We start from the raw sequence: 72,089 nt of genomic DNA, 5'->3' as shown, positions 1-72,089 counted from the left end.
ATTACCACCATACGTGTATGTTGGCGGATTCTTATCTTCGAATTGTCGTGAAGGAGAAGCACCAGGAGTGCTTCATTGTCAGTGTATGTGTAGGATTTGTCCATGCCGGACTCATTGGGGCATAAACTTTAGGAAACGTACAACGATGCTATCGCCCTCGTTCCTCTGAATATACGAGGGCAGTTCAATAAGTAATGTAACACATTTTTTTTCTCGGCCAATTTTGGTTGAAAAAACCGGAAATTTCTTGTGGAATATTTTCAAACATTCCCGCTTCGTCTCGTATAGTTTCATTGACTTCCGACAGGTGGCAGCGCTGTACGGAGCTGTTAAAATGGCGTCTGTAACGGATGTGCGTTGCAAACAACGGGCAGTGATCGAGTTTCTTTTGGCGGAAAACCAGGGCATCTCAGATATTCATAGGCGCTTGCAGAATGTCTACGGTGATCTGGCAGTGGACAAAAGCACGGTGAGTCGTTGGGCAAAGCGTGTGTCATCATCGCCGCAAGGTCAAGCAAGACTGTCTGATCTCCCGCATGCGGGCCGTCCGTGCACTGCTGTGACTCCTGCAATGGCGGAGCGTGCGAACACACTCGTTCGAGATGATCGACGGATCACCATCAAACAACTCAGTGCTCAACTTGACATCTCTGTTGGTAGTGCTGTCACAATTGTTCACCAGTTGGGATATTCAAAGGTTTGTTCCCGCTGGGTCCCTCGTTGTCTAACCGAACACCATAAAGAGCAAAGGAGAACCATCTGTGCGGAATTGCTTGCTCGTCATGTGGTTGAGGGTGACAATTTCTTGTCAAAGATTGTTACAGGCGATGAAACATGGGTTCATCACTTCGAACCTGAAACAAAACGGCAATCAATGGAGTCGCGCCACACCCACTCCCCTACCAAGAAAAAGTTTAAAGCCATACCCTCAGCCGGTAAAGTCATGGTTACAGTCTTCTGGGACGCTGAAGGGGTTATTCTGTTCGATGTCCTTCCCCATGGTCAAACGATCAACTCTGAAGTGTATTGTGCTACTCTTCAGAAATTGAAGAAACGACTTCAGCGTGTTCGTAGGCACAAAAATCTGAACGAACTTCTCCTTCTTCATGATAACGCAAGACCTCACACAAGTCTTCGCACCCGAGAGGAGCTCACAAAACTTCAGTGGACTGTTCTTCCTCATGCACCCTACAGCCCCGATCTCGCACCGTCGGATTTCCATATGTTTGGCCCAATGAAGGACGCAATCCGTGGGAGGCACTACGCGGATGATGAAGAAGTTATTGATGCAGTACGACGTTGGCTCCGACATCGACCAGTGGAATGGTACCGTGCAGGCATACAGGCCCTCATTTCAAGGTGGCGTAAGGCCGTAGCATTGAATGGAGATTACGTTCAAAAATAGTGTTGTGTAGCTAAAAGATTGGGGAATAACCTGGTGTATTCCAATGCTGAATAAAACAACCCCTGTTTCAGAAAAAAAATGTGTTGCATTACTTATTGAACTGTCCTCGTATTTGTTCTGTGAGTGGCGTTCAATTAGTAATCGAAGACTTTTTTTTTCCACGGGAAGTCTCGGTTGAAAAAACGCGGAATTTGTTGTGGGTCACAGTTTCATGAAGTACAGGTAGGTGGCGACGCTATATATTATCTTCAAAATGGCATCTATCACGGAGGTGCGTTCCAGATAGAGCTATCACTGAGTTTTTTCCGGGAAATCAGAGTATCGCTGATATTCATAGGCGCTTGTAGATTGTCTGTGGAAACCTAGCAGTGAATAAATGAAGGATGAGTCGTTGGGTGAGGCTTTTGTCATCACCGCAACAAGGTAGTTCGAACTTTTCCGATCTTCCGTGTGCTGGCTGGACGTACACTGCTGCCAGTCCTGCAGTGTTGCAACGTGTGGACACTCTTGTTTGAGGTGATCAATTCATCACAATGGAATACCTCGCTATTCAACTGGACATCTCTTTTGATTGCGTTGACTCACTCGTCCAGCAGTCAGGGTACTCAAAGGTATGTTAACGCTTCCTTTCTCGCCGTCCAACAGAATTCCATAAAGAGCAACATCAGGTGGCTTGCGGAGTATGGATGTAGATGTAGATGTAGATTATCTGTACGGAATTGCTTGTCAGTTATGAGGCTGATCGTGACAATTTTTTGTTGAACATCGTCACAGGTGATGAGAGATCACTTGGAACAGCAAACAAAACGGCAGCCACAGTACTTCTCCTCGAAAGAAGAAGCTCAAAGCCGCACCCTCAACCGCTAAAGTCGTGGTGACTGTCTTCTAGAACTCTGGAGGGGGTATTTTGTTTCATGTCCTCCATCATGGTACACCGATCAACTGTGAAGTGCGCTGTGCTACCCTCAGGAAACCGAAGAGACGATTTCAGACTGTTCGTGGCCACAAATGTGCAAATGAACTTATCCTTAACTTTTTATACCTGGGATTCACAGTCATGAAGAACTTCATAAAAGACATCATATTTACGCCAGTGACTGTAACACTTTCTTTATTTCACGATTCCAATTTCGGCCTTAGGCCATTATCAAGTGACGATGTTATGTGTCAGCTCATTTTAAGTTGACATGGCCTAATAGCCATAGCATCTTCACTTGATAATGGCCTAAGGCCGAGATTGAGATCGTGAAATAAAGAAAGTGTTACAGTCACTGGCGTAAATATCATGTCTTTTATAAAGAACTACTCCTTCTCCAAGACAATGCAAGGCCCCACAGAAGTCTGAGCACCCGAGAGGAGCTCACAAAACTTCACTGGACTGTTCTTCCTCGTCCACTCTACAGCCCCGAACTCGCACCTTCGGACTTCGATCTGTCTGGCCCAATGAAAGATGCACTCCGCAGGAAGTGAAAGGTGGGGGGAGCTATTGATGCAGCAAGACGGCAAGACGTAGGTTCCGACGTCGAGAGTAGAGTGGTGACATGCGGGCGTATATTCCCTCCCAATGGAAAACGGAAACGAGCGTTTGGCGTCATTGGCCTGGAGGCCCCTTGCTGGGAGATTCGGCGACCTTGGTGCAGGTCTTATTGCATTCGACGCCATATTGGGCGACCTGCGCGCCGGATTGGGATGAAATGATGATGAGCGGAGAAAATCCTCGACCCAGCCGGGAATCGAACCCGGGCCCGTAGGACGGCAGTCCATCATGCTGACCACTCAGCTTTCGAGGCGTACTTTCCTCCCAATAATGTGTCATAAGGCCGTCGCATTGCAAGAAGATGGGATATGTGTGGACTCCAACCAGTATACGATACTCCTTGGCGTTCATGGTGCCTTGCAGGAACTCCACCGGACACATGGACGCCCACGTGACTGTTCCCCAGAGCAAAATGTAGACGCCACCAGTTTGTCTCCCTCCCCAGTACAGGTATGAAGGAGCTGCGGCCGTGGAAGACGACGAATTCGCGCCCTCCCATCGGTATGATGAAGAAGGTATCGGGATTCATCAGACCGCAACGCTCTGCCGCTGCGCCGACGTTCAGCGACGATGGGTACGTCTCCATTTTACATTTCAGTAGCAGTTTCCGATGTCGTTGTGTTAAAATTGGCACATGGATGGGCCGTAGGCCGCGGAATTTCAGCAAAATAGGGTTTCGTACCTAAAAGTGTGAGGAAGAAAAACAACTTCCTTCCAGAAAAAAGATGTGTTGCATTGCTTATTGAACGCCACTTGTATTTCATAAAGCCGTAGATCGTAGTAGTGTGTGTTCCTTGAGGTATGTATACATATGTGAAAGACATTACAAAGTACACCGTAAACTGGAGAGTAGTATCAAGTATGTAGAAAGGCCGCAAGTATAATAAATATGTCTCTCTCTGCTCAGGAATAACAGCAACTGTGCCAGTGCAGAACGTCGATACACAGTAGGTGTGAGGGTTTGGTCTGTCTGGACGGCGTGTTTAGAAAGCTTGAGTATTTAAGGTGACCGCTTGGGTAAAGTGGGAAATCGGGTTCGTGCCGCGGTCTGGTACAGATTTTTGTATGTCAGCAATAAATTGGGCAGCCGAAGTCTAATTGTGTCCACAACTGCGAACACATTTTCTTCTATTTCTTCTAATATCCACAGGGTTTTACGTAATTCCTATTACAGGCTTCTAGTTGTTGTAGTGGGGACGTAATAGATACAGATTTGGTAGGCAACCAATGTCCGGAACTGTACCGTTTGGACACAGCATAAACTTGAAGATCGGATCACTTTCAGACCTCTCGGTACGCACCAAAACTGAGAAGAGGCTCCTCTCTTCAGTACCTGTGGTCTGGTCATTATGACACCAGGTAAAATTTTCGTCCTACTACAACAACGACTGCAAGAAACCGGTACGCTCGTATCTAGGAAGGTCCATAGCAGTGCTCTGCGGACGAGCCACACTCTCGACTATCAGGAGATGTTCTTCGTCACACTGTTAAGATACGACGACGAGTCCTCGAAACAGTGTCCATGCCGAGAGCTCTTGTAGGGCACACAGGTGAGAGCTCATTGTCTCCGCTGCGTGAGTGCCGCGAAGTCACCAAATCTTCAAACTTATTTTACGTCCAAAACGTATATTTCCTGACCTGGCTTCCTTATCAAACAATATCTAGAAGCAAGTAATAGGAATTGTGGCACGCGCTTTATAATAACTGTATTTGTATCTAAATCGTTACCTATTCTCAGAGTATACAGGGTGATTCAAAAAGAATACCACAACTTTAGGAATTTAAAACTCTGCAACGACAAAAGGCAGAGCTAAGCACTATCTGTCGGCGAATTAAGGGAGCTATAAGGTTTCATTTAATTGTACATTTGTTCGCTTGAGGCGCTGTTGACAAGGCGTCAGCGTCAGTTGATGCTAAGATGGCGACCGCTCAACAGAAAGCTTTTTGTGTTATAGAGTACGGCAGAAGTGAATCGACGACAGTTGTTCAGCGTGCATTTCGAACGAAGTATGGTGTTAAACCTCCTGATAGGTGGTGTATTAAACGTTGGTATAAACAGTTTACAGAGAATGGGTGTTTGTGCAAAGGGAAAAGTTCTGGACGGCCGAGAACGATTGATGAAAATGTAGCACGCATCCAGCAAGCATTTGTTCGTAGCCCAGGAAAATCGACTCGCAGAGCTAGCAGAGAGCTGCAAATTCCACAATCAACTGTATGGAGAGTCCTACGAAAAAAGGTTAGTTATGAAACCTGAACGTCAACTACCCGAGGCGATGGATCGGCCGCCAGGCAGCCCATGACAGAGCACTTCATCACTGGCCTCCAAGAAGCCCTGATCTTACCCCCTGTGATTTTTTCTTATGGGGTTATGTTAAGGATATGGTGTTTCGGTCACCTCTCCCAGCCACCATTGATGATTTGAAACGAGAAATAACAGCAGATATCCAAACTGTTACGCCTGATATGCTACAGAGAGCGTGGAACGAGTTCGAGTATCGGGTTGATATTGCTCGAGTGTCTGGAGGGGGCCATATTGAACATCTCTGGACTTGTTTTCGAGTAAAGAAAAACCTTTTTAAATACTCTTTGTAATGATGTATAACAGAAGGTTATATTATGTTTCTTTCATTAAATACACATTTTTAAAGTTGTGGTATTCTTTTTGAATCACCCTGTATTTCTATATTGTTTACTAACCACGCATATTAGATTTCTTGAATTCGCTCAGATGTAGGAAACTTAAGCAAAATGGCTCTAGTTGTTCATCTTAAACTTGAAACAACGGTCGTTTCACTAACTATGCATTCTGTGTATTTAGCAGTCATTGTGTGGCTATGCCAGAATTCACTTGTGATATTTGTGCATTGACTCGTTTATGTAGACTACCACTTTTGACGGTGCTGGTGGACAGTAGAATAGCGTGAAGGGTCTTCGAAACATGCAATCTAGCAAGCGTATGGAATGAAGATTTATATGCTATTAAAAAGAACGAATTATGGCACCCTTCGACTTACGTTTGTGTCTCCTTTGTACGAACTCAGATGATGTGGCTTACAGAGTCTGTTGTTTCTGTGAGGCAGTAAGGACGGATCTCCAACAATGTACCGCTTGCCAAAATTGCAGCCGCAACAATATCGGTGTGCTTAGTGGATTGAGCACGACCGCCATTCCCATTGCCAGCTCCTTCTCCAAGGACTGTTGATGGGTATTTAATAAGCTACAGAGAGAAGTATTTCAGACCTTTGTGGATTCATGTGTTTACTCGCGATGTATTCAAATATTTTTCAAAACTATTTTATGATGAATTGTAAATATAAATAAAAATTTGTGTATTCATACTAATTCCGAAATGATTCACAACTTTTGACAGGGTCCTGACTCTGCTTCCGTAGCAATGATATGAAGTGTCCAATTCTACCACAAGTGCAGGGTAGGGAAGGAAGTGGACCATGCCCTTTTGGATGGATCCTTCCCCGCACTCTTGAATCAGTTTAACGGAAGTATGTAAAATTTAAACCTCGGTGACCAGAAGAAGACTATAGCTTTATTTCTCCCGAATGCTAGTGTGGTGCTCTTAACACTGGGCTACCTTCCTCAGTGACAAGGTAATGCACACCTCACTAAGTATAGCCTCTATATCTTTTTAATTTTTTCAGTGAAAAGAGAATAGTGTCTTCCCCCTCCTTTTCCAACCATAGTGGGTTACGCAAAATTGTTTCATCATCATATCAAGACTACAGTAACGGTGTATACTTTGGCTTCAATAACATGTCAATTGGTGCATACTGGTAGTTGCTTTTGCTTCAAGTCTCATCAAATTCTCATCATCCAAACGGCGTGGTAGGTTTACATTTATGCCATGGAAGTATCAAAGAAAGCCCTCTGACGTTTAGTTGCACCAGAAACTTTTACTTGTGTATCCTACTGTTTTGGAATCCTGTCTACACCCAGCTATAGCGGCGAGTGTTCTAGCTTTGAATATTTATGAGACTTTCTGAGAAATTCAGTATATTTTCTTACTTCTTTTTCAAATGCCATCATTCAATTTTTGTGTTCTGCGACATTTTCTGAATTTATTAAACTCACTCAGGCAAAGTAACGTTTCTCGAAATGTGATAAAATATTCCAAGGTGCAGTACAATCATGTACCTTGAAACATAGTCTGTACTCAAATTGGAAAGTATTACGGTCGACAAAACCTTGTCAGTACTATATTTAATAGTCAATCTGTTACACTATTATTCTACTACAGCCAATAATTAGAAAGTAAAATCAAATTAAGTTCAGGTATTTTCAGAAACCAGCTACAAGATATATACATTTTTAAATACAAGGTACTGGAAACCAACATAAATTCTCATTTTCAAAACAAATAAAATTATTAAGGCATTACAGAAACCCGTTTCACATGCAATTATCCCATGTTACAAGGTACACAATCCTCTTCAGTTTCAAGACACAAAATACAAGCACGGCCGATGAAATATGGTCGAATCTTCCACTAGCTCTAGTTACAGCTTTCTTTTTTTGTAGAATTTTACTCACCATAAAATTCTATAACTCAATAACAAACAATATCTTCGAAAAGGCATTTGCTCCACACAATTTAAATGGATAAAACTAAAAATACTTACAAATGCCACACAAAACACAACCTCATATCAACAACAACAGAAACAGTGAAAAATGAAGGAAAATTGCAAATGTCAGTATCTAACTCGCATTTGTTCTTCCGCGTCTATAATCGATCACTAGATGGAAACACTGACTAGGAAACATTGTGTTCCTAGGTACACTGTCCTTGAGGTACAACACTGTCCCCTGCTTAGACGAACACACTCGGCTAATGGTTGCTGAATAGGGGAAACGCCTATACATGAAGTGCCTGAAATGTTTTCTCGGCGATGGCTAGTACTGTTCTTCCCGAATGATTACTTGTAAGTAGCGTTCCTCTCAATCTTTTCCAAGTCGGCCTCCTCGAGAAACCATGATCTTTGGACAAAAAAAAAACATTTTCGTTTGGTTGACAGAAATAACCTCATAGTTTCACCACTGCATATCAAACTTGGATTAATGAAGCAGTTATTCGAAGCTTTGAATACAGATGGGGTATATTTTGGCTATATGTGTACAAAATTTTCTGTTTTGAATATGGGCGGAGGGGGAGGGGGGCAGGAAAAGTTGATATATTTGATGGATCACAAGTCCACTAAGTAATAAATAATTATAAATGGCAAGACTCGGTGAAAGGTATTGAAACAGGTGCGTGCTCGTTATTCTGTATGATAGTGAAAGATTTCCTTCGATAGCGTAAGGATCGTAACTATGAAGACGTAGTGAACAATATACTCACAACCTTTTGTCCACTTGGGTGAAACATAAGCATAAAATTACACTGCCTGCACAGTTATTTGGACGGATATCTTGATTGTCTTGGCGATGTTAAGGGAGGAACATGGTGAGCGTTTTCACCAGGCAGCAAGATCATTGAAATAACAGTATCATCGTCGTTGGGATATACAAATGATGGCGAATTACTTTTGGATCATTCAGTTCCTCAGAGGAAATCACAGGAGGATTGAGTGACTTGATGGGAGAAAATTAATGAACTAATTGCTACTTATGTATAGATAAATAATGGTGGTTAGATGGATAAACTTGATTATTAAAAAAGAAATTGCTTGATCAATGCAAATCTACTACCACATCTACATATGTACTCTGCAAATCACCATACGGTGCGTGTTTCAGGGTAGTCTGTACCACATCTAGTCGTTTCTGTCCTGTTCCATTCGCAGACAGAATGAGTCGGAAACGACTGTCTATGTGCCTCCGAATGATCCCTCATTGCTTGCATCTTACGTTCGTGGCTCCTTACACGAAATGTATGTTGGCGGCAGTAGGACTGCAGTCAGCTTCAAATGACGGTTCTCTAAACTTTCTCGATAGTGTCCCTCGACCAGAAAGTCGTTTCCCCTGCAGGGATCCCTATTTGAGCTCCGAAAGCATCTCTGTAACACTTGAGTGTTGTTTGAACCTACAGGTAACATATCTGGCAGACCACCTCTGAATTACATTTGGGTGCTTCCTTTAATCCTATCTGGTACGGATCCCAAACACTCGAACAGTACTCAACAGTGGGTTGCACTACAGCCCTCTAGCCGGCCGCAGTGGCCGAGCGGTTCTAGGCGCTACAGTCTGGAATCGCGCGACCGCTACGGTCGCAGGTTCGAATCCTGCCTCGGGCATGGATGTGTGTGATGTCCTTAGGTTAGTTAGGTTAAAGTAGCTCTAAGTTCTAGGGGACTGATGACCTCAGATGTCAAGTCCCATAGTGCTCAGAGCCATTTGAACCACTACAGCCCTCTATGTTGTCTCCCTCACAAATGAACAACAGTATCCCAAAATTCTCCCTGTAAATCGGAGCCTTCTTTAACACAGTTCTCTCATGTTCGTTCCTCCTCATATCGGTTTGCAACGCTACGCCCAGACATTTAAACGACTTAACTATGTCAAGCATGTCAGTAGTAATGCTCTATCCGATTGCCAGGGGTTTGTTTTTCCTACTCATCCGCATTAACCTACATTTAGAACGAGTTGCCATTCATCACAAAAACTACAAATTTTGTCTCAGTCATCCTGTATCATCTTACGTTTACTCAACTACGACACCTCACCATGCACCGGAGGATCATCAGCAAACACCTGCAGATTGCAGGTCACGCTGTTCGCCAGGTCGTTTATCTATGTAGAAAATAATGACTGTCCTATCACACTCCTGGGGAACTTCTGACGATATCCTTTTCTCCGCCAAACACTCGTCGTGTTAAGATGTCTTCGAGGTGCGCACCTCCCTGACAGCATCTTTTGCATGCTCGTACCCTGCAGAAGGGTAATGTGCCAAACGATTTTCGGAAATCTGCCTTTTGCCGTTCATCCATGATTCACATACTATCGTGTGAGAAAAGGGCAAGTTGAGTTGTTGAGTTTCACACGAGAGAGGCTTTCTAAAATGTCTTCTGTATTTAATTATATGCCAGTGACGCAGATGTATACTTAGACTGCCGTATAATGTGAACAAGAAGTTGTAACACCATAGCTCTAATGCTCTACTAATTTAATTTGCCTTTTGCTTTATTTAATGTTATAACATTGAGTATCTGTAAATATGTTTGAATCGATAACATAAAATTGTGTACTCTTTTCTTTGTCAAACCTTTGATGTCGTGGTTTGTTTCAATGCAAAGTAGTGTATCTGTACTGTAAATGCTTTGTCCCATTTGGAGGGAACAAAACTTACTATATATGATTGTAATTTTGTGTGAATAATTTTTGTAGAGATGTCAATATGTGTAAATGTTTTGTTTTATTTAATGTATTTGGTTGCTTTTATGTAAATTGCTGATCCTCACTTAGGGCTCTTAGTTATTCTGTATGTAAAAGGTGTAGTGGTTCCCCTCGGGAACGGAACTGCGTAGCGCGCGCAAATTGTGGTTGGCCTAGGTGGAAAAGGTGGAACTGATAGTCGGGGACGACCCAGCAGCCGGAGATGAGCTACGAGTCCGTGCTCTGCCTCGTAAAAGACGCATATGGTGCTGGTTCCGAGAGAGGCTTTTCTTGCTACTTTCCAAGGCCTCGGATGGACGGATAAATAGCTGGAACTATTCTGGAATTTGTATGAATCATCGCCACGAAGATATGATAGAGTCCGGCAATTCTACCTGAAATTCCACCTAACAACATGCAGTTGCCACCACATTGCGCAATCATTACATCGAAATACTATAATGATGTACAGTGAAGGATCAGCTTAATGGATGTGCTAATGTGCTGAAATATAAGGTAATTCATATCTGAATTTATGTACCTACCTTGATTTTACTCCTCATTATAACACCTCTCAGGGTTCTCTCCGTTTGAAGTAAAGTGATTACCGAGTGTCCTTACTGAAAGTACATTGAAACCCAGTTTTCTAATTGATGCCCTTTGAACATAGTAAAGAGAATGTTAAAGTTAATGATGCTTGCTGAAATAATTTTCCTAGTAAAACTGCTTATTAAAGTGTTATTGCCAACTTCAAATTAAAATTTCTCAAGACAGTGGCTTACAGAGTTTCGCTTAGTAAATAATCACACTACTGCCTGTTGTTAATATCAGAAAGTGGGTCAGTATCTTACATTAATGTTAATTTTATGTTTCACGGTAGTAAAAGTAGAAAACTGCATAGTAGGATATTATATGTTCATGATCACTAAGTGTTTATCTCTCTTGTGTGCATATTAACAGTATAAAGACCACTCAGTTTCTGTAAACCCTGAAAGTGATAGTGTTTTTCTGTACGTGTTATAATTTTGCAAATAGTTTTTGTGCTGCTCCAGTTGTTAGCTTCAACCTTAAAACATATGTCTGTCGGCGTTCATTGCACTCGCGTGTGGCCAAGTCTAGGTTGTGTTTTGTACGTTATAGTTACTTATACCTATTTTCTTGAACGAGAATGTTAATCATTCTCTTGCCTAGTTAGGCTGGCGACCGTTTTCTTCATCAATTAAACAGTGCAGATAAACAAAATTTCGTTTGTTACTGTTCAAATATTAACGTAATTCTGACTTTCATTTCCGATAAGCCACCTCCGTTAGGAACAACACGGTCAACATAACAAAATTCCTCTCAGAGGGTAACACAGATCTGTTGCTTTATACCATAATTGCTATAGCAAAATAGTTCTGTTTTGCAAACTGACTCCTACTTTAAGGTTATGGTATAGCAGTAGCAGTTAGGAGTCTTATAAAGTATCTAAGAAAATTAGAGCTTATGGGTCAAAATCGAAAGCATTTTTTAAATCAGCGACCCAAATGTAAGCAGAAATAGGTGAAAACTGTAAAGCACTAAAATCACTGTCCCCAATGTAATAATCGATTTCGAATTTTGCTCGTTACACCATACCTTGTGTCCTGTAGAGAGGAGGAAAATGTCTAAAATGTTAACGGACAGTAGACTACATCGTCGAAATAGTAAATGACTGTGAAGGGATCAGCCGAAGTGACGGAATAGCGGAGTTAGCGCCCTCCGTGGAAGCAGAGCGCCCCTCTGCCCCCCAGTGTTGCCAACATCTGAAAGCGACGCGTGGCGGTCAGACAGCCGGTGGCGGCAGCGGCGGCGGCGGTGCGCGGCTGTCGTGTCCATTGCAAATGTAATATGTATGCAAATACTGGGGTAGCGGCGCGCCGCAGCGGGCGGGCGCGCGCCCGCGTGTCGGCGGAGGCGGCGGCGGCAGCGACGGAGGCGGCGGAGGCGACGCGCAGGTATGCGCGCGCCGGGGAAATTGACAGCCGGCGCGACAAACAAACAGCCTGGCGCCCGATACCTGGCGCTGCGGTTACCACTGGCGCCAGCACAACTTGTATTCGTCGCCGAGAGGAATTACGAGTAACTCCGTGCAGTACGAGAGCCGCAACGTACAACCACCGCTCCTCTCGTCACCAACCTGTGCTACAGGATGATGCTGAAAATGAAGTGCCCTCATTTATTTAAGCATTCATTAATAACAATGAAAATATTTCATCACAGAAAACACAAAACATCCTTGGTGGAATCAAGGATACGGGAACGCACTAGAAGAAAGAAAAAATCCATTTCAAAATTACAGTTGCCACAGAAGAAATTTCTGTGTTGGCAAACAAGTATCCCAGCTTTCATGACAAAATAAACGGATAAATGTCAGTGACCAACTGAAGTCAATTGAAGAAAACTTAAAAAATTACAACACAAGATTTCTGCAAGACCTTCGCGAATCAAATAATGAGGTATTCGCTACAGAACCTGTGCTTTCGCGAACAAGATGATACATTAGTTTTGACAAATAAAGAACATTTACAAGAACTAGGCACATATTTTCACAGCTTTGAAACTATCTGGAGCCGGAAAAAAATTCCAGAAAATACCTATAGAAACCACATCAGAAAGTTAGTCACCACCAACACAAGAAGTTCATTCACACATCAAAAAATTTTAAAACAACAAAGCATCAGGGGAGGACGGAATTGTAGCTGAGGACTTGAAAAACTGAGGTCCAAATTAATTTAAAAAAAACTACACAAATAAAGCGATAAATTTGGCAAATCGAAAAAAATGGCGGGTGATTGGGAGACAAATCTGATTCATCAATTACGTAAAAAAAGGCAAGAACAGATGTTAAAAACTCTACAGGGACCTCCCTCTCGCAGGACACCCACAAAATCATATCAGCTTGTCTCTTGAATCGGACACACGAGCAATTAGAACCCAGATTAGCAGAATATCAAGCAGGATTCAGACAGGACAGTTTGTGCCAGGAATAAATTTTTAGCCTCAAAACCATAGTGAAAATAACCGCCTTGAGGCAAAATCTGTAGTTTGTACATTTTTAGTTTTCAAAAAGTTGTTCGAGTCGATATACAGACCCTCACTATTCCAAATACTAGAAGAGAGGAGACTATATCGCAAAACAATATAACTTGTAAAACAAACACTAACTGGCTCGTAGTCAAAAGTAAAATTTATGGTGGGCATAGCACAATCTTTTGACATTCAAATAGGTGTGAAACAAGGTGCACATTCTCCAATTCTGTTCATCGTCGTTCTAGGAACAATAATGGAACATTGGGACAAAGAACTGAAGATACGTGGGTTTTGGAAGCCAGTCGTACTGGGCTTTCACAAAAAGAGTCACTACAAACCATATCTCGCGTTTGGGGACGACCTTTCGATACGTACAGAGGACGAAGAGACTGCCGTCAAACAGCTAGAGATATCTGAATAACGTGCAGGAAAGGTAGCGTTACAACATCATTCGAGAAAACTAAATTCTTATGTTCAAAGACAGAAATTTCAGAGCCTGAACACAAAATACGGTAAAATCAACAAGGTTTCGTACTTTAAATATCACGGAGAGTTTATCGAACCAACAGTCCTAGAAAATATCTCACAAAAATTGCCTCCAAAAAGACAAAAAAGCATTAATTTTAGACCAAATCTCCACGACAAAAAATCCTAGTCCCTACAGACAAAAATTCGACACTACATCAGTCATCAAAGTCTTCTACGCACGTGAAGCACTAACACTGAACAGAAAACACGAACTTGAAGAGAGAGAAAGATCATTAGAAAAATTTTAGGAGCTAGAAATACCCAAGACGTTTACAGGCTACAATCAGTGAACACAAAAGTTTTCAAACATCGTAACTGACATCAAGAAAAGGTGAATGAAAATATTTGATCTTCTCAACACACTACCAGAAGGGCGATCGACTAAAAGCATAATAGACTATGTAACATCGCTTAAGATCTCAACATCTAGGCTGCACTGACATTTTAGAAAGAGACACCTTCAGACACAAAGTGGACGAATGTAAAGTAGCATCAGAGGCATCAGAACATAACAGTACAAAGCAAAGTGGTCGGAAGAATGTAAACAAGCCTTCTCGGGAAAAAAACGAGAAGGACCTAAAGAAAATGTTACGGAGTTATTTGCCTCATGTCTTCCACTTACTGAGAGAATTCGCTAATAATAATAATGATCAGCGTTGTTGTGGTCTTCAGTCCAGAGACTGGTTTGATGCAGCTCTCCATGCTACTCTATCCTGTGCAAGCTTCTTCATCTCCCAGTACCTACTGCAGCCCACATCCTTCTGAATCTAATTAGTGTATTCATCTCTTGGTCTCCCTCTACGATTTTTACCCTCCACGCTGCCCTCCAATACTAAATTGGTAATCCCTTGATGCCTCAGAACATGTCCTACCAACCGATCCCTTCTTCCAGTCAAGCTGTGCCACAAACTCCTCTTCTCCCCAATCCTATGCAATACCTCCTCGTTAGTTACGTGATCAACCCATATAATCTTCAGTAGCACCACATTTCAAAAGCTTCAATTCTCTTCTTCTTCAAACTGTTTATCGTCCATGTTTCACTTCCATATATGGCTACACTCCATACAAATACTTTCAGAAACGACTTCCTGACAGTTAAACCTATACTCGATGTTAACAAATTTCTCTTCTTCAGAAACGCCTTCGTTGCCATTGCAAGTCTACATTTTATATCCTCTCTAATTCGACCATCATCAGTTATTTTGCTCCCCAAATACCAAAACTCCTTTACTACTGTAAGCGTCTCATTTCCTAATCTAATTCCCTCAGCATCACCCGACTTAATTCGACTACATTGCATTATCCTCGCTTTGCTTTTGTTGATGTTCATCTTATATCCTCCTTTCAAGACACTATCCATTCCGTTCAACCGCTCTTCCATGTCCTTTGCTGTCTCTGACAGAATTACAATGTCGTCGGTGAACCTCAAAGTATTTATTTCTTCTCCATGGATTTTAATACCGACAGCGAATTTTTATTTTGTTTCCTTCACTGCTAGCTCAATTTACAGATTGAATAACATCGGGGAGAGGCTACAGCCCTGTCTCACTCCCTTCCCAACCACTGCTTCCCTTTCATGTCCCTCGACTCTTATAACTGCCATCTGGTTTCTGTACAAATTGTACATAGCCTTTCACTCCCTGTATTTTACCCCTGCTGCCTTCAGAATTCGAAAGACAGTATTCCAGTCAACTTTGTCAAACGTTTTCTCTAAGTCGACAAATGCTAGAAACGTAGGTTTGCCTTTCCTTAATCTTTCTTCTAAGATAAGTCGTAGGGTCAGTATTGCCTCACGTGTTCCAGCATTTCTACGGAATCCAAACTGATCTTCCCCGAGGTCGGCTTCTAGTAGTTTTTCCATTCGTCTGTAAAGTATTCGTGCTAGTATTTTGCAGCTGTGGTTTATTAAACTGATAGTTCGGTAATTTTCACATCTGTCAACACCTGCTTTCTTTGGGATTGGAATGATTATATTCTTCTTGAAGTCTGAGGGTATTTCGCCTGTCTCATACATCTTGCTCACCAGATGGTCGAGTTTTGGCAGGACTGGCTCTCCCAAGGCTGTCAATAGTTCTAATGGAATGTTGTCTACTCCCGGGGCCTTGTTTCGACTTAGGTCTTTCAGAGCTCTGTCAAACTCTTCACGCAGTACCATATCTGCCATTTCATCTTCGTCTACTTCCTCTTCCTTTTCCATAATATTGTCTTCAAGAACATCGCCCCTGTATAGACCAGACCCTCTTCATACTCCTTCCACCTTTCTGCTATCCCTTCTTTGCCTAGAACTGGGTTTCTATCTGAGCTCTTGATATTCATGCAAGTGGTTCTCTTTTCTCCAAAGTGCTCTTTAATTTTCCTGTAGGCAGTATCATCTTACCCCTAGTGAGATAAGCCTCTACATCCTTACACTTGTCCTCTAGCCATACCTGCTTAGCCATTTTGTACTTCCTGCCGATCTCATTTTTAGACGTTTGTATTTCTTTTTGCCTACTTCACTTACTGAATTTTTTTGTATTTTCCCCTTTCATCAATTAAATTCAGTATCTCTTCTGTTACCCATGGATTTCTACTAGCCCTCGTCTTTTTACCTACTTGATCCTCTGCTGTATTCACTACTTCAATCCTCAAAGCTACCCATTCTTCTTCTACTGTATTTCTTTCCCCCATTCCTGTCAGTTGTTCCCTAATGCTCTCCCTGAACTTCTGTACAACCTCTGGCTCTTTCAGATTATCCAGGTCCCATCTCCTTAAATTCCCACCTTTTTGCTGTTTCTTCAGTTTTAATCTACAGTTCATAACCAATACATTGTGGTCAGAGTCCACATCTGCCCCTGGAAATGGCTTACAATTTAAAATCTGGTTTCTAAATACCTGTCTTACCATTATACAATCTATCTGAAACCTTCTATTATCTCAAGGGTTCTTCCCTGTATACAACCTTCTTTCGTGATTCATGAACCAAGTGTAAGCTATGATTAAGTTATGCTATGTGAAAAATTCTACCAGGCGGCTTCTTCTTTCATTTCTTAACCCCAATCCGTATTCACCTATTACGTTTCCTTCTCTTACTACTGTCGAATTCCAGTCACCCATGACTATTAAATTTTCGTCTCCCTTCACTACCTCAATAATTTCTTTTATCTCGTCATACATTTCATCAATTTCTTTATCATCTGCAGAGCTAGTTTTCATATAAACTTGTACTACTGTAGTAGGCGTGGGCTTCGTGTCTATCTTGGCCACAATAATGCGTTCACTATGCTGTTTGTACTAGCTTACCCGCACTCCTATTTTTTATTCATTATTAAACCTACTCCTGAATTACCCCTATTTGATTTTGTATTTATAACCCTGTAATCACCTGACCAAAAGTCTTGTTCCTCCTGCCACCGAACTTCACTAATTCCCACTATATCTAACTTTAACCTATCCATTTCCCTTTTTAAATTTTCTAACCTACCTGCCCGATTAAGGGATCTGACATTCCACGCTCCGATCCGTAGAACGCCAGTTTTCTGTCTCCTGATAACGACGTCCTCCTGAGTAGTCCCCGCCCGGAGATCCGAATGGGGGACTATTTTACCTCCGGAATATTTTACCCAAGAGGACGCCATCATCATTTAATCATACAGTAGTGCTGCATGTCCTCGGGAAAAATTACGGCCGTAGTTTCCCCTTGCTTTCAGCCGTTCGCAGTACCAGCACAGCAAGGCCGTTTTGGTTAATGTTACAAGGCCAGATCAGTCAATCATCCAGCCTGTTGCCCCTGCAGCTACTGAAAAGGCAGCTGTCCCTCTTCAGGAACCACACGTTTCTCTAGCCTCTCAACAGATACCCCTCCGTTGTGGTGGCACCTACGGTACGGTTATCTGTATCGCTGAGGCACCCAAGCCTCCCCACCAACGGCAAGGTCCGTGGTTCATGGGGGGAGGGGGGATGATCACCACAATAATAATTAAAACATGTATAATATAGTATATCTAGAATCTGATATATGTCAGTCTTATAAACGTAAGGATATGAAGTTTACTAGTCAGAAGAGTAACAAATAATGGAGTAAAATTAAAACTTAGCAAATGAGACTTCCACTCAGAGCGCCTATGTGTCATCGGAAGGCAGCCAGAGCGATGGAAGATTCCCCAAGCATCATAGTAACGTCACAGGAGACTATATAAACGACAGCTTAACAGCCTGTCGAGGATTCCGCAAGTATTCTGCGTCCGACGTGGTCACTGCGCTACTCTGCCTCAGGGGCGGGACTTAGACTCTCGCGGCATCTAGTTGCACAGAGTAGTAGTAGTTACACCTCCCACAGTTTGGTTCAGGTGTCAGTGCCTCGTAAGCTTGAGTAATGTTTACTCTAACTCTCTCTCTTCTTCATTAGAAGCTTATTCACGATCACACCGAATTCCCTAGTTTAAAAATTATTCCAGCCTTACAGATTCTGTTCCAGAACGACGAGCTGGACGAGCCCACTCCACCTCAGCCCGGTTAGTGTGTAGCTCCCGCTTCGTGATCCGTTCGCAGGAAAACAATCACACGACACCTGTTGCACTATTTAAAACACCTGAGATATGCTCAGCGGGGATAAGCTGACAGGGAAACTACTTCACTGACAACAGATAAAGCCCAGAAAAGAGAGTGATCATGGATAAGACTCTGGCTACAAGATAACTGTTTCATTACCGTACTGGCCGAAATGGAGAAGAGTGGAGGAACATTTAGTGTAACGAAAGGATGTAACCAGGTTGCTGAACGTGTAAAATCCGATGTTGCAGTTATTGAATATTACTCGACACTGGAATAGGAGCTACTCCACTATTCGACGATGTTGGCAAGAACAGGTGAACCATGGCAGAATACAGAGTCCAGTCGACCTAGAGAGACGACGGACGAGAGGACCGAGCAGTCGTTAGAGATGAACTCGAGCCTCGTATTCGTCGTTATCTTCGGTCTGACTTGCAACTGGTGCTTCAGTCACCAAAAGAACCAGTAACAGGCGGCTCACTAAACAGGGGCTGAATTAATGACTTCCCACGCGCCGACTACCATTGACCTCTGTACACCAACAAGGCCATTTGCAGTGGTGTCGGACACATTCGGCTTGGAATCTCACTGACTAGAATAGCACTGCCTTCAATGACGAGTGCCACTTCGGACTGTGCTCCGATGAATAGCTAAGAAGTGTCTGGAGATACCACTGATAGTCGTGGGACACCAACCTCGGTATCTCCCGCCATACGGCCCAAAGATCAGGAGTGATGGACTGGGGTGCCATTTCATTTCTTAGCAGCAGTCCTTTGGTTGTCATCCGCGGCACCCTGCCGCACAGCGGTACGTCGACGATACTCTAAGCCCTCTTTTGTTGCCCTTCATGGCAGGCCATCCTGGACTTACATTTCACCAAGATAACGGCCTTCCGCGCACGGCTAGAGTTTCTACTGCTTGTCTACGTGCTTGCCAAACCATACAATGGGCAGCAAGGTCACGAATTCCTCCCCAGATGAGAACGCTTGTAGCATTACGGGCAGGGTGATTCAACCAATTCACGATTCTGACGACCTTACGCTCCAGTTGGGCAGAATTGGGCACGATATCGCTCTGAACATCCAACAAGTCTGTCAATCAATTCCAAGCCGAATAACTGCCTGCATAATTAGTAAAGCTGGACTAACATGTGATTGACTTGCTCAATTTATGAAGCTCTTTCTCTTAAATAAATTGCCCAGTTAGCCTGAAACTGTAATCACACATTTGTCTGTACATGTGCATCACATCTACCGATTTGTATCCCATTCGGATAATTCCTTCGTGGTAAGTAATTTTTTGTTTTCTCGAGTATATAAAGCATGGGCATTTGGAATAGATTCGTCATGTTTCTCGAACAAAATCCAGTATCTTGAGATAGAAGCAGATACCCATTAGTAAATGCGGCATGAGGTGTTACCCAGGACTGTGGTTACTATAGACTGATTTTCAATCATAGTAAGCAAGTGACCAACTGCCAACGGTCTGGGCTTGTTCCATTTAAAAGAACACATTTTAGTGCGTGTTGTGAGCTATCTATAAATAACCGCCATTAACTTGGTGCGTATTTCCTTCTATCCGGGTTAATTACCAGTTCTTAAACATTGGTTTTCTGTTGTCAAGAATGGCGGGCAATCTAGTTTCTCTTATGCGATGGATTGTGACTTTTGTTCCTGGTAGGAGACAGTGTTTCTCTGCCAGCCTGCAAGCTAACAATTCCGACGACTTTCTTGGAAGACTTAGATCTTTAAAGAGGCCAATGAATTCCGCTTGATTAAAGCCGTTTGTAACTTATGAAAGTTATGTCATTTTTCTCAGGTTTCAGCTGATTCGTCCTCCTCATCTGATGACTCTGGGAGACTGGCAAATATACGAGCAGGTATCTCCTCTGAATATGAAATGTGGCGTCTCGTGGAGGGTGGATTGGAATGCATCCACTTTGTTCGGTTATCGCAATTGCTGCACTTCACATTCAAAGAACAAAAGTACAGTCATAACCGTGGTTTAGGAGTTCTCACCATATCTTTGGTGCCGAAAATTTCAAGCACTTACGTTTGCCGTTTATCCGTTGAGCGGATGCTCTGTGGACGTTTTACATACAGTGTGAGGTGCTCACGTCTTCTTTTCGTCTCCCAGTTGGACTTTGAAATAGACCAAATAACCTCTTCTTATAATGCATGTTTGCTCCCCACGAATGAGGCAAAACACATAGGGACTGTTCGTACAATTTCGTCTTCAGAAAGCAATGTTAGGGCCTATAAAAAGCCGAAGTAAATGTAAGAATAGTTAAAATACGTACACAACAACTATGTCAGCAGAGCGTCGATAAAATCAATTAGTGTTATGCAACAATTATTTTACAAATGGCAGCGTAAAACCAAAGTAGTCGTAAGAGCAATGTATAATCACATCGTCACTATCTCTTAAACTAAAACTGCTAAAAAAAAGGGATGACAATTTGGGAATCAGTAGCAGCAAAATACTCAAAATGAATTCCTTCACCACCGGAAACCTATCCTCAAGACAAACCAGAACCAAATTACGCACCTCTCAGAGCTGACTTTGACAACTGTAACCTTGAAAGTTAACGAAACTACAAGAAACAGGTAAGACATCTTATCGACACACTGCCATACACATAAATGTGAAGCATTATGCATTCAAGAAATTCACAGAGGCGGAGAAGGAAAAACACGAGACTTACAAGGAATGTGACCTACTGTGACAGCACCAAGCCCCAAACACGGCAGTGCCATGTTCTCTAGACAAGATATGATCATCACGTCTGTCGATAAAACCACAAATACTGGCAATGGAATACTAACATTCGAAAGAGGAAACTTCACAGTCACATCCATGTACGAACGCCCAGGGGCAACATTCGCTTCTTCACTGCCAACAAATTGTAACAACCAAAATACGTAATTAATAGTAGTAGATTGCAAGTGCCACAGCATCAACTGGGGCTACAACGAAACAAGGAGAAGGTGAAGACCTGCTGGTGGAGTGGGCAGACACAAGTGGTCTCACTATCCTTCCCTGTTCCTTTCCGAGCGAAATATGGAAGTGTGGCTACAACCCCGTTAACTGTATCAATGGCTTTGTAAGTAGGCTGTTTAGGTTTTCTTATTGGTAACGCCACGTAGCGCTCTGTATGAAAAATCACGGGCTGTGCTGTGTGCAGTCTGTGGCTAGTTTACATTGTTGTCTGCCATTGTAGTGTTGGGCAGATGGATGTGAACAGCGCGTAGCGTTGAGCAGTTGGAGGTGAGCCGCCAGCAGTGGTGGATGTGGGGAGAGAGATGGCGGAGTTTTGAAATTTGTAAGACTGGATACCATGAACTGCTATATATGTTATGACTTTTGAACACTATTAAGGTAAATACATTGTTTGTTCTCTATCAAAATCTTTCATTTGCTAACTATGCCTATCAGTAGTTAGTGCCTTCAGTAGTTTGAATCTTTTATTTAGCTGGCAGTAGTGGCGCTTGCTGTATTCCAGTAGTTCGAGTAACGAAGATTTTTGGTGAGGTAAGTGATTTGTGAAAGGTATAGGTTAATGATAGTCAGGGCCATTCTTTTGTAGGAATTACTGAAAGTCAGATTGCGTTGCGCTAAAAATATTGTGTGTCAGTTTAAGCACAGTCATGTGTAATTGTTCTAAGGGGACGTTTCAGCTTCAACATACTACACTACTGTATTAAAATGCTGCCCATCCCTCGATCCAAGCACAGACCAGTATGGCTACAGATGTATGTCGCACTTAAGACCACTACGGTATCCTTCCGCAGCATATTTAACTTCAGGAAGGTCAAATGGACATCTTTTGTGAAGGAACTTGGCAAAGACATCGTGGACTTCACCCCTACAGCAGCATATTACCAGGCATTTGTAAATGTGTTACAAAGAATCTCGAGACAACACATACCACGAGGCTCAAGACAGGAATTCATCCCAGACTTCTCACACAGATCTAAGAAATTTATGCTGTGCCACCCTATAGATACAACCACCCTTGTGGAAACAACAAAACGATTAGACAATACAGAGGCACAGTAACGCGTAAGGGGAGAGCAACGTCGCACAGTCGCAGAGTAAAAATCAACACCTTAGTTTCGTTCAGTAGTTCTCAAAAAGCACAACTCAAGAATCTGCTATATTAGTTCTATTGTAGAAGTACGTCACTCGACTTCACAGGTAAGATTATGGCTAAGACAAACAGCAGGCGTTAACCTCTGTATCGTCTGTCCAGATCACAATGTAGACACTTTAACTCGGATGTTGAAACTCTCTCGATGCAGACCACACTACGTACCACTACGAAGATGTTGCAAACTGTAAACTCCGGCCGAACAGGCCTTGGAAGACACAACGGCACCGACCGGCTTCCGTGTCATCCTCAGCCCACAGGCGTAGCTGAATGCGGGTACGGAGGGGCATGTGGTCAGCACACCGCTCTCCCGGCTGTGGGTCGGTTTATGAGACCGGAGCCGCTACTACTCAATCAAGTAGGTCCTCAGTTTGCCTCACAAGGGATGAATGCACCCCACTGGCCAACAGCGCTCGGCAGACCGGATGTTCAATCATCCGAGTGCTGGCCCAGCCCGACAGCACTTGACTTCGGTGATCTGACAGGAACAGGTGTTACCACGGCGGCAAGACCGTCGGCACGAAAATATATGAATTACAAGATTTCCACAGATGTTATTTGTGGTCTGACTAGAATATGATAATAATGATATTAACAACACATCTTACCATCGAAAAATCTACAAGCTTCTGTGGGACGGCTGGTTGGAATTATTTGGTTTAAAATGTAAATGTAGAATTGTAATGTAATGTAGAAAAGATGCACCATATGTGGGGCGGCAGGTGGAATTAACTGGTATATAAATGTTCCTATTATTTATGCTGTCTTTTGCCGTTCTCAACACTGGCTCTCTAACTACAATATTGGCAACCAGAAAGTGATTAGCAAAACGTGAAGCCTGTAATTAGAATTCCTAGTGCCCACTTCATCTGAGAAATACACTTATAGCTACAGCTTATAGCTCTGAGGAATTAGGAGATTGTCTGGGATTCATAATCAAAATCGATCGTGAAAAAACTTTCTCTGTATTCTGAAAGTCACAGATGAAAAAAAAAAAAAAAAGAATCCACACAACGTGACTAACAGAGCAGTTCTGAGTCTAATGCGCTGATGCAACTATAACTGTCCAAATTAAATGTTTAAATGAATGCTCGCCATAATTTGATGATAATGTTCATCAAACGCCACGCTAAATAATGGTAGAATGTCTGTCCCGCGACGGCACGTGAAAATACGACATACGCAAACTGAAGATAGATAATTAAAGTCATCCCAGAATTTACACTTCACTCGAAAACGATTTCATGGTTATGCGTATACCGAGTAACTTAATACGGCACCCGAGGCTGTTTATAGCAATGATACCGACGCGACGCGACTCCCGACACAGATGGTGTGCTATTCAGCGTCTAGAGAGAACTGGGGCCTTCTTCCTCGCGCAGCGTTCTTATATATAAAGCCGCGGTGCGGACGGCTAAGGGAACGCCTGATCAAATCGGCTCTCCCAACTAGCCGCTGGGCTAGTAATGCACCACTTTAAGTCATTGAATAAATCATAGCTTTTTTTGCTGATAGCCGATGAAGCTCTCAATTTAAATGTGCATTCAGCACACAGGTAAGTAATCATAATAAAAGTCTGACGTGGCTAAGTAAAATATTTTGGGCGAGAGAATTAATTTAATTACACTACACGCAGTAGACGAGCTCTGAACTTGCCCTTTGGAGATACGCTACCGCTATAGTTATATAGTTATTCAATTGAAACTTTTCACATCTTTATGATTATAGCGGATCTCCATTCTACTTAAATATAAACATCCTAGCCTTATTTATTAGCCTACTTAATCTATCTTGCTTCCTTAATTTTTAAGACAAAAACCAGAGAATATTGAATTTCAAGTAAAATCTTAATTTGTGAGATCCAAAGTACTGTTTCTATTAAATTATTATGAAAAAGGAATCTAAATATAAATTTTTAAGTCTCTGGCTCTTTTCTGTTGCGCCAATGATTTTTACAAAAAACCTCCAAATTTTGAAAATGGTTAAAGTTATTGAACTGACATTCAGAAAACTCTCCCTGTCTCTCTCTCTCTCTCTCTCTGTCAATACACGAGCTGTCGCACTCGATAATGCCGTATACAAATATTTCCAACTCAAATGGTTCTGCACAATTTGATAGTGGTTTTGAGTGCAGTGTACTTGTTTGCACTTTTAAATAATTGAGGATAGTAATAGGAGATAATTTCTGTATGTAGCAACCACGCTACAAAACGATCATTGCGTTACTTGAATATCAACGCATTAATTCGTTTTAAAATTTTCACCATCTCAACAATATGTAAATTATCTTCCTTACATGAAATAACGATCTATTCCTTGTAGTACCAAACCTTAAGGTTATTTTCGTAGGTGAAATATAGCACCAGTAATTTGTACGTCTTCACAATCTGGACTTCAGTACTAGAATGGGTGCAAACGCTTCCTGAGGCAAAGTTAAACCTTGACTCACTTTTAATTAAATGAAGAAACCACTCATAGTGTACACTTGTTGCTTGAATAAGGCTAATCATAGCGTCATGTAGACAGTGTCATTGCTTCCTGCTTGCCCGCTCATGGCACACTTACATGATGAGTTGCCCGAATCCGTCCATCACTCGTGACAGTAAATGAATTCTTAGTTAACCTTCGCAGGGCGAGTTTTTAGTAACTGAAATTCTAGTTATATAGATATCGGTGTTGGTAAATTCTTCAGCATTGACAGATTGGTTTCTTAACAGTTTAAACGTTAAACTATTACAAGAAGTTGTGCATCTTGGCGGCAAATCTGATGCGGTACTTCCTGCGATCTGTAGTCGGTCAAGGACAATTCTGCCTATTCTCATCTCTTTCCCACACTCCCGATCCATACAGCGTACCATCTATCGCAAGTGCAGTGGGTAGCCTACACTTGCTGCCAGCTCACATAGCTACAAAAGCTTATGCACTTCTATACAACATAATCATGGCCTGCAATGTCGCATAAACTCCATACAACTAGCTGTTCAGCCGAAAAGCTATGCAGCTGTGGGAATATAAATGAATGACTGTGAAAGACAATAAGGGGTGGTTGGTGAAGCCAATGTCTGACCACGCTGTACCTTTCACTGGTCACTCGGAAGGGACGAGATGACCCTGACCCGACTCCTAACAGAGCACAGTGCTTGACCCCGTAGGTTCACTCGTTGGTGGGAGTATCACGTCGGCTTTGGAGGTTGCGGTGTGCGAATCACCATTTGGCAGATTTAAACGGAGTGCATCTTACAGTCCGAAAAGAGAGCAGCAGTCATTTGAACTGATCGTACTGTAATAAGGGTAGCACAGCTTGTAACATTTTGTGAGTGATCTCATCTCTAGCCGAAGATCATATTTTGAAGGTTTCAGTGTGTTGCTGAGAGAGTGGCTCATCTCTTTTTATTCCAGTACTTTTATAGTGCATATGTGCCTATGTGCATGTAATAAAGAAAACATTTTATTTTTTATCCCAACCAAAGTTTTTGTGCAGCTTTATTAATTTTTGCCATACTGGCCTCAAAAATTTTTTGTATGGACACTGTGTGCCCACTGTTAGTCAGTACTAATTAACCTGCATGATCGACAAGGCGGTCCTTTACATTTACGATCATACGTGTAATTGTAAAAGTTATACGTGAGTTTCGACGGCAATGAGTATACTAATTTCAAGAACAAGGCAATATCCAGTGAAATAGTTACAAACTAACGCCGCTTCATTCCTGAGGAAGCTGCTTTGGTGCAGAAGAGAACTTGGAGGGTAATAAATTAAAAATTTAAAACAAGTATAAAAATCAACTATTGAGATAACAGTTTATTCAGTGAAGGAAATTCATTTGTGCCACGGAAACGAAAGTCCATCATTGTGCTACATCTGGGGCGAAGGAAGCAACCCAAGCCGCAAGACGTATAAAGTCTCATAAGACATCAACATGTACAATGACTGAGAACAGAATGTAGTCCTCAGAGTGTTAGATTCCGAATACTGAACAGGACTAGTGTAAGATACCGTAGACATTGCACGAGCAAAGTACCCTTGAACTCGGAAGCCAGTTTCATACATCACATCACAAACGGTGTCCGCCCCGATAGCTGAATGGTCAGCGTAACAGACTGCCGTCCTAAGGGGCTCGGGTTCGATTCTCGGCTGGGTCGGGGATTTTCTCCGCTCACGGGCTGGGTTTTGTGTTGTCTTCATTACGATTTCAATCCCATCCGGCGCGCAGGTCGCCCAATGTGGCGTCGAGTGTAATAAGACCTGCACCAAGGCGGCCGGACCTGCCTCGTAAGGGGCCTCCCGGCCAATGACGCCAAACGCTCATTTCCATCACAAACGGTGGAGGGACTCTTCATCATGGATCAGCAGTGTTGGACAAGTGAGTAAGTTAATCCATTGGACATCTGCTTTTGTTAAGCATGGATGAGTCAATCTGTATATCTAAGATGTTAATTGGTTGACAGCGACATGTAAGATCGTGGTACGATTCTCGATTCTGCCACAGATTTTCCCCTGGTACAGATCTAAAATGAGGACTGTGAAATAACAGAAATCGGATGATGTTTAGGGAAGTTCCGTAATGTCATCGCCACATAAGCTGAGGAACTTGAGGCAATTCCCCCACGCCCCCTCCCCACAATACACCCAAGTGGTCCAGCCACATCCAGTGTGACTTCAAACTGCAGAAAAGGGCTGTCAGAATGATAACTAGAAACAGTAACTCAGCTCCCAGTCAAGATCTGTTTGGATACTTGGAGACAGTGACTGCACAATGTGGTTCTATTTACCAACCTGTCACGTCCATTAAGGGGAACACCATCAGTTACCTGAAAAACAGCCATATTCATGAACAGGAAGAAAGAGCTGGACTGAACTTCCATTTAACCAGAATAAACAAACAAAAAACAGAGGACAGCACACAGTGCAATAAAGCCTATAGTAATTTGTTCAAGGATATTAAAGTGACGACTAAAATACTAATACTTTCGTACAAATGGCGTTAAAATATTTTGTCATAAGGCCCCGTCATATTACTATATAAATGAATGCCAATTTTTAAGGGTTTCATTTTCATTTAAGACGACATGTTTGATACCATTTTCTAAATGAACTATGGGTGATTAAACAAGTAACTAATTAATATGGTCTAAATAAGGTCACCAGGATATTTCAACACGTCAGATAACCTAACAATACATAGTTAATACAGGCCTATTGTGTGATTTCCACACTTTCATCTGGCTGGAAGCTGGAAACCGTGCAGCAGTGCAACGAGTCAGAAACACATCAAATCGAATTCAGTCTACAAAAAGAAAAAAAAACTCAGATCTGTGGTATAGCTACCTGTTCAATTGGCAAATTTTGCTTCCTCTGCACATCATAGCACCTTTTTAGGTGGGGTCTGATACATTGGACTTGAAAAAGTGTCTGAAATTGCGTATTCGGACTTACGCCCCGTACGGAAACTACACCTTTTCAGTTTTCATTTATTTGTTGTCCTCCACTTTCTTGATGGAAATAATGGGCCACTACGTGCAGAATCACATTTATATAAGTCTTTATAATAATCTATTTCTTTTTCTTCCTGTTATGAATATTGCGCCAGTTTTACAGTCTTTCTAACGATGTTTCCTTGCCTTTATTTACTTCTACTGCTGTCGATCTTTTACATTAAGATGACTACCTACTCTCAATCTAGTGTTCCTCTACTGTGACAAAAAAAGAACCAAAGGTTTATGTTTTTCAAACTATTATGACGAAATTCAAAGTTATCTTTGTCACCTAATGCTATTGGTACTGTTACAAGAACGTAAACAACTACTACAGTAACAAACATTACAGATCAAGTATAAGAAGGCAGTATTACTACTGCCATTATCTACCACTACTACTAGCACTGAAACTAGTCTTACTAACGCTAACGCCTATACTAAAATTTCTAATATGAATACTTAAGATGATGTTATGATCACGGACGCTTAGAGAACACTGAAGTAGTAAATTGCGTAGTGTAGCTGAACCATTTCTCTTCCATGTAGCCTGATCCACACACACACACACACACACACACACACACAAAACATTTGTCCATATTGGAATATGTCATGTGTCAGCTCGACATTTCTTGTCAGGCTCAACAATGTCCTGCTGTGTCTATACAGCACGGCGACGTATCAGAGCCCATCACCTATCTTTTACTGCTTTGTTCTCGTTCTTCTTAGATATGCTTGTGGCCTCCTCCCTACATTTCTTTTAGTAAACCATGTGATCTTAAAGTTATCGGGTTTCATTCTCATTCTCTTGAGTCCTCGACAGACAGTAATCGTATCTGCTGTAGTGTCTGTTGGCTTTGGTTACACACTGCTGTTTGCGAGACAACTACAGCTGGAAGATTTAAAGTAATGAAGTTCTATTTTATCCTAATTATATTGCAAACAGTTTACTTCTTGAAATGTGCCTATCATTTCTAGGTATTTCTGCAGATTACCTTTTAATCTGTTTCGCCTCTCAAAGCCTGCGCAACAGTCATTTCTATATCTCCAACTAACCGATATTGCTGTAGTATATCGTCTGTTGTGGCGATTTCGCCACAGTCACAACTAGTCACTGCCTCCCTACTGACTCTATTGAGATATGTTGGACGTGGCTCGTGTCAGGAATCTCAGTGGGTTAGTCCTATACTTGACTCGAAACATTGTTCCGGGGTAACATCAAGCGCCGGCACGTCGGACAAGAATGGAACAGCAGCGAGGGCTGTGAGACGACGTAAGCCAACAGTACGCTGACGGACACCTCTCTAGGGGGACACCAAGGCAGGGCCGGCCTCTACACGAAGAGACTGTAAGCAACGCGCCGCCTAGCCACAGCCCGAGTGGAAGACGAGCCGTCATAAGACCGCTGCCGTAGTGACTTACGAACTGTACTCGTATATGAGTATGGTGTCCGAAAGAACAGATACCACTGGTATCACTGGTACCACTTGTAGCTCTAGAAGAATAAAGTTTCATTGTAGTCAGACCTTTGTAGTTGCTTACAGGCATTCATAAATATCAACAGGGACTGTATTGTTTTGCTTCATTGGATCTGTACGTATGTACCGAATGACATTGATTATTTGCATGTCACCATTTGCTTCCGACACACCTTTGCCACTACGCAATGTTAAGTATTGCCATTTATTTTACCGTAATAAACTTCATTAATACGATTTGCTTGAAAGGTTGCCTATCGATGCGAGAAAGCAACTTTCCTAGGTAACCTATATTAGACGAGTGAGCAGAACACAACACATATTATCTGAAGCCTTTGGTGTACACCAGGAAGAAAATAAAAGGATTCTCCTTCCCTTGTTTGAGGAATTTCATCTAACTTCCATTCCTTTATTATTAACGCATTTGCTGCTGTTTCTCCAAGGAGTTCGTAATTTTTTCTGATTGTTTTCTTCTTCAGCCAATAGATGGCAGCCCGTTTTATTGTTTATAGTCTGAAAATTACCAGTGTATTAGGCATCGTGGAATCTAGAGAAGAAAAGAAAACCGTGGTTGGTTAGTGGACAGTATCGCATATGGGACAAGGAATTGAGCTTAGCCAGTTGGAGGCTAACCCACAACTGCAAAAAACATACGCCAGGACGAATACGCAGGGATCTTACTGCAATCCTCCCTAACACAAGTTATCAGAGACTGCCATTCTGTGAACCAAACTGCCAAATGAAACCGAGAAGATTTTCAACAAAGTGTAGAACGCTTGAAGTTTGAACACTGTGGGAAAACAGGTAGAACAGCTTTGCAGAGAGATAATAGACTGATTAGAGCTGTAACTCATTAAACGAACTCTGCGATAGGCCCTGAACTTAACGCTCTTCTGATAGGTCACTGTGTCTTTCGATGGGGAGATGGGGTGGTAATTTTGTATGACACACAGATATCATATCTTCCCCTACACCATTCCGGCCTCCAAATCGCGACTTCTTATTCAAAGAGGTCGTCATTTCGACTCAAGAAGTTTTGTGCACCCCGTTTCACCCCTCCTATAGAGGATAATTTCGTGGCGGTGTCGAGAACTGAAAGCTGTCCTCAGCACAACAGTCTGACATAGTAGCCGCTCACATACCTACGCGAGCTGCTAGGAATATGTTAAGCGAAATGTAAAAAGAACAAGCTCATTAGCTCCGACAACTGCATGGTACTCAACACCAGCCAACGGCTTGTATAGGCTTGCTTTGCCGGGGACAGGGAGATACGGAACAGGTTTAATTACTAGGAGCAAAGTGCAAGTCGTTAACCGAAGCTCTGTTCAGAGAAAGTAGACTTTTTTGGGCAGAGGGAGTGGGGGGGGGGGGGAATTATAAATGTCTGTAACCAAAGTAGAGTAACCGGTTGGACTAAGACCCGAGGGGCCGCGTCTTCGCGGCTTAGGGAAACAGTATATGGCACTACCCGGTATTTTAGGTAAAATTGTTAATCCTTAGTGTAAGTGAAAGCAGCATGGAGGCCGCCACGGAGCATGGCAGTAACAGCGCTGGCCGTCAGCCATACTATGTCGACATGTAGGGCACAATAACAGACGTGCAAGTTAGTTGTAAAGCGAGGATAGCTGAGGCTAGTCTGAAACTGCCCTGTGGAGCAAAGAACGATGTAGTAAACGGGTGGTTGCCACCACAGTCGAGCGAGTCTCTTTGTTATGGACAAGATGACTAGACACCAGGTTCTAGGAAAGCACATGGGCAGTAATGGAAGCATTACGTAAGATAGATGATCACGTTTTTTTCAGGCAATGCTGGATGCAAGGGACGATTAGAAGGATGGCAGACAAATATTGGTGGAAAGGTAGGAATGATAATGTGGATCAGTACATCAAAAGTTGTGTCGATTGTGCACAGAGAACCGATTTGAGTCAGAAGCAGGTATTTTTACAAAGATAGCCAGAAGCAACATATAACACTACTACTCCTACTGCTGTTATAGTATAACTTCAAAGCTGGAGGCAGTTCGTATAGTGAAATTATTTTTATTAAAGCAATTACAGAATAAAGAAGCAGAGTAGTGTTACCCTCTGAAAAGAATTTTGTTGTGTTGACCGTAATGTACCAAACGGAGGTGGCTTATCGGAAGTGAAAGTCAGGATTACGTAAATATTTAAACAGTAACAAACAATATTTAACCAATCCACACTGTTCAAAGAATAAAGAAAACGGTCGCCAGCCTAATTAGGTACGAGAATGATTAACATTCTTGTTGAAGAAAATAGATATGAGTAACTTTAATGGACAGACGCAGCCTATACTTTGTCGAACGAGAATGCAATGCATTCTGTCACTAGCAGAGGTTGACGTTAAAGAAAGTGCTAACAGTTATGGAAGAACAAAGCTATTTGCATAAGGTCAACAGATAATGACATACACTTTTGCCTTCAAGGCTTGGTCAAACTGAAAGGTTTCAGTAATATTACTATTAAAGTGCACTTTAGAATCATAAATTGGACATAGATTTAGTATCACTTTTCAAACACTTTCCTATCTAAGAAGAGATGTGAATATAGTTAACTGCAAAATTATAAATTGGGAATAGGTTTAGTCTTTCGTTTACCAATTACTTTTGTAACTGACATGGGAATAAATAAAAAAAGAGTTCACTAGCAAACTATTTCTCACTGTCCTCTGAATAAAAGAAGTTACTGCTTTCATACATAGTGGTCTTTCTATTAATTGTTATCTATAAAGGACAAAATGTGGATCCTGTTACACTATTAATATGCACTTTCAATACACAAGAGAAACAAGTACTTAGTAAGAATAAGTACATAACGTTCCACAATTGCAGTTTTCAACTTTTACTGCAGTGAGACTCAAAACTGACATATGTGTAAGAAACGGACTCACCCTTTGCAATTTACAACAGGCAGCAATATGATCATTTACTAAGCAAAACTTCATAAGCCTCAGTTTTAAGAACTTTTAATTTTGAAGTAGACTGTAAACTTATAATACCTATTAGTACTACTTTCTTACTTTAAATTCTATTTTTCACTTTAGTTTTTAGCACGCCCATAGACTTTTAATAAGCAGTTTTAATCGCAAAATTACTTTCAGCAAACATTATTTACTTTAGCGCACTCTTTTGCCTCATTAACTTTAACTTTCTTTTTACTATGTTCTAGAAGCATTAATTAGTAAAACACTGGGCCTTTAATATTCTTTCAATAAGGACACTCGGTAAGCACTTTAGCATAGGAAGGACCCTAAGTGGATATGTGACAGAGGATAAATAAAGATAAGTTTTCATAGATAGTCTTTTTGTTTACCTTATATTTGAAAACAAATAAGTCATCCACATGAGCTGATCCTTCACTGTACACTTCGACAATTCCTTGGTTCCGCTACAATGATTGCGCAACGTGGTGGCGAGTGCATGTTGTTGGATGGAGGTGCAGGTAGACAAGCTGGACTCTGTCACTTCTTGGTGGCGAAGATAGATATTAACTTTTCGGTTCATTGAGATGGACACTTTACTACCATTCATTCAAACACCAGTATGTAATCGTTTGGTCCTGAACACCATAGATCATTTTTCTCGTTACGTTGAGATGGTGCCAATGCCTGACAAACAAGCAATCACAGTCACGCAGGCGCCAGTTAAGAGGAAGATACTGATGTTTGGAGTGCCGCAGACCATGATAACGGGCCAGGGGACGAACTTCATGTCAGATGTGATTAAGGAATTGTGTTGGTTGCTGAGAGTGAGGAAGATGAGGACTGAGCCACTACATCCGGAAGCTAATGGAAGGACAGATTAGATTTCATAGAACAATTGGAAAAACCCTTAGTTACTACGTGTATTCAAATCATTCAAATTGGGATACATACGTAGCTTTTTTCGTAAACGCATGTAACTTTGAAACATATGCTAGCACTGGGTTATCACCATTCGAGTAGTGTAAGGTGTCACCTTTCGACATAATGGACCAGAAGAGTGGCAGAAAGGGAGAAGCAGGTGAGGAACAGGGTGCAAAGAGCAAATGCGAAGGCGTTGGAGAAACAGGAAGAGGCAGGGAGGCGTGTGCGGAATTTACCACAGTGTAAGGTGAGAGATTGACGATGTTGTCGAGTCCTCATGCACCGAAGGGAAAGACAAAGATGTTTTTAACACAGTACCAGGGCCTATACCTAGTAGTTCAAACTACCTCACCGGTGAATCTAAAGCTGCAGTAGCCAATAAGAACGACGATTGTGCGTGTGGGATGCCTGCGACCATTCAAGGGTACGCCGGAGATGATTCCACAAAGAAGTGCTTTTAAAGGCAAGGTAGGATATGAAGCAGAAGCAGCTTCCTCACTCTCAAGTGACCGTGCGGTTGTAGGCGCTTCAGTTTGGAACCGCGTGACCGCTACGGTCGCAGGTTCGATTCCTGCCTCGGGCATGAATGTATGTTATGTCCTTAGGTTAGTTAGGTTTAAGTAGTTCTAAGTTCTATGGGACTAATGATCACAGATGTTAAGTCCCATAGTGCTCAGAGCCATTTGAACTATTTGAACCTTACGCTCAGCAACCAACACAATTCCTTAGTCACATCTGACATGAGGTTCGTCCCCTGGTCTGTTATCATCGTCAGTGGCACTCAAAACTCTTAACTAACGACTGTGTGACTGTGATTGCTTGTTGGTCAGGTACTGACACCATCTCAGCGTAATGGGAAAAATGATCTACTGTGTTCAGGACCAAATGATTACCTGCTGGTGTTTCGATGAATGGTTCTAACATGTCCACGCCAATGAAAGTAAATGTTTGAGTTCCTTCTGGCTATCTTTGTAACAATACCTCTTCTGACTCATATTGGTTCTCTGTACACAAACCAAACAGTGCTTGACTACAATATCCTTCGTTCCTTTCCACCAATACTTGTCTGCCACACTTTTGTTCATCGCCCTGCATCCAGCCTGACAAAATATGATACTGCATCTCATGTAATGCTTCCATTTTGAACGTGGCGGGCACCATGACTCGTGGTTCTGACTTCGTCTAGCTGCACAATAATGTATCATGCATACCAATTGCCGCAGTGGATTCACCGGTTCCCGTGAGATCACCGAAGTTCAGCGCTGTTGGGCGTGGCAGCCAATTGAATGGGTGACCAGCCAGCCGCCATGCGCTGTTGCCATTTTTCGGGGTGCACTCCATCTCGTGATGCCAATTGAGGAGCTACTCGACCGAATAGTAGCAGCTTCGCTCAAGAATACCATCATAACGACCGGGACAGTGGTGTGCCGACCCCACGCCCCTCCTATCCGCATCCTCCTCCTGCGAGGATGACATGGCGGTCGGATGGTCCCGGTAGGCCACTCGTCGCCTGAAAACGGAGTTTGATGTTTGATGATGATGATACCAATTGCTGCTGTTTCTTATACTGCCTATATTCGTAGAGTCGCAGTTCTGTGCTGTACCCATTCTGCAAGATCGTGACCCAGTGCTTGTGTAACAGCTATTTCTCTGCTTACCCCTTTCACATTTCTGTGTTTCCTTCCCAGCTTATGGACCATTTCCTTTCAAATTTACTGACTTTCAATGCCCATCTTGTTAAGCTACTTGACGGGTCCTTCAAGCCTAGTAACCACTATAAAGCTGCATGGTCTGTTATCACCTAAAACTTCCTCCCGTACAAATAACATCGAAAATATGTTATTACTTGCTCCATTAAGTTTCGGGAATGCAGCCGCATGAATTATGCTTCTTCTTCTAATATTTCGGCTGTATACCTTTGAGCCATCTTCAGAAAGAGCCGTACGACTGACGCTCCAGCGCTCGCTCCATCCTTTTAAACTCGCGGACCGCGCCACTGCGCATGCGGCCACAGATAAACAAGGCGCCAGTGATGTTGATCGGCGGCAAAGACGTACAATATGCATGAGTTACGTCTGTGGCTGCGCATTAGATCCATGCTGGGAGGTCGATGTATTACTGGGAGCTGAACTGTAGCGACGTCTTTGTAAGTTCAATATTGAAAGTGCCGGATTCCATGATTTATCTAATGTGAAACCGCTTTCTCTATTAATTAAATTCTTCGTCAAGCGGATTTCAAGTAAAAGTGATTTTTCGTCCACCGGCGAAGACGGCTGCACTCCTGGGTTCCGTTAAAGATGACTTACTACTCCGCAAGCCTGGAGTTTACAAGATACCATGTGAATGTGGCCTTTCATATATCGGACAAACGAATCGTACAGTCCAAGAGAGGTGTACGGAACATCGCAGGTACACTCGGCTCTTACAACCCAGTAAATCGGCTGTGGCAGAGCATTGTATTGATTCTGGTCGCTCTATGGTATATGAAAATGTCGAAATTCTTACTTCTGTTTCATCTTTCTGGGACTCCGTAGTAAAAGAGGCCATTGAAATCTGCTTGACGAAGAATTCAATTAATAAAGACAGCGGTTTCACATTAGATAAATCATGGAATCCGGCACTTTCAATATTGAACTTACAAAGACGTCGCTACAGTTCAGCTCCCAGTAATACATCGACCTCCCAGCATGGATCGAATGCGCAGCCACAGACGTAACTCATGCACATTGTACGTCTTTGCCGCCGATCAACATCACTGGCGCCTTGTTTATCTGTGGCCGCATGCGCAGTGGCGCGGTCCGCGAGTTTAAAAGGATGGAGCGAGAGCTGTAGCGTCGGTCGTACGGCTCTCTCTGAAGATGGCTGAAAGGTATACAGCCGAAATATTAGAAGAAGAAGCAGAATTCATGTGACTGCATTCCCGAAACTTAATGGAGCAGTCTTTGCGCCGCGAAAACCTGAAGATTCACATGTTATTACTTGTTGCATACTAAGTGTTTCTGTCTCCATTGTACAGTAACTTCTTTCTGCGGCGTTCAGTTGTCCTGATGAGAAGGGAACAGGACGTTCTTGACCTTCGACCTCCTTGCTCAAAACGCAGCCAAGGGCGCAGTTTGACACTTCACATAAGAATATAAATTACTACTGAAAGACAGGAAACACCAAAACTGGGCCGGCCCCTGTGGACAGTGGTTCTAGGCGCTTCAGTCCGGAACCGCGCTGCTGCTACGGTCGCAGCTTCCAGTCGTGCCTCGGGTGTGGATGTGTGTGATGTCCTTAGGTTGGTTAGGTTTAAGTAGTTCTAATTCTAGGGGACTGATGACCTCAGATGTTAAGTCTCATAGTGTTTAAAGCCATTTGAAATAAAACTGGACTAGATGTCAACATCTCCTTTAAGTTAACAAATACTGCCTGACAGTCCTAACCTCTTTCATCAAGAATTGTGCAAGTGGTCTTTCAAAATCTTGCATTGCTTGCACCAACCTTCGATCAGTTGTTACACCATCCTTACTTATGACATGGGGCCAATAGTTAACTTCCTCCACGGAAAAGTGATATTTTTCAGCACTGATTGTGAGACATATTGCCTCTAATCTGCTGAATACTTCTTTTAGAAGTTGTATGTGTTCCTGCATATCCCTTGAACGGACGACTATGTCATCAATATATGCTGAGCACTTGCGAGTTTGCAGTCCACTCAGTAATCTGGTCAGCAACCTTTGGAATGTCATCGGTGCATTTTTCAAACCAAAAGGCATCCTCCTATAGTGTCAGTGTCCCCCAATTCCTGAAAAAGTTGTTTCTGTTCTACCTTCAGGAACCACTTGTAACTGATGGTATCCACTCTTTAAGACCAACGTTGAGAAGCACTAGGTTTTGCCTAGGTTATCTATGGTCGCCGTGATATTCGGATTAGGGCATACATCTGTTGTAGTCTTGCTGTTCGAATAACGTCAATCGCAGTAAAAACTGTTACTTCTGCGAACCGTCCATAGACTTTTTAGCTAATATTACAACTCCTGCCCCCCTTGCACTATTACTTTCTTATATTATTCCGTCAGCTAATAGTTCATCTATGAACTTTTCTAAAACTGGTTGCAACGACCGTGGTGTTCTATATCGTCTTCGTTATACCGGCAATTCATTTCCTGATGGATTCCTTTGCTGTTACTGGCATGGCAATCAACGGCCCTCTCGAAAAAATCCTAGAATTCTAGCAACAGGTAGTGCAACTCTGCTCATTCTGCTCCTTTCAAATGTTTCAACTTCTCGCGAAAGGCAGTTCGAGCAGCGTCCAGTGCCCCCTTAAAGCTCCAACCTCCTGTGTGCCAATCTTCCTCATCTGGAATCTGCAGTGTAGCTAATAACATTCCCTTCAACAACTTTACTTCTTTGGCACCAAAATTATCCACATTGATGGGTACCAGTTTTCCTCCGACACTTTCCTGTACGTGTACAATACTAGGTTTGACCAAACAACATGCTGTGTCTAATACTTCAGCAACATCCATCGGTTTGCGAGCTGACATGCCAAAGATGTTCGGGCTCACATGCGGTTCCTCTTCGTCGAAATGTTTTGGCTGAAACTCGTCTAGGGATTGAACCGCACGTGTCGCTTTACACGCCTAAATTAGACACTTGTGATCCTTTGGTTAAACTGTCTGGCTGACGGCAAGTTTGCGAAATCGCGAAACACAAGTTCGATACTCCACCTCGTCAGTTAGACGAAAAGTTAGAGTTCACACCAGGCACGCGGCTGCTCACCGCTCAGAGACCAAGTCCCGCGATACCACAAAAAGCGAAATTTTCTAAGTCGTTTCACTTCCTAGCTGCCTAAAGACCGACCGTCCACTTTCGCGTCCCCACCAGCACTGGCCCTCTGCCCGATCCCAGCCGCATTTCCCATACGCCGAATATCCTCGCTCAACTGACAGGGCAGTTCCCTTTCCCGAAGCTGTCCATCTGATTGACTACAGCTTATTCTACATTATTTTACATTTTAACACATTTAAATAATCACTTCTTGACCACTTTAATATTATAAATAAAGTAACAATAATATCCACTACATAATAAATGTTAAATTCTTTTACATAAAACCAATACAATTTCCTTCTTCACTTTGAATGTTACGGACAGTAGCCTTGCACCGATGTGCTTTCTGATAAATAGATACAGAACAAAAGTAATCATAATGCACTAAACTTTACAACCAATTTTCTATTACCTAATTATTGAATAATGTGTCATGCTGTCATTGTTCAGTGTGTTTTGTGCGGAGGATATGATAATCTGCTGCTTAACTGAAAATACTGATAATTTAAATTTACTATATATTTTAAATAAATTTACTAGGATGGCCTTCGTCTGTGCGTCTGAGAAGGACTTTGTTATTATTCACTGTGGCCCTGAAAAAGGCCGTTTGTTGAGAACACTACTTTCAATGATTATATAAAGTACAATCACCGACAATGCGACAATCTTCCAAAGAAGAGGGACCACTTGCCTTCACCCATAAGTGAACGCTACAGTCGGAATTTATCTTACAACGTCTACGACAAGACAAAGACAAACTCCCTTGAAAGCAGAGAAATCTTAGCTTACCGTACAATACCTGTTTCTGAGATTATAATTGCTAATGAGGGTTCTTACCTTTTTCCTCATGGGAGTTTGTCTTTGTCTTGTCGTAGACGTTGTAAGATAAATTCCGACTGTAGCGTTCACTTATGGGTGAAGGCAAGTGGTCCCTCTTCTTTGGAAGATTGTCACATTGTCGGTGATTGTACTTTATATAATCATTGAAAGTGGTGTTCTCAACAAACGGCCCTTTTCAGGGCCACAATGAATAATAACAAAGTCCTTCTCAGACGCACAGCCGAAGGCCATCCTAGTAAATGACAAAATTTGCAGAGTTGATATTTACAACATTTCTCATTTTAATGATGCGCTTCTCTATGAAATGTCGATCGTTAATATCAATCAAAGTGTTCAAATTTTAGCATTCAGGTCTTCGCTACAATACTTGTAGATTTCACTTTAACAGTAATCCTAAACTACACTCCTGGAAATGGAAAAAAGAACACATTGACACCGGTGTGTCAGACCCACCATACTTGCTCCGGACACTGCGAGAGGGCTGTACAAGCAATGATCACACGCACGGCACAGCGGACACACCAGGAACCGCGGTGTTGGCCGTCGAATGGCGCTAGCTGCGCAGCATTTGTGCACCGCCGCCGTCAGTGTCAGCCAGTTTGCCGTGGCATACGGAGCTCCATCGCCGTCTTTAACACTGGTAGCATGCCGCGACAGCGTGGACGTGAACCGTATGTGCAGTTGACGGACTTTGAGCGAGGGCGTATAGTGGGCATGCGGGAGGCCGGGTGGACGTACCGCCGAATTGCTCAACACGTGGGGCGTGAGGTCTCCACAGTACATCGATGTTGTCGCCAGTGGTCGGCGGAAGGTGCACGTGCCCGTCGACCTGGGACCGGACCGCAGCGACGCACTGATGCACGCCAAGACCGTAGGATCCTACGCAGTGCCGTAGGGGACCGCACCGCCACTTTCCAGCAAATTAGGGACACTGTTGCTCCTGGGGTATCGGCGGGGACCATTCGCAACCGTCTCCATGAAGCTGGGCTACGGTCCCGCACACCGTTAGGCCGTCTTCCGCTCACGCCCCAACATCGTGCAGCCCGCCTCCAGTGGTGTCGCGACAGGCGTGAATGGAGGGACGAATGGAGACGTGTCGTCTTCAGCGATGAGAGTCGCTTCTGCCTTGGTGCCAATGATGGTCGTATGCGTGTTTGGCGCCGTGCAGGTGAGCGCCACAATCAGGACTGCATACGACCGAGGCACACAGGGCCAACACCCAGCATCACGGTGTGGGGAGCGATCTCCTACACTGGCCGTACACCACTGGTGATCGTCGAGGGGACACTGAATAGTGGACAGTACATCCAAACCGTCATCGATCCCATCGTTCTACCATTCCTAGACCGGCAAGGGAACTTGCTGTTCCAACAGGACAATGCACGTCCGCATGTATCCCGTGCCACCCAACGTGCTCTAGAAGGTGTAAGTCAACTACCCTGGCCAGCAAGATCTCCGGATCTGTCCCCCATTGAGCATGTTTGGGACTGGATGAAGCGTCGTCTCACGCGGTCTGCACGTCCAGCACGAACGCTGGTCCAACTGAGGCGCCAGGTGGAAATGGCATGGCAAGCCGTTCCACAGGACTACATCCAGCATCTCTACGATCGTCTCCATGGGAGAATAGCAGCCTGCATTGCTGCGAAAGGTGGATATACACTGTACTAGTGCCGACATTGTGCATGCTCTGTTGCCTGTGTCTATGTGCCTGTGGTTGTGTCAGTGGGATCATGTGATGTATCTGACCCCAGTAATGTGTCAATAAAGTTTCCCCTTCCTGGGACAATGAATTCACGGTGTTCTTATTTCAATTTCCAGGAGTGTATTATAGATATGATCAATATTCAAGTTTTATTGGGATCACCATGAAATTGTATGGAGGACGGCAGATTAAAATTACTGTGGCTCCATTTCCTTCACTACTACATAATTAAATAGTTTTCATAAATATTTCCCTTTATGGCCGATCGTTGGTCCGCCATATTTAATATTGCTACGTCTCCTTAGCCGCAAACGACTTCTACTGGGTTTCCCTATGACGTAGGTTCTCGTCTGTCTCACTCGCACTCTACAGCGCTTAGGTGCCTATGAGTTTCCCCATCTCGTGGTGAATCTGCGCCCTTTGTGGCATCTGGTCCTAGACGACAGGGTTCATTTCAGAATTCCTGAAGACTGACTGTTTCGGCCATATAATTAAATGAGAATGAAATGATCGTTAACTCACAAGTTCTATTACACCTATCACACCTACTGGTAAGTTCAGTTCCACATTCACACATAGTGATTTTCCTGTGTCTTCCGATAAACAATCATGCGAATCAAACCATAATATTATTGGTCATGGTTTAACTGGATCGTCTTGTACACTATACACTCCTCATGGCAGATTAAGATAGACAACAGTTTCCACTAGTCCTAACGTCTTCCCCACTCAGTTCCACTGTGCGTCATCGAAGGTCCATTATGGCATGATGTTGACGTAGAAAATCTAAAGCTAGGACGTACTATACCCCTCGCTTACATGAAACACCACATCCACACACTGCATGAACATGGATGTACCAACCGAAAAATTTGACACCACTGACCCCATTGGCGGTATTTCAGTATCCTGTATCCCATGTAAACCAGATCGTGGTGAGTTCCACTGCCTCCTACTCACTAATTCTCTCAAGGCTACTGACACACATACTCCTGTGTCCAACAATACTTTATACTCTCTTCCAACCACAACACTAATTATGAGAAATTTGGATATTTGTGGTAAGATCTTATGGGATCAAAATGCTTAGGTCATCGGCCCCTAAGATTACGCACCACTTAATCTAACTCAAACTAACTTACGCTAAGGACAACACACATCCATGCCCGAGGGAGGACTCTAACCTCCTCTGACGGGGGCGCGGGGGGAGGGGGGGGGGAGCCACGCGGACCGTGACAAGACGCCCTAGACCTCGCGGCTGCCCCGCGCGGCCATAGTGACACATTCCGCTTTTGCATTCGTTCTGACTTAAATTATTCCACCAGGAACTCCTGTTGACGGCCCTGGGGTTCCCTTCTAACGGACCCTTCCTATTTCCTAGACTACGTTTGCCCTTATCCCCATAACCTTGCCGTTGACCAAAACCTCCTGCCATTTCCACCAAACTGCTGGCGACCCCTGTTACTCCAGTTCAGTTGTGGGTTCCGTAATTGGTAACACTGTCTTTTTACACGTACCGTTTGGCCCCAATTAATATTCGATGTAAGTATCTGTTTTTGCCGTCTTACTCCTGTCGACCTATCGATTTATTCCTATTCGAAAGCTAACATAACCCCTTCATGAAGATCGCTAGGCGCCATCTTGTGCACTCTCGTAGATATTTCCACTGTCAAAGCTCTTAAAAATATCATCGATTGGTCGTTGCCCGGCCTTTTTCAGTACCATTTTATTTACCGTCTCGTTAATGAGAGCTCGTACGTGTTAACGTTCATTTTCCTAATTCTATCTGCAAGCTCTTCTAATGCCTCGTTTTGTCTCTTGCATACTATCCCTAATTTTTCGCGAAAATAACCATGCACTATTAAGCTTCTTGTATCGTTGTCACAAACCCGGTCTCAACTGGTCAAAAGCTTATGCATTTCACAATGCTTCTGTGCACGTTACCGAACAATTGTTCTTCATTTGACAAATGTAACCTTGCGACCTGCAACAACCGTTTATCTCACCAATCCCCTATGTCAGTTGATGACAAGATCCCCTATAAATGCCAGCAAATCTTAAGACGTTCTACCAGAGAAAGGAGAAACAAGACTTGCCACTGTCAGATACACTCTTGAAGTTTGCCACTTCAACACTTCTACCTCGCTTTTCTTTCCTGCTAGTTCATTAAACATAACTAGTTCATTAAACATAACTACATTATCGGCTCTCAACTGAGTCATCGTATCCACTAATGACTGCACCGCTTCTTCACTAGTGACGCTTCTTGTCTCTGATTTTACCTGCGTCCATTTTCCAAGGTAAAAATTATACACATGAAAAAAAGTTCTGCATCACTTCAGTTCTGATATTTCCGGAACCCGTAGAGAAAATTGGAATAGAGATCAAGATAAACATAATGTTGCTCATGAAAACCACACATCGCATGTTGTACCACCATACAGCGAGACCTTCAGAGGTGGTGGTCCACATTGCTGTACACACCACCTCGTTGTTGACGGAACGTTAAACACCATTCTCCTCCTCCTCTTGCATTGATGCATGCCTATATTTGTCGTGACATACTATCCACAAGTTCATCAAGGCACTGTTGGTCCAGGTTGTCCCACTCCTTAACGGCGATTCGGCGTAGATCTCTCAGCGTGGTTGGTGGGTTACTTCGTCCATAGACAGCCCTTTTCAGTCTGTCCGAGGCATGATAGATAGGGTTCATGTCCGGAGAACATGATGGCCACTCTAGTGGAGCGTTGTCGTTATCCTGCAGGAAGTCATTCACAAGATTTGCACGATGGGGTCGCTAATTTTCGTCCATGAACACGAGTTTCTCGCCATTATGCTGCCGATATGGTTTTATGATCGGTCATAATGTGGCATTCACGTTTCGTACAGCCGTTACGGCACCTTCCATGACCACCAGCGGCGTATTTCGGCCTCACATACTGCCACCCCAAAACAGCAGAGAACCTTCATCTTGCTGCTCTCGCTGGACAGTGTGTCAAAGGCGTTCACCTTAACCTAGTTGCTTCCAGAGACGTATCCGACATTTGTCTGGTTAAAGGTATATGCGACACTCATCGGTGAAGAGAACGTCATGCCAATCCTGAGCGCTCCATTCGGCATATTGTTGGGCCCATCCGTACCGCACTGCATGGTGTGGTTGCAAAGATGGATCTCGCCATGGACGTCGAGAGCGAAGTTGCGCATCATGCAGCCTAGCACGGCGTCCTGTGGCTGCACGAAAAGCATTCTTCAACATGGTGGCGTTGCTGTCAGCATTCCTCCGAGCTATAATCCGTAAGTAGCGGTCATCCAATGCAGTAATAGCCCTTGGGCGGCCTGAGTGAGGAATGTCATCGACAGATGCTGTCTCTCTGTATCTCCTCCATGTCTGAACAACATCGCTTTTGTTCACTCCAAGACGCCCTTCCTGGCACAAAGTAACAATGCGGACCCGATCGAACCGCGGTATTGACCGTCTAGGCGTGGCTGAACTACAGACAATACGAGCTGTGTGCCTCCTGCCTGGTGAAATGGCTGGAAGTGATGGGCTTTCGGGCCCCCTCCGTCTAATGCATTGTTGTTTACATCTTTGGACGGGTTTAGTGAAACCTCTGGGCAGTCAAAGGGACTGTGTCTATGATACAGTAACCACAGTCAACGTCTATCTTCCCGAGTTCTGGGAACAGGGGTGATGCAAAACTTTTCTGGATGTGTGTACACTGCTACTAGTCCCGAGGTGTTCTATTAAATTAAATCTCCCAGCTTATGAGCCTCCTGGACACTCTACATTGCCTATCCGTGGGCCCAAAATGGCCACAAGCAAAGCAATTCCGCTAATAAATCAGGAAAAGGCACAGAATGCCTTAACAAATTACACTGAGTGCAACGTACAGGTACTAACCATTGATCTGTACCGTTACTCGTAGATTGTGGTGGATTTAGAGGCTCCTCTGCTTTCGTAAATGTAACGTACGTAAAACCATGCAGTGTAAACTTCGACTCCGTGATTACTATCACACAAGAAGAAATTAGTCTCTCTCACCCCAATGACGATACTGCAAACTGTGGCTCGAACGACGTGCAGCCGGGATGGTGCACATTCCGCTATTGATTGCTGCGATGTCTGCCCTCCTGACACCACCTTGTAACGACCACTCTGTGGTGGCACCTCTGTAGAGGGTGATAAGCGTGCGGTGCTGCCATAGGTGGTGGGACACCAGTGGCACCGCCCTGGACAACTTCGCAGAACAGTTTACCACGGCGCTCAGTTACCTTCGCTTTGTAACTCACATCTGAATCTTTATTGTGCCCTACATATCGACATAGCGTGGCTGATGGACAACGCTGCTACCGCAAAACTAGACGGCAGCCTTTATGCTACTTCCAGTCACTTACACTAAAGTTTAATATTCTTACCCAAAATACTGGTTAGTGCCACAACAGAATTCTTGTTTACGTGACCAACACTCTGGCGCCTCGTTGTCTGAGAATTTTTATGTACTCTTGGAAAATACACTGCTGGAAATGGAAAAAAGAACACATTGACACCGGTGTGTCAGACCCACCATACTTGCTCCGGACACTGCGAGAGGGCTGTACAAGCAATGATCACACGCACGGCACAGCGGACACACCAGGAACCGCGGTGTTGGCCGTCGAATGGCGCTAGGTGCGCAGCATTTGTGCACCGCCGCCGTCAGTGTCAGCCAGTTTGCCGTGGCATACGGAGCTCCATCGCCGTCTTTAACACTGGTAGCATGCCGCGACAGCGTGGACGTGAACCGTATGTGCAGTTGACGGACTTTGAGCGAGGGCGTATAGTGGGCATGCGGGAGGCCGGGTGGACGTACCGCCGAATTGCTCAACACGTGGGGCGTGAGGTCTCCACAGTACATCGATGTTGTCGCCAGTGGTCGGCGGAAGGTGCACGTGCCCGTCGACCTGGGACCGGACCGCAGCGACGCACGGATGCACGCCAAGACCGTAGGATCCTACGCAGTACCGTAGGGGACCGCACTGCCTCTTCCCAGCAAATTAGGGACACTGTTGCTCCTGGGGTATCGGCGAGGACCATTCGCAACCGTCTCCATGAAGCTGGGCTACGGTCCCGCACACCGTTAGGCCGTCTTCCGCTCACACCCCAACATCGTGCAGCCCGCCTCCAGTGGTGTCGCGACAGGCGTGAATGGAGGGACGAATGGAGACGTGTCGTCTTCAGCGATGAGAGTCGCTTCTGCCTTGGTGCCAATGATGGTCGTATGCGTGTTTGGCGCCGTGCAGGTGAGCGCCACAATCAGGACTGCATACGACCGAGGCACACAGGGCCAACACCCGGCATCATGGTGTGGGGAGCGATCTCCTACACTGGCCGTACACCACTGGTGATCGTCGAGGGGACACTGAATAGTGCACGGTACATCCAAACCGTCATCGAACCCATCGTTCTACCATTCCTAGACCGGCAAGGGAACTTGCTGTTCCAACAGAACAATGCACGTCCGCATGTATCCCGTGCTACCCAACGTGCTCTAGAAGGTGTAAGTCAACTACCCTGGCCAGCAAGATCTCCGGATCTGTCCCCCATTGAGCATGTTTGGGACTGGATGAAGCGTCGTCTCACGCGGTCTGCACGTCCAGCACGAACGCTGGTCCAACTGAGGCGCCAGGTGGAAATGGCATGGCAAGCCGTTCCACAGGACTACATCCAGCATCTCTACGATCGTCTCCATGGGAGAATAGCAGCCTGCATTGCTGCGAAAGGTGGATATACACTGTACTAGTGCCGACATTGTGCATGCTCTGTTGCCTGTGTCTATGTGCCTGTGGTTCTGTCAGTGTGATCATGTGATGTATCTGACCCCAGGAATGTGTCAATAAAGTTTCCCCTTCCTGGGACAATGAATTCACGGTGTTCTTATTTCAATTTCCAGGAGTGTATTTTGTTGTTAGGCTTGCGTCGAAACCTACAAAGAAATCTCCTCCCTCCACTCGTTAACTGGAGTGGTGTCCGAACGTCTCCTGAGAAGTGTTTACACAACTGCGTCCTGTTCGGCGCTGGCCGGTCGCAGTGCCCGTGACGAACAAATTATTAGACCAGCAATAGTGGCTTCACTGCTAGTGGGGTGTCGCCTCTGCTGCTCCAGCTATCCAAGTACACTTTGAGACAGAAAAACGCCCTCTCAGAAAGAAATTATTCAAACTGTTATTCATACAGGTATAGACGGAAAATGCGACTTTGGCGGCCGACGGATGACTGTGTGACGCTGTATCGCAATTTCACCACGCAGCTGACAAAGGATAGTGAAGATGGGACATGTTGATACCAGGACGTCAGATCTTTGCAGATTTCATTCCGCGTACTCAGTTGGACAAAAACTTTGCCTCGCAGGCAAGGAAGTGAACAATGTACGCGGGTGTCAATCTTTGATAGAGGACGTGTAACTGCGGTATTGGCGAATCGCTCGACATTTGAGTAGGAACGATGCTGCTATTCGACGATGTTGTCAGGATTTGGTGAACCATGGCCAAGCACAGCGTCAAGAAGCAAGCAATCGACCTAGAGAGATGACAGAACGTGAGGAACGAGCAATCGTCAAAGAGGCATTCAGAAACCACGATTCTTCATTAATCATCGAACTCACGTGCAAATGGTGCTACAGTGCCCTCATAGACCATTAATAGGTGGCTCACAGAACGGAGGCTGAACTCAAGGCGCACTTTGCTTCGGCAACCATTGACCTTTGTACAGCAAACAAGCCCGTTTGCATAGGTCTCGGGCACATTAGGCCTGGAATATCATTGATTGTAATAGAATTGTCTTCAGTGATAAGTTGTGTTTCTGACTGAGCCCCGACAAGCAGCGAGAATTGCTTTTCAGGTGCCCAGGACAACGGAGGGACACCAATCGGGCAGTCGCACGCCACACTCCCGGACAACCGGGAATGGTTTGGGATGCCATTTAATTTCACAACAGGACCCCATTGGTTGTCATCCGCGGCACCTTAGAGCACAGCGGTACGTCGACGCTATGGTAGGGCCTGTTTTGTTGCCCTTCATGGCAAGCACTCCTGGGATTATATTTCAGCACGATAATGTCCGCCCGTACACGACGAGAATTTCTATTGCTGGTCTTCGTGCTTGGCAAACGCTACCTTGGCTGGCAAGGTCGATGGATCTCTCTGCAACTGAGAACGTTTGGAACGTTATGGACAGGGGTCTTAAACCAACTCGGGACTTCGACGGCCAATTGGACGTAATTTGGCACGATATTCTTCGGGAGGACATCCAACGATTCTATTAATCAATGCCAAGCAGAATAAATGCTTGCGTAAGGGCCAGAAGTGGAGCAACGCGTTATTGAACAATTTCCTTCCCATTTGGACCATTCCTTCGAGCTGTGCCATACATTTTTCACACAGAATACTTAGCTTTCCCCCTATTGTCTAAGGTACACCCCGTAGTCCGAGCACAGCACTAACGGCGTCCCTGTCTGTACAAAACACACTCAAGAGGGTGAACAGCAGTCTTACTTGCTGAGTGGACTTCCGGCCACTGCGATCGCCACAGCCATGCCTGGAAGCCGAACGGCGAAAATCGCCTGCAGGATTCGTCTTCTTCTCTTATATAAAGTGATCAGAACTACCCATAAATTTGCCTGTCTCATAAGATGCATCCAAAATAGGAAACTGCGGTGAACGAAGTATTGTTTATAAACTTTCTGCAATTGCTCTTGCTAACTGTATCAAATGATTCAAATGGTTCTGAGCACTATGGGACTTAACATCTGTGGTCATCAGTCCCCTAGAACTTAGAACTACTTAAACCTAGCTAACCTAAGGGCATCACACACATCCATGCCCGAGGCAGGATTCGAACCTGCGACCGTAGCAGTCGCGCGGTTCCGGACTAACTGTATCGTTAAGCTCAATCCATTCCCATTATAGGGGGACAGAAGTTCAATGTTAAGCAGAGGCTAGCATAGATTTTAATGAGAAATTCCAACCAGCAGTTCGCTGGACTATTTCAATTTACGTCTGAAGTGGATTTTTATTCCATTAATATGCTGCTCAGTAGCTGATGTTCAGCTGATCAAATATTTTGTTAAGTCAAATAAACAGATAATAAGTGTGTGGAGTGGAATTAGGAAGGAGGAATCATTCCGAATTTCTGTGATGCGTTTCAGATGGCTGCAAATAAATTCATAGACACTGTACTTGAAGGAGAGCAAGAAACTCACAACATTGTTACACTAAAGCTTTGTAGCGAGAAAATGGACTGCAGAAATTACCCGCGTTATACGAGTACAGATCAGAATCATAATAAAGTGTCCATGGAATATTTGGTGAAGCAGAAAATATTAAATAAAAGTAAGAAATAATTATAGTAGGATGAGCTTACAAACATATACGAAAGAAGAAAATGGAAACATGAAATTCTCAGCCTATTCATGAAAGAAGGAAGATAAACCAAATGAAAATAGAAATAGTGACAGAAATTACAGTTAATTAACAGTGTCATTAGGGAAGATTTGGGTTTGATAGGTGAAAGTGGTGAAGAGTGGCAACACAGAGGAAAGTTGAAGTACAAGAGTGAAAGAGTTAGGTGGACTAGTAAGCGAGAGATGGAACAGAATGCTACGTTTTCGGGCATATAGGAACATTTGTCTTGCTAGTTGACTCCGATGGTAAAAAGAAAAATGCAGAAGCAGACAAAAGTTAGATTATGTAAAATAATGATCGCGTACTTTGCGAAACCAGTACATCATCAACGAGGCGTTGGAAAGGAAGAGAGATAGACCTGAGATGATATGCTTACATATTACAGATTCTCAGGACGGTGTACCGCAGATATTCCAAGGTAAGGAAAAGAATCTAACTTTGTTCAGGTATTACGACAACACTTTTATATTTTGTTTGTTAGCAGTGGCTTCGATGGAAGACTTACGCTGAACATTCTGTAGTCACATTTATTCTCCTTTCATCAATCATTTTTTAACTCTGTGGTAACTGAAATATTGAAAATGCTTATATGTTCATTTTATTTAAAAGTGTTTCCACTGACGAAGCTTCTGGTGAAAATCTTACTCAGTTTTCACTACGCTTGTAGTAACCTAATAATTACAATTCCATATGCTCAGTTTATGTTTCGTAGCCTATATTTAGTGTTTATCCTTTTTTTTGTTTGTTGAGAAAACTTCAGTTTTTTTCCTCTTTTCCAGTTTATTTCTTTCCTGCATTAAATGCATTACTTTTCTTGTCATCCTTGACGTTTTCCGTTTCTTATTCTTCATTTCGTTGCCTTGGTTGTTATTTCAGTTGTACCCATCTCAGTCAACTTCGGAAAATAATTTATAGTCTCTAAATGAAAATTATCTCCATGCTTCCTGTTTCAACCAAGTCTTTGGTGAGGTTCCCTTGGTTGCAAGACTTACCGAGAATGGGTATATCACTGGCATTCGCTTTTGTTTTAAAAATCTCTGCATCGAAATAGTGCCACTTTTCTATTTAGATAGACAATGACACAAGAAATCTTCGAAGCAGTACGAGGCACTATGGTAGACGGCATAAACTGTACGGATGCTGATATGATTTGCAGTTTCAAAATCGAATACTTAGCTCTTTATCTCTTACAACTGAGTTCTTGTAATTCAGTGCTGCTTTTCATCCTCTAATGTTGCTCATGAGGTGAAAATGGAAGCACTTCGGCATTCTGTAATTACATATCTTTTCTGCTTTACCTCGATCTGGAGAAATAAGGAAGAACTTTACTGGTACGATGGTGCGAGATTCCCATCTCCGCGGCCCGGGAGCCCGCTTACCACAGCGCAGTCGCTTTTATACCGCTCACACCACTACCTGGAGAACAAGTTGCGCAGATGATATTACCGGGGCGTGCTAACGCACCTAATGCAGTAGCAGGCGCCGCAGAGTCACGCTAATGTTCGGATATTTTCGCAGCACGGGCTGTGTACCATTGTAGAGGATACGAATAATAATATTCTGTAAAACCAAAGACAACAGAGTGAATTACCAAAACATCTCAAGCATTCGAAAAGATAACGTTCTTTTTGACATAGTTACTCCTTTACCGATTGATATGACGTCATACTCCACGTTCTCTTTTCTGCGCTGTTCTAACAATACCTGAATATCTATTTATTTCACTATTCAGAGTTGTCCATTGATCGTGACCGGGCCAAATATCTCACGAAATAAGCGTCAAACGAAAAAACTACAAGGAACGAAACTTTTCTAGCCTGATGAGGGAAACCAGATGGCGCTATGGTTGGCCCCCTAGATGGCGCTGCCATAGGTCAAACGGTTATCAACTGCATTTTTATTACATATTCGTGTAGTACGTAAAGAAATATGAATGTTTTAGTTGGACCACTTCTTTCGCTTTGTGATAGTTGGCGCTGTAATAGTCACAAACGTATGGCTCACAATTTTAGACGAACAGTTGGTAACAGGTAGGTTTTTTAAATTAAAATACAGAACGTAGGTATGTTTGAACATTTTATTTCGGTTATTCCAATGTGATAAATGTACTTTGTGAACTTATCAGTTCTGAGAACGCATGCTGTTACAGCGTGATTACCTGTAAATACCACATTAATGCAATAAATGCTCAAAATTATGTCCGTCAACCTCACTGCATTTGGCAATACGTGTAACGGCATTCCTCTCAACAGCGAGTAGTTCGCCTTCCGTAATGTTCGCACATGCATTGACAATGCGCTGACGCATGTTGTCAGGCGTTGTCGGTGGATCACGATGGCAAATATTGTTCAACTTTCCCCAGAGAAAGAAACCCGGGTATTTCAGATACGGTGAACGTGCGGGCCATGGTATGGTGCTTCGACCACCAATCCACTTGTCATGAAATATGCTATTCAGTACCGCTTCAACCGCACGCTAGCTATGTGCCGGACATCCATCATGTTAGAAGTACATCGCCATTCTGTCATGCAGTGAAACATCTTGTAGTAACTTCGGTAGAACATTACGTAGGAAATCAGCATACATTGCACCATTTATATTGCCATCGATAAAATGGAGGCCAATTATCCCTCCTCCCATAATGCAGCACCATACAATCATCCGCCAAGGTCGCAGCACTCGTGGATTTTCCGTTGCCCAATAGTGCATATTATGCTGATGTACGCTACCGCTGTTGGTGAATGTCGCTTCGTCGCTAAATAGAACGCGGGCAAAAAATCCGTCATGGTCCCGTAATTTCTCTTGTGCCCAGTGGCAGAACTGTACACGACGTTCGAAGTCGTCGCCATGCAATTCCGGGTGCATAGAAATATGGTACGGGTGCAATCGATGTTGATGTAGCATCCTCAGCACCGACGTTTTTGAGATTCCCGATTCTCGCGCAATTTGTCTGCTACTGATGTTCGGATTAGCCGCGACAGCAGATAAAACACCTACTTGGGCATCATTACCTGTTGCAGGTCGTGGTTGACGTTCAAATGTGGCTGAACACTTCCTTGTTTCCTTAATTAAAGTAACTATCCGACGAACGGTCCGGACACTTCGATGATGTCGTCCAAGATAGCGAGCAGTATACATAGCACACGCCCGTTGGGCAATTTGATCACAATAGCCACACATCAACACGATTTCGACATTTTCCGCAATTGGTAAACGGTCCATTTTAACACGGGTAACGTATCACGAAGCAAATACCGCCCGCACTGGCGGAATGTTACATGATACCACGTACTTATACGTTTGTGACTATTACAGCGCCATCTATCAAGAAGCGAAAAAAGTGGTCCAACTGAAACATTCATATTTCTTTACGTACTACACGAATATGTAATAAAAATTGTGGTTCCTATTTAAAAATACGCAGTTGATATCCGTTTGACCTATGGCAGCGCCATCTAGCGGGCCAACCATAGCGCCATCTGGTTTCCCCCTTCAAGCTAGACGAGTTTCGTTCTTTGTAGTTTTTTCTTTTGATGCTTATTTCGTGAGATATTTGGCCGGTCACTATCAATGGACCACCCTGTATAACACAATGGGACGGTCGACTTAAACTGGGTAAACGTTCGTATAGTCGACTGGTGGCCTGATATCGTTATCTTATACCGAATGTACTGAAGCGTGTCAGTCAACAGTGATTAATTCCACGTATGGGATTTGGAGGTGAGAAGAATGGAATTAAATTTACTGTGAAGCTCAGAAACAAATGACGCTGTACTCATATACTCGCCATGTAAATTTATTAATAAGAAACAATTAGAAAATTGTATATAAACATTATTTTTTCGCTTTGATTGTCGTCATCATAAATATATAGCACCAACGTTGTTCAGTAAGTGTACATGCACCCAGAAATGCAATGCGTTACTCTAAATACATGACGCGCCCAACTCTTGCAATATGAGTAATACTGTAAACAAACCAATCCCAAACCCAAACGCCAGCTGTCAAACCAGAACAAAGCATTTTTGATGCAGGTTCGCGCTCACCACGTATAGCGGCGGTTTGAAAATTTGCTTACCTGAGAAAATTACTTTCCGTGTGGAGTTGCTATTCCTCCATTGGGCGCTTCACTCGATGTCGTACATGGGTACACCTCACAGATAAGGGTAGTACAGAGGAAAGCGAATACCCAGGGCGCATCAAAAGTAGCAACAGTGTGATATGTTGAACTCCAGATTCGAGGAAGGCAGTCAATCCAAGGGGAGAAACCCCTGAAAAAAATGAAAATAAAAAAGTAACCTGATTCTCCTGGAAGGTGATTGCAGCAACGGGCCTGCATTCCATTCTTTGGAAAAGCAGAGATTCTGGGGAGCTATTACCTTATATGGAGTGGGTAACAAAATCCCCACATGCTAGACCAAGAGTGTAATTACTAATACACAGTAAGTAGGCGAGATATGTAATTAATACGCAGAACAAGTAAGTGACAGGATAAGGAAAGTGTTGATAAATGTTCGTAATCACAAGACTACTGTCACTGGAGTACCTGCAATAATTGAAAATTCTCATAACGAAGTGAAGGAATCCGTTTCTAAAAATGCCAGAAATGTGTTGGAAGTAGTATGTGATGGAGGGGAAATTATAGTTTCCGGTGACTTAAACAGCAGGTTTGGAATATCTGAAGGAGAAATTGTAGTCTTTTTCTAGAAATCATAGTAAACGAGAACGGAAAGAGATTAATCGTTCTTTGTAAGGAACAAGAATGTATTATGTGAGACACCTGTTTCCAGCACAAAGTTAAACATACATTCACGCGAGAAAAGCCTCTGAGGAATAGTACATTGATTACAGATTTGATTTTGGTGAGAAAAAAAGGGAATAAAATATTGGCAGATGTGACAGCGTGCAGAGTGATTCGGGGATGACGTTACAATCTTCCAGGGACTATACAGAAGGGCAAATGTGATAGTTTGAGGTAAGGGTCTTGGTGTAGAAACGACCGAGTTGTAAATTACGAGGGAAAATCGTTCTGATATAGCTTGGCTTCCGAAAATCAAACACGACTCTCCACGTCCACAGCCGGTAAACATAAGCACATTTACCGAAAGTTTCCCACTACACTGCGGTACCAGTTCCACTCCAGGCAGCGCCACATTCACTGATCTGTTTTCTACGCCTGTCACGTGTCACCTGGAAATTATTCACCGATGCTTCCGCCAGGAGTGTACTTAACCATCCATCCGGTCCACAGTCAGCAATGGAGTACAGTGCTTAATTTGCTTTTAAAAGGTTAAAGATTTGGCTGCCATTCCTATGAAATAATAAAAGAGGAAGGAAATTCTGGTAACAGTAGTAAACCAAAAACTTAATAACAATTCATTCATAGTGCATAATGAAAATAGAAAGTAGTTGATCTGCTCCCCGTGTCCACGTAATATTCCTTTATCTGCTTTTTATAGCCTTGAAAACGGAATAATTAACACGAAAAACAGATTTCTTCAATCTCATTATTCACCCTTAACTACCGACTTTTCGTACTGCCCAAATAGGGTTATGACGCCCAATTACAATATGATTTTTGAGCAGAGTTTCAAAAAGTTACAATTAATCCGACAATGATGGTGAGTTTTGTTGTATTCGACCATTTCTAACTTTTCGAGAAACGGAACAGACTGTTGACAGACTAAGTTTTCTTTTCTTTGCCCATTTAATTTAATACTTTGGTTCTATGTATGTTGAAACTGAAAGGATAAAATTTTTTAATATGTTTTTCGATTTCTACGTTTATTACAGGATGTGACAGAAATAAAAAAAATATCGGTTATCTCAGAAATCATTACTTTGAGTGGTTTTAACAGTCAGGTTAAACTGGCATGAGAAACAACAGTGTATGAGCTAGGAGAAATACCCTTTGACTTCAACAAGATTTGTAGTAATTCCAGTTCCAAAGAAAGCAGTTACTGACAGTGTGATAATTACCGAACTGTCTCTTTATTAACTTAACGTTGCAAAATACTAACAAGAATTGCTTACAGAAGAATGATAGAATTGATAGAAGCCAGAACTGCGGAAGATCAGTTTCGATTACTGAGAAATGTAGGAACACGCGAGACAATACAGGCCCTATGACTCATCTTAGAGGATAAGTTAAGGAAAGACCACCTACGTTTATAGATTCTGTAGACTTAGGGAAAGCTTTTGACAGTGTTGACTGGAAAACTCTCTTTGAAATTCTGAAGATAGCAGGGGTAAAATACAGGAGAGCGAAGGGCTATTTACAGCTCTAGCGGAAACCAGATGGCAGTTATAAGACTCGAGGGGTATGAAAGGAAGCAGAGGTTGAGGAAGGAGTAAGACAAAGTGGTAATCCAATGTTATTCAATATGTCCACTGAAGGAGCTGTAAATGAAACCAAAGAAAATTTTAGAGTAGGAATTAAAGTTCGGGGAAAGTAAATAAAATCTTTAAGGTTTGCTGCTGACGTTATAATTCAGTTAGAGACAGCAAATGACGTGGAAGAGCGGTTGAGCGGAATGGACAGTGTCTTGAAAAGAAGATATAAGATGAACGTAAAAAAAAATCATGGATGGTAGCATGTAGTCGAATTAAACCAGGTGTTGCGAATTGGGAAGCAAAGTAACTGACGATGCCCGCAGTAGGGAGGATATAAAATACTCACTGACAATGGAAAGAAAAGAATTTCTGATGAAGAGAAATTTGTTAACATGGAATATAGGTTCAAGCGTTAGCAAGTCTCTTATGAAGGGATTTGTCTGTAGCCATATGTGGAAGTTAAACATGGAGGACAAAAAGTTTAGAGCAGAAAAGAAAAGAAGCTTTTGAAATGTAGTGCTACAGGATAATGCTGAAGATTAGATGGGTAGATCATGTGGCTAACGAGGAGGTACGGAATAGAACTGGAGAGACAAGAAATTTGTGGCACGACTTGACCAAGAGAAGGGACCGGTTGATAGGACACATTCTAAGATATCATGGTGTCACAAAATTAGTATTTGAGGGACTTGTGTGTGGCAGAAATAGTAGGGGGAGAACGAGATGAAGACAGTAAGCAGATTCAGAACGATTAGGTTGCCGTAGACAATGTGAGATGAATAGGATTGCACAAGAACGAGTAGCGTGCACAGGTGCGTCAAACCAATCTTGGGACTGAAGACCACAATAACAACAACAACAACTGAAAACCAGTTATTTCAGCAACAACCGCCATCCCCACTCCACAACAGCTAAGCCGTGACCACTGTCGACCACAGCAGGCTAGGACTCGGCCAGCGGCACACTTCTGAGGCGCCTGTCTGGTGAGTGCAGCGCCTTTCGACGCACCACGAACCGCTACGCCGCCACTGCTCAGCCGCCACTCGCATGCCGACCCCGGCCGCACTAAGCGTCGTGTGCCTTATAGAGATGGGGGATCCGCTCTTGAACTGACTCATAGAGTTGAATCTTTCAAAGGAGTGAACAATCAGTGATTCAGAAAAAAGAACGGTAGCTCCAAAGGTTTCCTACAGCAGAGAGAGAGAGAGAGAGAGAGAGAGAGAGAGAGTCGGAGCAGATGAGCGGGGCCTCTGCTGGTCAGAGCACACTGCACGCCGCACAACACAGCCAGCGCCGGCCTCTGCCCTGCTTCTACCTTGGCTGCCTGCATTGTGCAGTGCCCCATTGGATTTTTTGTTTCACATATGCCCTTCCATCTCTGTGCTTCCTCTGCCGCGTGCAGTGTCTGGCGCACCTGAACTTAGCATCGCACTTCGTCGGCGATCGTTTCAGTCGCACATCCTGCCCTCTGGGCAGTTGATGCGAGCAACAGGACAGAGAGCCTCCTAGCGGAGAACATAAGAACTACTTGCAACAACCTGCTCGCAAGAGAACGGACGATTTGTCTCGGAGCGTGTGACTGGTGGCCGTTCACCGCTCCCCCCACCCTCGGAACTCGCCCGCTGAACACTCACCCCACCGTTCTCGACTCTAGCCACAGTGTTGAGCAAAGCAACTCAGGTGTCACTCTGGTCTCTGTGGTCTTAGCTCACGCAGTAATACAGCTCGCGGCTTGACCTGCTTGACTCAGGGCCTCTGCATCAGAGTTCGTCTCTACTGGATATTGTTCTTCGCAGTAATACCCGTATGTATATTACATAATCATGTTATGTATACATCATTTGTTTTTATTTTATTTTTATTTGTTTAAAGTGATCAGATTACGTTCCTCACGACTCCTCCTACTATAGGATTTTTTATTATGGACACTCGAATGTACGCTTTGATTACGAGCGAACTGATAAACGTATCACAAAATCACCTTTGACCATGATAATGGTTACAAAGCCAAAACCACGAAAGTGCAAAATAAATCAATAATCAAAAACTTCGTCATATCGTGGAAATTCCAATAAACAATACAAAATTCTCACTTATTATCTGTGTTACTTCAAAATAGGATCAAATAGAATCAAAATACAGGTATAGTACTGGAATAAACCAAGTTTAAAGGGCAATGTGCCTTCCATTTATTTTCTATTGTGAGTGAGTGGTGAGTCATGAAAAAGAGCTAGTTCATTTCAGGGAGTGAACAGTTCTGATCCGATCTCAGAAAAGAACAGTTTTGCCCATCTCTAGTGCCTTATGTCCCCGACCCGCTCAGCTGTCGCCAGTTGTTTCCATCGCTCAGAATGGACCGCTGTCTCCTTAGACTCTGCAGGTACGGGCGAAGAACTCGTGTCCCCTACACCTGTATGCTTTTCCTCGCAAGTTCAAATTCAAATGGTTCAAATGGCTCTGGGCGCTACGGGACTTAACATCTGAGGTCATCGGTCCCCTAGAACTTAGAACTACTTAAACCTAACCAACCTAAGGACATCACAGACATCCATGCCCGAGGCAGGATTCAAACCTGCGACCGAAGCGGTCGCGCGGTTCAGGCTGAAGCGCCTAGAACCGCTCGGCCACAACCCTCGCAAGTTCATTCCATTAAATTCTTTCAACTGCAACTCTACGTAGTAAGCTTTCATTTCGTAATTGATCTTTCTATCATTACAATGACGACAAAGAATTTACTGCAGCGCTACATTTTGCTACTCCTTATATCTTTTCAATTACTCATGTCCATCTTCAAAGCACTGGCAATGTTGAAGGTAGTTTCTCTAAGAATGGTGGCAACACACTGGCGTTTATTAAGGTCCCGTTATTCCGACACTGGTTCACAATCGTGTATTTAAATTCTTTCAGAAGGGCAGCTGAAGACTTTCCATACTAAGACAAAGACTGCTTCACTTCGTTCACCTCAGTGTACCCAAACTCTGCCGATGGTAATCTAAGCTCTAACCTTCCTTCCTTTTCAGCGCCGTGTTTTCCTAGGCTAGAATGAAAACAGTTTTTCATTTCCTGGTCGGTGTGTGATAAGAGGTGGGTAAGATGGGTAAAAGTGACCATATCATATTTTTTGCCTTGAACATCGCTGCTGTCTGCCGCGAAGCCTTCAAACTAGTGCTAATGTATACCACCATTATTGTGAGTTTGACAGAGGAAGCATGTTGCATTATTTTTTGATAAAACATTTTGTAATTTGCTGTCGTCTCATGTAAGATAAGTTGTTTATATTATTTGTATTAGCCCGCTCATGTGTAGACTAACACAAAATTTTTTTGTGAATTCTTATGGGACTTAACTGCTAAGGTAATCAGTCCCTAATCTTACACACTACTTAACCTAAATTATCCTAAGGACAAACATACACAACCATGCCCGAGGGAGGACTCGAACCTCCGCCGGGACCAGCCACACTGCAGCGACACTGCAGCGCCTTAGACCGACACTAACACAGTTTTACCACATCACTGATGAAACAACGTCTTTTGCCCCGCACATATAGTTCCCTGTTGTATCTTTCCGTTTGATAATTTTATCGTGTGAACCACTAGTGCCGACATGGTGTCCGCTCGAGAAGAGTGGGCACAAAACTCCTCGAGAGTAGTCGCCAAGCCACGCGGAGTGGCCGCGCGGTTTAAGGCGTCATGTCACGGATTGCGCGGCCCCTCACGCCGGAGGTTCGAGTCCTCCCTCGAGCATGGTTGTGAGTGTTGTTCTTAGTATAAGTTAGTTTAAGTAGTGTGTGACGCTATGGACCGATGACCTAAGCAGTTTGGTATCTTGGGAATTCACACACATTTGAGTAGTTGCCAAAGTATTCAACACAATAATAGTTACTTCTATGTACCACAATTAATACTACGGATGTATAAATAGAGTGAATCACGTAAGAGTTGCCCCGCAGCAATTGTGAAAATGACAAGTGTTACTGATGTACGATTTTCACAGAACAGGATAGTCAGGGGCTCGTATTGATAGCCAATCAACAGACTGTAATGACACTTTAAAGTATATTTCTATGGGAACATACACTTTTGTTAATGTCAATAGTGACATTAACAAACTGAAAGTATTGTAAATTAGTATGTCAGTGGCGTTCGTTGCAGGATATACTAAATGTCTGTTTCCAAAGTTGTTTCACAGAGGAAGATTGCACTGTAGTTCCTTCTCTAGATTGTCGCACAGATGACAAAATGGTAGATATCGAAACAGACGACAGAGGGATAGAGAACAATTAAAATCGCTAAAAAGAGGAAAGGCCTCTGGACCTGATGGGATACCAGTTCGATTTTACACAGAGTACGCGAAGGAACTTGCCCCCCTTCTTGCAGCGGTGTACCGTAGGTCTCAGGAAGAGCGTAGCATTCCAGAGGATTCGAAAAGGGCACAGGTCATCCCCGTTTTCAAGAAAGGACGTCGAACAGATGTGCAGAACTATAGACCTACATCTCTAACGTCGATCAGTTGTAGAATTTTGGAACACGTATTGTGTTCGAGTATAATGACTTTTCTGGAGGCTAGAAATCTACTCTGTAGGAATCAGCATGGATTTCGAAAAAGGCGGTCATGTGAAACCCAGCTCGCGCTATTCGTCCACGAGACTCAGAGGGCCATAGACACGGGTTCATAGGTAGATGCCGTGTTTCTTGACTTCCGCAAGGCGTTTGATACAGTTCCCCACAGTCGTTTAATGAACAAAGTAAGAGCATATGGACTATCAGACCAATTGTGTGATTGGATTGAGGAGTTCCTAGATACCAGGACGCAGCATGTCATTCTCAATGGAGAGAAGTCCACCGAAGTAAGAGTGATTTCAGGTGTGCCGCAGGGGAGTGTCATAGGACCGTTGCTATTCACAATATACATAAATGACCTGGTGGATGACATCGGAAGTTCACTGAGGCTTTTTGCAGATGATGCTGTGGTGTATCGAGAGGTTGTAACAATGGAAAATTGTACTGAAATGCAGGAGGATCTGCAGAGAATTGACGCATGGTGCAGGGAATGGCAATTGAATCTCAATGTAGACAAGTGTGATGTGCTGCGAATACACAGAAAGATAGATCCTTTATCATTTAGCTACAAAATAGCAGGTCAGCAACTGGAAGCGGTTAATACCATAAATTATCTGGGAGTACGCATTAGGAGTTATTTAAAATGGAATGATGGTCTCGCGAAGAGACCATGAGGATAAAATCAGAGAGATTAGAGCCCACACAGAGGCATACTGACAATCCTACTTTCCACGAACAATACGAGACTGGAATAGAAGGGAGAACCGATAGAGGTACTCAAGGTACCCTCCGCCACACACCGTCAGGTGGCTTGCGGAGTATGGATGTAGATGTAGATGTAGATACTAGCGTAAGTCGTTTATGAGATATCGTAGTTTGAAAAATTTCCTCACCGACACTTGTTTGTGCCACTCAACCTGCGTAGTTGCTAGGTACGGTGTTCTTAAATTTGCTTACAGTGTGCTTGTATTCTCCTTGAGTGAAGTGCGAATTGCTGGTCAGTTAGTATGTGGCAATCAAAGCAGTAAGTCGTGAATGGACAGCGGGATTTACCAGCGCAAAGGAGCCGACATGCTCATAGCCTATGGAGAGCGTACGAAGAATGCAGTTCGTTCTTGTACGGCGTATGCGGCAAGGTACCGCAATAGAGGTCAGCCATCTCGGCTATTACTCGTATTTATCGACCTGGTAATCCAGTTATGTGAAAGAGGTAGTGTAACACTTAGACAACGTAACAAGTGACCACAGAAGAGGGGGAAATTAACGTTCAAGCTGCCGTTGCAGTTAATCCGATCGTTAGCTCCAGCGCAGTCGCACAAGTAAGTGGCACGAGTCAGTCAAGAGTCCTACGCATTCTCCCCGTCGACATGGGTCCCAGCCCTTTCACATCTGTATGCATCAAGAGCTGCAGGGAAACGATTATGCGAATTGTGTTAACTGCTGCACATGGGCACTGAGACAGGATATTCAAGATGTATCGTGTATCTTGTTTAGTGATGAAGCCACATGTATTGCGAATACATAGAAAGAAGGATCCTTTATTGTATGATTATATGATAGCGGAACAAACACTGGTAGCAGTTACTTCTGTAAAATATCTGGGAGTATGCGTGCGGAACGATTTGAAGTGGAATGATCATATAAAATTAATTGTTGGTAAGGCGGGTACCAGGTTGAGATTCATTGGGAGAGTCCTTAGAAAATGTAGTCCATCAACAAAGGAGGTGGCTTACAAAACACTCGTTCGACCTATACTTGATTATTGCTCATCAGTGTGGGATCCGTACCAGATCGGGTTGACGGAGGAGATAGAGAAGATCCAAAGGAGAGCGGCGCGTTTCGTCGCAGGGTTATTTGGTAACCGTGATAGCGTTACGGAGATGTTTAACAAACTCAAGTGGCAGACTCTGCAAGAGAGGCGCTCTGCATCGCGGTGTAGCTTGCTCGCCAGGTTTCGAGAGGGTGCGTTTCTGGATGAGGTATCGAATATATTGCTTCCCCCTACTTATACCTCCCGAGGAGATCACGAATGTAAAATTAGAGAGATTAGAGCGCGCACGGAGGCTTTCAGACAGTCGTTCTTCCCGCGAATCATACGCGACTGGAACAGGAAAGGGTGGTAATGACAGTGGCACGAAAAGTGCCCTCCGCCACACACCGTTGGGTGGCTTGCGGAGTATAAATGTAGATGTAGATGTAGATGTACCAGTCATGGCCAGGTAAATCGCCGAAACATGCACCATTGGTTTTTTGACCATCCAGATTGGCTTTGTAAGGTGGAACGTCATTGTCCAGGAGTGTAAATCTGTTGTGTGGGATAGTGAACCATCAGCTCATAGGCCCGTTTTTCATACACGGAACACTGAAAATGCGAGGGCCTAAGTATCGCGGCCTCTTTACAGATTTTCGCCCACCTGTTTGTGACTGCTAAGATGTGAGGTACAAGGTAGGTGTCACTGCTTAACGGAAGAAAAACTTCAGGTAATCAACGAAACTAGTGAGTTAAAAGATGCTTAGGAAAAGGCAGGAACATGGCGATAGCTCACTTAGGAATGAAATGTAGGGGATGTGCAGTTTGAGTCTGGCGGCGACACGTTGGACTTACCCGAATGTTAATGTGTGTACGTTTTCATTAACTTGCTTCTGGCTCAGTCCGACGTCTTACAGAGACCAAAACGAACAGTTGGATCTACGCAACGGTACGGAGATGGAGCGGCTAAAGGCACAGCTAACGATCCATTGAAAATCGTGGTAGCGAAACGCCAGTTATGGTGCGAATATTACGTTCTACTTTTCCAGCTACCTCACAAAACCTTAATTCAACTCACACATTCAGGCAGAGTCGACCCAGCCACGTCAAGTGGGTGGGGATCTTAGGCGACTTCCTCGATGGAACGGTCGTCTTTCAACGACTCGAAGTGTCACAGTGGTTAAGAAATTTCGGGAGGAGTGGGTAAAATCCCCATTCGATCACCCAGAATTAGGTTTTCAGGGGTTTTCTATCTTTCAGTCTTTTATGCCATTTATTGGTCCAGGTCGGCCGCGGTGGCCGTGCGGTTCTAGGCGCTCCAGTCCGGAGCCGCGCTGCTGCTACGGTCGCAGGTTCGAATCCTGTCTCGGGCATGGGTGTGTGTGATGTCCTTAGGTTAGTTAGGTTTAAGTAGTTCTAAGTTCTAGGGGACTGATGACCACAGCAGTTGAGTCCCATAGTGCTCAGAGCCATTTGAACCATTCTATTGATCCAGTTTTCCTAGCATTCCTGTCATTCCAAAGATCTCCTTGTTTTCCTCTTCAAGTCTTTACCAATTTTATTTGCTTTAGCCGATCCTCTCTTCATTTCCCTCATCTAATTCTGTATGGTGATTTTCTGATAATAATGTGGGTTGAGAATGAACAGCATGGCGTTTTTAGGTCTTGTAGGGTGAACTGGAATTACTGTTCTACAGGTTGGTCGTCGAAGTGGTCATATTCGAAGTATCATGGTAAGAAAGTTTGGCGTATTAGCGTAGGCTCAGGTCGCCGAAGATTACGTATATGCACAGCATCAGTCATGCTAATTTCACGGTCGTACCTACGTAACTTCTCTCTTAAAATATCTTCATAGGACATTTGTCTATTTTTATTAGAATGATAATTGACAATGTGGAACAGTGATCAAAACCGCGGACTTCTCGTGTTGATGCAGGGACCAGATTTCCACGTCGTTACCCTAATCCAGACTTCCATTGGACAACGTAAATATCTCCTGCGTAGGTTCTGTGGCAAGACTAAGATCGGTTTCCCCTCCAACCCTAAAACAATTTAGACTGAATAGAATATAGCTATTATACTATTTATGTCTAAACTCCGATCATCTTGCGTCAGTGAACGTATAAGAGTCCGTTCACAAATTATGCTCCATTTTCACCGTCTATATTTACAGAAACTCTTTCTAATCCTTTAATATAGTGTACCTGAATCGTAATTACAGAGGTCAAACGTGTGCGGAGCTGTACTGCTGCATAAAAAACACCATATATCTCGAATGTACGCTTTGGAGATATTTGAGAACTTAATTTTAAAAATAAGAAGGAAACATTGGTCGAAGTACTTTGAAAAAACAAACAAAAAATAAGAAGAACCTCTAATAGCGAATGCACGTTTGACTAAGAACACAGTCTGCTCGGTCGAGATGCTATCTCCCTGCTCTGTTACACTCTACATCTCTTATCTGTTGTAAACCCATGGTAAAATTGTACCACGATATTAGCACGGGGATTATTATATACCACTTGTAGAAAATGTGTCATTTATTTTGAACAATATGTTTCGGGACTACATTACTTACTTATCAAGTTGCATGGTTGCTATGTGTTCATTATTTTTGAATGTACCTAAACGAATGTTAATTATACGTCGTGTGTCATTTAGTTTGAACAATATGTTTCGGGACTACATTATCCACTTATCAAAATGCATGTTTGCTACGTATTCATTATTTTTGACTGTACCTAAACGAATATTAACTATACGAACTTGATACAGGTATAATACAGCCTTGATACGTGTGATGTTAAATAAGTTGCACTATTTTGACAACTGGTGCGTAATCATAGCCGTGCTGTAGCTGTTGATCTCTGCAAAACATATTACGAGAGAATGATATGCCGAGCGCCAACGTTGTTACAGATATTGTAGAAAGTCATCCCGTATAGCCTGCTGGACAAACAGTTCTGAAAGTTTTCTCTCTCCCTCAACAGACGTGGATGCGTTACACATCTGAACTGAAACCGTAGTAGAAGGGAAACGTTGCGTTTCCGGACGTGGGTTCCTTTTTCCGAACGTCCTGTATAACTTGTCAGACAAGCGCAAAAATGTGGACTTACTAGTATGAAAGCTAATAACTTAAGCTGAAGTGTCTCCCACATGAAAGAACTGATGTTCAGTAGCCTAGACCTTGCCAATATAAGTTCAAATACAACAACTGTCTGCGTCAGTCACTCTTTTTATTTCATCCCACAAAGCGGTTCGAGAGTTTACATTCTAATCTTCAGGTGGAAAAATGACATTGTGTTACGTATGAGGTGGAACTATGGAGAAAGGGTGACCCGTCTGAGTCACGGAATTTGACTCTTAGTCTGCCCACAAGGGGCGGCCATCAACTGAACGCGTTGATCACGTAGGTTGACTTGAGGATCAGTGAACTGTACTTGACGGCATGTATCTGGAACATCTTAGGTGATTAGAAAGTTAGTAGACAGGAATACAATTAAATACTTAGCTTTAATTCAGCTTCAGCGGTGATCGTTGATCTCGACTTTGTACAATAATATATACAAGTGCAGTTATAGACTGAACTGCGAATTGTTCTTTACAATTCTGATTGTAAACAGATTGTAAACAGATTGAAACAGAGGATGACACGCGTAAAGCTGAAATACTAAACACCTTTTTCCAAAGCTGTTTCACAGAGGAAGACCGCACTGCAGTTCCTTCTCTAAATCCTCGCACTAACGAAAACATGGCTGACATCGAAATAAGTGTCCAAGGAATTGAAAAGCAACTGGAATCACTCAACAGAGGAAAGTCCACTGGACCTGACGGGATTAGATACAGGCTCCCAGGTAGATGCTATTTTTCTTGACTTCCGGAAGGCGTTCGATACAGTTCCGCACTGTCGCCTGATAAACAAAGTAAGAGCCTACGGAATATCAGACCAGCTGTGTGGCTGCAATGAAGAGTTTTTAGCAAGGAGAACACAGCATGTTGTTATCAATGGAGAGACCTCTACAGACGTTAAAGTAACCTCTGGCGTGCCACAGGGGGGTGTTATGGGACCATTGCTTTTCACAATATATATAAATGACCTAGTAGATAGTGTCGGAAGTTCCATGCGGCTTTTCGCGGATCATGCTGTAGTATACAGAGAAGTTGCAGCATTAGAAAATTGTAGCGAAATGCAGGAAGATCTGCAGCAGATAGCCACTTGGTGCAGGGAGTGGCAACTGACCCTTAACATAGACAAATGTGATGTATTGCGAATACATAGAAATAAGGATCCTTTATTGTATGATTATATGATAGCGGAACAAACACTGGTAGCAGTTACTTCTGTAAAATATCTGGGAGTATGCGTGCGGAACGATTTGAAGTGGAATGGTCATATAAAATTAATTGTTGGTAAGGTGGGTACCAGGTTGAGATTCATTGGGAGAGTCCTTAGAAAATGTAGTCCATCAACAAAGGAGGTGGCTTACAAAACACTCGTTCGACCTGCACTTGAGTATTGCTCATCAGTGTGGGATCCGTACCAGATCGGGTCGACGGAGGAGATAGAGAAGATCCAAAGAAGAGCGGCGCGTTTCGTCACAGGGTTATTTGGTAACCGTGATAGCGTTACGGAGATGTTTAACAAACTCAAGTGGCAGACTCTGCAAGAGAGGCGCTCTGCATCGCGGTGTAGCTTGCTCGCCAGGTTTCGAGAGGGTGCGTTTCTGGATGAGGTATCGAATATATTGCTTCCCTCTACTTATACCTCCCGAGGAGATCACGAATGTAAAATTAGAGAGATAAGAGCGCGCACGGAGGCTTTCAGACTGTCGTTCTTCCCGCGAACCATACGCGACTGGAACAGGAAAGGGAGGTAATGACAGTGGCACGTAAAGTGCCCTCCGCCACACACCGTTGGATGGCTTGCGGTGTATAAATGTAGATGTAGATGTAGATTGCTTCACACATGTAGATGAATTGGCAGTGCATAAACTGTATGTGGCGCATGGTTAGGTCGTAGCTACTGACTTAGCTGAAGGCTGTGCTAACTAGCGTCTCTGCAAATGAGATCTCTGAAGCTATAACGACTGAACGACTGAACCATTCCTATTTAAATCGGCTGTAGAACTGGCCAGTGCGCTAGCTTGTCTCATAAGACCAGCCGAGTGGCGGCGCTCGGTCTGCTAGCGTCGACAGTGGCGGCTCGCGGGTCCGATGTGTACCGACGGACCGGATTTGAAGTCTGCAACCTGGCCAGTGTGGTGTGCCTTGCGGTGACACCACATGTTACACATATGCGAGCTGGATGCAGCCAGATGATTGTTGTGCTTATGTTTTGCTACAAAATCCTATAACAGGTACTTGTTAGAGCAATACACCACCAAGATTATAAATTTTAAACGGTGATAGAACTACAATCTGTTGCAGTGCACAGAACCCTGCAGTTCTTTATAAACATACAGTTTTGGTTTAATTCTTCTTCTCACAGAACACGAATCAATACAAATGTATATTTGTGACGAGCCGCAGTGTTCTATACACAGGAACACATTGTAAGTAACTCTATTGCCGTTTAAAATTTATGTTCTTAGTACCATATTGCACTAACACGTACGTGTTAAACGTTATTGTAGCAAAGTAAACAACTGGCTGCAAAAAAATGGTTCAAATGGCTCTGAGCACTATGGGACTTAACTTCTGAGGTCATCAGTCTCCTTGAACTTAGAACTTGTAAGTAGGCTGTTTAGGTTCTTATACTGGTAACGCCACCGCCACGTAGCGCTCTGTATGAAAATCACTGGCTGTGCTGTGTGCAGTCTGTGGCTGGGTGGCATTGTTGGAATTTGCTATTGTGGTGTTGGGCAGTTGGCTGTTAACAGCGCGTAGCGTTGCGCAGTTGGAGGTGAGCCGCCAGCAGTGGTGGATGTGGGGAGAGAGATGGCGGAGTTTTGAGAGCGGATGATCTGGACGCGTGTCCATCAGAGACAGTAAATTTGTAAGACTGGATGCCATGAACTGATATATATGACTTTTGAACACTATTAAGGTAAATACATTGTTTGTTCTCCATGCAAATCATTCATTTGCTAATTATGCCTATCAGTGGTTAGTGTCTTCAGTAGTTAGAATCTTCTATTTAGCTGACAGTATTGGCGCTCGCTGTATTGCAATAGTTCGAGTAACGAAGATTTTCGTGAAGTAAGAATTCATGAAAGGTATAGGTTACTGTTAGTCAGGTCCATTCTTTTGTAGGGATTACTGAAGGTCAGATTGCGTTGCGCTAAAAATATTGTGTGTCACTTTAGTGAATGTCTGAGTACGTTGACTTTTGCTCAGCTGTTTGAAAATCAAATAACGTAGTGGTTTATCAGCACAGTAATTCATTAATTTTTCTAAGGGGACGTTACAAACTACTTAAACCTAACTAACGTAAGGACATCACACACGTCCATGCCCCAGGCAGGATTCGAATCTGCGACTGTAGCGGTCGCGCGGTTCCAGACTGTAGCGCCTAGAACCGCACGGTCACTCCTGCCGGCTCAACTGGCTGCATCCAGCTAGAAAATATGTAACACAATATCATTGTTCCACCTGAAGATGAGAGTGTAAACTCCTGAAGCGCGGCATGGGATGAAATACAAACAGTGACCACTGGAGATAATTGTTTTGTTTTAACTTTTACTGTCGTAAATGGGCGCAGTTCCTCACAACAGTCCTCCATGGACGACATAAGGATGCACTATGTCGATATGAGCTCAAGTAGTAACTTAATATGGGATGCCACCCGATTTTGATATGACCTCAAGTAGTAACGTAGGATGCACAGGTTGTCTTATTCTTACGTCACTTTACTGTGCTAAAGAAAGTGCAGGCATCGGGCAAGCGAGTGTTCCTTCTTAAAATCGTTACCGGCGCAGCAGGTGCCGAATCTCCCTTCAGTTGTCCGAGCGCGTGCCGTGATTTCGGGGTTCCTCCTTCGCCGCGGCCGGCTGCGCCTCCGCCGACGGGACTCGGCCGGCTGTGGCCCCGCCCCCTCCAGGCGCCTCGCGGCGCCGCGACTGGCCGGCGCCGCGCGTGCGCACTGCCGCACCTGCGCCGAGTCGCGTGCGCAGTGGCCGCGGCGCGGCGCCGACCCGCGGCGCATTGGCCGGCGCCTGGCCGGCGCGCACCGACTGGCTGCGGCCCGCTCGCTCGCCCCGGCCGGCCGGCCCGCCCGCGGCCTCAGACGAGCTCCGGCAGCCGAGCTGAGAGGACGGCTGCAGCCGCCAGACCGCGTCACTGTCCGCCCGAGCACGGCTCCGATCACGCGGCGCGCGCGTCGTGTCGCTGGCGCTCCCGTTCCGTGCTGTGCCTGCCGACGCTCACGTATACACGGCGGTGCTCCACTTTTATCTCCGCGTTTCTCGCCCACAAACTCGCAACAAAATAGTAAAACCTCAACAAAGGTAAATAACCACATTGCCCCAGACTGTCACTGTTGACACAATCCGGACGACGACTGCGCTAGGAAGCACGTTCCCGGACACAGCTCCTATGCAGTGCTGGAGCCGAGCGCCAGACAAAATTTCCTGCGGTTTACCAGTGTCAGGTTCCTTAGAAACGGCTGAACGTGTGACGAACGAGGTTCGAGAGAGGCGTCCTCGTAGGAGTGCTACCATGGGCTCACCACCGGCAGTACTTGGACCGCTGATTGTTGCGTTGGCGTGTGTCGCTGTCCTAGTCAACGCCGTCGTCGCCTCAGCCACAACCGGTATGTACGAAATGTTTACCGCAAGTGTCTACCGTCACGGTACTCATCATTCTTCTTTGCCATTTTGTGCGTGTTCAGTGTCCGTGCTCTTTCTCTACAAATATCCAATTCCTCACTGTCAATTTCGTCGTAACTTGACTTCCTTTCCGGTAGCTAGAATGTATTATGTTCCTATGCTTCATAATCATCAACATCGTTGTACAACTCCAGTTTCCCGGGTGTGCTGTACAAGCGCATGCTTCATAATACCACCGCAAATCTATTTTCGTAGACATTGAGGCTCATCACTGCTGTCGATTGCTTCATTACACGATATGACTCAGCCATATTTTTCTTAAAGGCAAACACCAAGCAAATAGTGAACTGCCTTCATTTTGTACTACCGCACCGCAGAATCACGAAACAAACTACCGCAGCGCACAGTGCGGGACTAACATATTCATCTACTCTTTTCGTCGTTGGACCACAGAAGATCGTGAAATGCGGCCGTAAAAGAAATGTGCTGTACGACATGGGGACGGAAAGGGGATATTGCTTTATTACGGTTTTACTAAGTAAGCAGCTCCAGAAAGCAGTAAAACGTGCGCTTGTGAGGAGGAAGATGGGTCCGGAGCACTATAAAAGTCGCTTTACGGGGCAGATAGCAGAGGGCGGAAAATATCCGGAGCGACTACATGAATCACATCACCGTTTAGTGCCGCAGTTAACAGCTTCAGGATTACTTCTCATGCCGCAGATAATTGGAGAATCGTCTCATGAAGCTTTTCAATTACTGGACCAGAGAAACCGTAATTTCTCTGAGGTGTAGCGTTGTGTACGCTTACAGTCAGTAAGGTTATAAGGAAGTGATCTTCGTCTTTCATGACCCACCTGACGTTTAACGTGGAATATGTTGTTTCGTTCAGTAACCTAACGTTTCATTCGTCCTCGAACTGCACAGCTATGACATCAGTAACGATTTTCCAATCCTGGTTTCTTTTGTTGATATCTATAATACGAAGTCAACAAATGAATTTAAAGATATCATTTTAACTGGTAAACAGGCGCTGATTTATTAATACGTCCTCTTGGTTCCGAGGCTACAAAAATCACTGTAAAGAAGTAGCTAACACAGACAAAAACACATATACGCACCAGCAGTTACGCCCGACGAGATACATGTAACGAAATTAAGCAATTAGCGTACCTGCAAATTCGATGTTGAGACTTTTGTGAGTAAAAATCAGTATCTTTATTATCAGACATATTTGTTACTACCAACACCAATAAAATAAATTTCAGCGTCTTAACAGAGCTCTTTCTAAAATGAAAACCAACTAACCGACGACGTCCTGGAACCAATAATATGGCTATAGGTCATTAACATGATGTTAATCTCATTTAAGGAAACAACAGATATGCCTTTTTACTGTGAGTAGGGTGATAACGAAAACACAGTTGAGCGCTTCGTTGAGGCTGTATAGAATGGGACATTTACTATAGAGAAGACTGGCCATAGGGCTGAGCCGTTGTGGAGATGGACATTGACGATAAAAAAACTAGGAATATAGGTAAGTTGCTACCTCGGCAGGTGGTCTGTTGCAGAGATCATTAATGGCTGGGATAAGTTTTGTTAATCGGTGTCTGAAGTGCTAAAATTCAGGAGGACGTAGTAAACTCAGAGAAGCCCAACTAGAAACCGGGAGAAGCAGTTCTTAAGACTAATGGAACTGCATCAAGCAGTGACACGTTCGGCGGTTCCAATAAAGTACATTTCCGCTAAGAGAAATTTCATATTCTCCTTCACACATGAGTGGAGAACTTGTATTCTTCCAAAATTAGACGATAGTATGCAGGGATCGACCGAAATTCTGATTAAATTGCTCTAGAAAGTATAGTCTATTAAAAAGTTTGTCGATCTCAGACGATTTGTAAGAAAATTTCTAAATGAGCCATATCGCACCAAGTTTCAATATTGTAGATTATTCTATACTGTTAAATTCTAATAATTTGAGCTACCACACACCTCCCGTATTACGAGGAAGTAAAAGGAAAATTCACTGTGTATTTTGTCCAAGACACGTTGATTTCCTGAAGTTCAGTACCGCAGATATTGCGGAACATGCTTCCAGCCACACACTATACAAAGACGAAGGTAAATCTCTATTATCAAACGTAAGTCGAAGCGACTCCTTGAAACTGAAGGATATAAGTGATGAAAAAAACTGAACCGCGATGACAGATCAGAATTGTCTGTCTAGGATACCAAACCAAATACTAGATTTCTGCAGTCAGATTTATTCTGTCATCGTAGACTTTATTTGCACAGTGTAAAATTACCGCTGAAATAACATAAACACAGGGATTGATTCACACTGGACGTCACAGAAACGAAAGACAAAACATTACCCAATACGGTCAAATGGCGCTATCAACGAAGACGGCAAGGATTTTGAACAAGATTGTCCTGCCTTGAGGCTAAAGGACCGTTATCTGCTGCCAAGAAAAGCTGAATTTTCTCGCCTCGAACACTCACTTTATAGTGTACGTCTTCGCACTCTAATGGCTCCTCTTTTA

The sequence above is a fragment of the Schistocerca cancellata genome, chromosome 6 (assembly GCF_023864275.1).
Source record: "Schistocerca cancellata isolate TAMUIC-IGC-003103 chromosome 6, iqSchCanc2.1, whole genome shotgun sequence".
NCBI classification, from domain to species: domain Eukaryota; kingdom Metazoa; phylum Arthropoda; class Insecta; order Orthoptera; family Acrididae; genus Schistocerca; species Schistocerca cancellata.
This window is presented reverse-complemented; position numbering follows the sequence as displayed.